Raw genomic sequence first — 72,089 nt, forward strand, 5'->3', positions numbered from 1 at the left:
AGAAATCTAACATTAGGCATGTGCTAAAATATCTCCTTAGGGAATTATAAAACCTTACCAATAGAAAAGGACTTTATACATAAAAGTGCTTGGGCTTTTGCATCTTGAGAATGAGCTATCCATCATACATTCAGAATCCTAGCCTTAGTCACACACACACACACATACACACACACACGTATTTAAAATATTAGAGTTACAATAGCAACTCTTAAAATGCATTAAATATAAAAATGAATAAATGCCTGGTGTGAGCAGTGTTTTACAATTTCTCTTCCAAATGAAAGAGACCCCCTGTTTCTTTTCATTTGGTGGCTTGGCTTATACTTTCATTTTTACAGTCCAGACAACCAGCAAAGTTAAATTCAAGCCTACTTTTGTTCTCTACAAAAGGAGCTTGTTTCAAAATAAAGAGGTTAATAAAAAAAAAATAAAGGAGCTTGTTTGACCTTTTCTGAAAGGTAGATTATTGCCATGGAGAATGAGGTCATCACTTACTCCATAGGCATTATACTCCACCTGAGTTTCCAAACCTAAATAAAAGTACCAACACTAAAGGCATTATTATACTTACCCATACAGAGACCATTCGATTCCAAACTGCCCTAGATTCCAAAAAAAAACTTAGAGGCTAAATATCAAACTTTCTTGTTTCCCTCATTCATCAATAGATTTTATGTGGGAAAAAATTGACACAGAGGTGATTTCACTCAAGTCTGCCAACCATTCCATCTTCATCAGTTAAGCACATTATTACCTTATGATTGCGAATCAGAATTTTCTGAAGCTATTTCTTTATCCTAGGAATACGATTCTCATTAAAGTGTATTATACACCAAAAAGGTATGAGTGAATGCATCACAAGGCAATGAAGAACTGTGTGAAGAGCCATGAAGAGACCAGATTATTGACGCAAGGAGACAGAAACATGATGGTGACACGGTTTTCGTATTCAAGAATACACTCTGGTAGAGTGGAAAGTGCGAGTCCTTGCCATAAGGCTGGGCACACTGAAAGAGAGGTGTTTTGAACAGATAGAAAAGAAATGTGGTAGATTCTGAATGAAAGGGCCCTGGGAGATGCAGCAGAGGATGAGGCAAAGGGGAGGCATAACAGCATTTTCCAGGCGAGGTGAAGTTTGTCGATAGAACATAGGGCACACATGGGAAGTGGGGGCAATGGAGTGGGGAAGGCACCCCACCCCGAAAGCAGCGGAGTGGAAGCACAGAATGGCAGCAGAAGGGATCTGACCCTCATGTGTAGGCCATGAGAAGTTTACTTTGAGTCATACAAGACTTCTAAGCAGGGGACTGGCACCCCCTCACCTGCATTTTAGGAGGTTCACTCTGTTAGAACCGAAGGATGGCTGAAGTTGGAATCAAAGAGACTATTAGGAAAATATGGTTGCAAGAGATGACGCCGGCCTCATCTGAGGCAGGAAGGGCAGGGGGCAGATAAAGATGGCATTTCAGGTACAGCATACGGCCAGGTTAGTATTCCTAGCCTTGATGAATAAGAAGAGTCTGACCTGCGAAAGCAGATCAAAATTGCTTCCATTATACTTTTTTGCCAAAATATTATTTACTTTGGGATGGGCTAAGATTTGGGATGTAGTGTGAGCCTCTATATTACAGACCGATATTAACATATTTCTATGTCATACTCTGTTATCTGCTGCCTGACCCTAAAAGAAACCATAAGTCCAAAAAGCGATGTCTTCAATAGCGGACATTTATTCATTCATTCATTTATGTGCTCGACGAACTTTCATTGGGCACCTCTTTGGCGGATAGGATGCAGATAACACAGACATAAATAGCTACTGTAAAAAACAAATGTTTTCCATGTTCATGGGTAAGAGGTTACTTATGCAAGGAGGATCAGGAAACTATTTTTGGAGGTAGTGGTAGGTGAATAGGGGCTGGGAGCATGGGAGGATTTGAAACTGAGGAGCAGTGCTGGTAAGTCAGATGTGCCTGGGAAGCTGCTGGGAGTTAGCTTAGCTGTAGATGAGGAGTCATAAAGAGAAGCACGGAAAGCTGCGGGAGGAAAGGGGGGCTGGGAACAGAGGTTGGAGCACCTTAAAAATTACGACTTTATCTGGAAGACAAGAGTCACTGCTGAGGATTTTATTCAGGGATTTGACATGTTTAAAAGATTATTCGGAATAATGCCAGAGTCAAATTCCCACATATTCTAGAAAGTTTGTCTTCATTTATTTTCTGTTTTAAAGCTATGGTAAGGGAGAAGGAAATTTCTCTCTAATTTGAGTAACTAATTAGCATACGGAGGATTAAAATGTTTGGGGTGTCATCAATCCTAGGTTCCATCTCTGCCATAGAAACATCATCATGCTGTTATGGATAAAGGGCAAATGAAAATATATTACCAAGAAATTAACTACAGCCTCTAATGCTTCTGTAAAATGGCTAAACTTTATTTAATAAAGGGAACTTTCACAATTATCACTATTAATTTGTTTTCATTCATCCAGAACATTTAAGCTCTGTTTATTAATTTAAAAGAAGTAAATAAAAATATCTGGTTTGGGAGCCAAGTCCTAGAATTTCATAAATGATCCTGTCTAAAAATTGTTATGGCTGAGCAATAAATCCCTGGAAAATGATGCTTATATTTGTAATAGAAATGTCACCAGAGCTTTAAATATAGCAGTGCGACGTGTCTCTATTACTGTGCAGCAAAGTCAAATTTGTAATTGATTTTGACTTGTGCCTCCTATACCGTGTGCTGAGTCTGGTGGCACCGGGCAGGATTTTTACACATTTTAAATCCTCATTGTATCGAATTAGATTAATCTATAAATCAGTTTTCTCCTCTTGTGATTCATACTCACCAATCTTTCTCTTCTAAGAGCAGATGAATGTGTTCTTTGAGTATCTGATTTGTAAATAATGGATTTCAGTAGTTGTTACAATAGTTCTTGGAACTCTTACATCTTCCAGCTGCACTTAGATGATGAGAGGTAAAATGAAGAAATCTCCAAATCAAATTTTTCATTTACACAGAACTGAACTTCTGATTCTAAGGGCACTGATGGACATTCTACAGCTGCTATGAAACCATGTGTCAACATTATTTATCAAAGTGATGTGATGGTAATTGTGGTCTTTATTCTGGTATGGAAGTGAGCAAGCCAAATAGATACACATACTTAGTACTTTAACATCCAGCATTCAAAATCCAGTTAATTATTTGTTGCTGGAGACATGTAGAAATAGCAGTAGAGGCTGTCTGTGAAGAATACAATGATAGCTGTATTCAGCAGTGTGGATCCAAAGTTTAAAAAATTAATTTACAAATGGTTTCAGAGATCCCACCAGATGAGAGAACAACAGACTTACGTTTAACTCCTGAGCTGGCAGTCTATGGTAGGAACATTGCCAGCTATAAAAAATAATAATCAGAGGCCCATGAACTGCTCTTTTAAAATGGTTACATTAAAACCCAGACACCTGTAGTTTTACTAGTTGCTAAAACGGCTTGTAATCACACATGCATGAAACAGATGTGTAACAAGAGCTGTAGTAACTGGTTTCCATTAGACAAACACAGGTGAATGGCGGGCAGAAGGAGGAATGGAAAACTGAGATTTGCACGCATTAAATTCTAACACTGAAGATTGCACGTAACCCTGCAAAAGGATTTTTTACTAATTATATATTGGCCCGTCTCTTGAATGCTTTCAAATCACGGATATTTACACTTCCCAAAATGATCTGCTTAAATCTGGACGAGATAATAAGGACTAATACCCATCCCCTAAGACATGTTCTTCAAATTACTAGTCCAACTGAAATGATTGCCCGTGCTATGTAGGAAACTTTTTAACAGACTTGAATATCTTAGGGTTGTTGTTTTTTTTTTTTTTAGGTGTTTTTTAAAACAACATTGCTTAAAGGTCTTATAAAAATCAACATTAAAGGATATTTCCAGAACTTTCGCCTCTCAAAACACATGAACCAAGGCCTCATTTCTAGCATCCTGGTGTTTGGTTGTTATAAAATTTACAGTATGGTGTGTCAGTTCGTTTGGGACTGAGTCACGCAGCCCGGAACACAGTGCACTGAAGAAGTCATGTGAACCATTGCACAAATACATTTTTGTCAGTGTTTGGTTTGAGAGCTGGGACTCAGTTGAACTTTAGGGGATTGCATTTTCATTCAAATGTTCCAAAATTCTGGTTTACAACAACATCTGGGATGTGGAGAGTGGATCACTCGTTTTGGAATTCCTTAGAAAGGGAACATGAAATGCAGACAATAATAATGTTCGACAAGAACTGTCCTTCCAGAAATCCTCATCACACCTGGGATGGAACCTTTGAGCCAGTGTTTCCTTTCAGATGTCTTAAAAAGAGGAGTGCAAACAGAATGAATGAGTTGGAGCAAACAGGCATCTATGTGCAGACCTGTCTGAATTGAGAAGGAAAACAGGATATGTGTTCATGCTCTCATAACTCATCAGGAAAACTCATTCCAAGTCATTCCCAGGGATGATCTACTCCCCCAGAAGACCATATCTTTCCACATTTTTTCCATTCTGAAAACATCATTTAAAAAAAAAATCAAAAGTCATTCTTGGAATGAAAATGTAGCCTCTTGCAGAATGTGAATGAAAGACATTTTGACCTGGAGGTGCATACAGTATTTTTAAAGGGCTGCATTCCACAGCCCTGGCAGCTCTCTGGAGTTAAATGACTGCTCAGGGATGGAAGCGCCATTGATGAGGAAGAAGGTGAGGTGTAGAAGGCACCTGCTAAGTCTTCAGACTGGGGCACAAACAGCAAGTGGAGTCAACAGGGCAAAGCCGTCTGGACATATTGCAAAGTCATTTTGGATATTCCCACCGTATCTGTTAAATATTCGTCTACCCTCTGACAACTATGCCCTTGTTTCAAGAGTTTAAAATTATTGGGTCTTTAAGTTATTCTTATTGTATTAACTGAGCACTCCTAGAAGCGTATTAATTCTTTCAGACTAATGGTATACCATTTATCCGAATGAGTGTTCCACAGTCAACTAGTGAGTGAGAACACGAAAATATAGCCCTTCCTTATTTGAAGGTTGTGGATCCATTCTGGTTCATGAGACCTTATAGGGTAGTACTTCTCAAACCTAGCTGTGCATTGGAACAACCAGTAGAGCTTTACTTAAATGCAGCAGTATGGGGCGTCACCCCCATTTTTTCATTCCGTTGGTCTGATGCCCCTACATCTGAATATTTTCTAAGTAAATCCATAGATAATTTTCAATAGGTAACCAGGACTAAAAGTCTAAGTTTTTATCATCAAAACGAAGGCTAAGTTTTTATCAAGGCATTGTTCACACACACTTGCTAATTTAAATTTACTGACCCATGAAAATGCAGAGTTATTAAGCCAACTGCAGCTCTGTAGGTCCTTACTGGCTTGTCTGTTAAAATCGTGCAGGAATCGGGGGACAATCATGAGCAGAGAACATAGCTAGCAACGTAAGGATGGCTTCTCAAGTGTGTTGTGCTGGTGGCTGTTTTCTCGCCCCACAGATCATATAGTGACAGCCAGCAGTCACAAAGACTCCGATGGCAACTGAGGCTGTCAGGATAGACGTTCCTGCGAAGATTTTCTCTTTAATAGTCCAGAAAGCATATTCCAAACCTCTAGCAATGACTGGGACAGAGCACTCAACAAAGTCGTAAGACATGAGTATACCCAAAATGGATATAATGGATGTAACTGTTGCCAAAAGAGAACTGGATAAAGCTTCTTCTCCTACAATAATCACCAAATCAAGGTCATCCGAATTAAAAATATTACTTACTTTCTGTCAACAGATGCCCATCTCAAGTATGTATTAAGGACCAAGAGAAACCCCAAAGTACTCCCACTGAATTCAAAAGAAAAGTTTAACTTGTTCTTATAATGCTCCCCTTGCCTAAGGTATAAGTTTTAAGTGTTTCATGGAGGATTTTTTTCTTCTTGCAGTCCCAGTTCAATTATGAAGCATTGGTCCCTCCTTCTCAAAAGTTCTGAGAAAGAAACCTTTCGTAGCTTTGTAGTGGTAATTAGAGAAATCCAGGTCAGCTCCGTAGCAGGGACAGAAGCTTTCATGCAACAAGGCACAAGCCAGTCTTTGGATATCTGGTTTGCAGAGACAAATCTCCACATCATTATCCGACTTTTTTTTATACTTTTGCATCAGATACTTTGACAATGTATAAAAACATCAGTTTTATGACTTCAGTAAAATCACTTAATCATGATTTTTTAAATCCACATGAAAAAGACTCGTGCATGAATGTCAATAAAAAAAAACATAGAACACATCTTGAAAATCAGATTCTAATGCTATGCAATTAAAAAAAATTTTTTTTATCTTTTCCATTTTTCCATTAAAGGATGCACTAGCTCTCGTCTTGTGCTTTATTTTTTTATTAATACAAAATGTTCGTTTCAAAGTCAAATGGTCTCAAAATCTTCCACTTCCATGAAAAAAAAATTCATTCCAAAGCTGGAGTTAAATACTATCTAGTTATTAAGCTGGAAATATAGACTGTTGCAGTCTTTCACCCAGATCTTATAAGGATATTTACCTATTTTTATGATATTGAATATTTCCCACATCTTCCAGAGAACACAATCTTGTTGAAGCATCTTACTGGACTCGGGTGTTTTGGTGAAGCCCGATCTTTCCATGCATGCTCTAAATGTAGGAAAAATAAATAAATAAATAAATAAATAAATAAGAAAGAAAGAAAGAAAGAAAGAAAGAAAGAAAGAAAGAAAGAAAGAAAGAAAGAAAGAAAGAAAGAATCTCTGCTTGACCACAACCACTCTACCTTTGAGAATTATTCTCTGGCCTTACAATGTGACCCGAACTATATGTAGGTACTCTTTAGTGTCTCACCCTGAATTCATTTCAAAATGCCAATTTCCATAGTAATTTAATGCAGCTGTTAAGACATCCTCATCCTTTTGATCATTGTTATTAATGGTGTGCCATAACATACGCGAGGCTAGCAGTCCTAGCTACCCTTCCTTATATAGCCCTTGCACATTCTCTTTCCAGAACCTGATCCTCTCCCTCATTCTCTTAGCCACAGCCAGCTAAGCTTTCATCAGCCCCTCGAAATCTTCAGGGGGCTCATCTCCCACAGGAAGTTCATTTCAGAGTTAGTAGTTCAGAACTCAGGAACTATGTGGGCAGTTTTCTATGGTGTACACAGTTGGGAAAAAAAAAATTGTTCTTCACTATTCCCCAGGGAAGCAGGTTGGCCCTAATTGTAGTCTTCCGTTTGCTGTTGAATGGTTTATGGCAGAATTTTAATGCTTTTTTTTTTTTTTTTTTTTTTTTTTTTGGTAACTGTTACTCTCCTCAATGTTTTGAAATAGCTACTCCATAAATGTGTTTTTCTTTCTAAAATCCGAATGTGTGGAAATCAACTGGTAAAACCCTTAAGGTTTTAAAAGGAAAAGGAAATGCATTAGCCATAGATAAAGTAGGATAATAAAGGGCAGAGATAAAATCCTTGTTATAAGCAAATTTGCAAGAAAAAAAATGTAGAATGAATGTAATACCAGAAAATCATATTCTTACCCTACAGCACAGACTCCAATACCTCATTCCTCCCCATATTTTTCAAATAGGTAAAAAGCTTCAAAACCCATAATCACTTTTGTGATTTTAATACTTCCTTCAGCAGATGCTCATTCAACAAAGCTTTATTACCTATAAAGTGTTGAGTGGTTGTTGTTGTTTTGTTCTGTTTTTTGCTCTTTTTTGATACAAAAAAATCTGTTCTTTAAAGAGATCAGTCCTTTATAGGTCAATATAGAAAGCATTTGATTTGGGGGGAACAGAACTGTTGACGTTGCAATTAACTCAAAAGTTTACAAACATATTTATATGGTTTTCATTTGAAGGTTTCTTCCTGACTTTCAGTAAATTATTTGACTTAGTGCACATGAATAATCACTGGAAAAGATTTATTATTTGGGAAGCCTTTTTCAATGAGCTGAAAGGCTGTATACTCCACAGTGAATTCTGGTGAGAAATATACTAAAGAATTTCAGGCTCTGAAATAAGAAAGTTCTTGGAATTGTTTTTTCCGGTTAAAGACAGTCCAAAAATTGTGTCATGTTATAATCGAAAAGCATTTAGATAAACGACATAAGGTAAACGTCTCTGCAGCAGCCAAAACATTATCTTAGTTCTTGATTTACGAAATATTAATGTCATTTTTGTGGCAGGAAATCTTTTTTGCTTTAAGCATCTCTTTAGAAAAAGAATGTCAGAAAACAGAAAACGTTAACTGTGCTGTAAAAGTGTTTTAAAGGAGCATGGCAACCATGTATTTGAACTTCTGTTTCTAGAATGAGTCAGCCCAGGACACAGAGGTAGGTTGGCAGGGTTTTGGAATCTGTGCAGAAGGTCACTGCTGATCTCGCTCCTTTGGGGCATTCTTTATTGACAATGACATTAACTCCAAACAAACCACACGAAGATAAATAAGTCAATGAAGGAGACGAGGGGATAAGGAAAGGGAAAGGCTGCGGCTCAGATTTTCAGGGGAATGGGCATCAGAGGGAGGTAGTAATGACATCAGAAGACAGACCTGTAGTTAGACACCCTTCACCTCATTCGCTTCTGATTTTAATGCGACCATTTCAATGGGTCTCATTTCCCTAACGTGGATGATAGGTATATTGATCAGAGGAAAAATCAGATGACGTCGCAGGTGTTTTCTGACCTTGACTTGCACAATTTGTCTCCTGGGAAATAAGGACAGGAAATCAATGAGTTCTCCATGAGCATTTTTTTTTTTTTTTTGGAAAAAAAAAAACAAAAAAAACTTTCCTTATGAATCGCTGGTATTTGCTAGTGAATAAAATTATTTAAAAAAAACAAAAAACAAAAACAATTTCCACCAAAGAGTGAAAACATGAATGAGATACTTTCTAAGTACCTTCTAATTCCTTACCCAGAAGTTGCCCCACTGCATACTCCAGGAAGCCCTGCCTCAACAGTGCTTGGCTCTAGGAGTGACAACCCTGATGAAGTCAATCCCCATCCAACACCAAACACACGGAGCCGGAACAGGAACGCGTCACAGTGAAGTTTAAGAGGAGCCTCCCAAAGTCAAAATGAGCCCCTTGCTCCAAGTACATGGCACCACAGCAAAACTCCAGGACCGTGGCATGAAGTTAATTCTGGGTCTGGCTGTAGGCACTTTTATTTTGATATTTTCCTCCCCTGCCATCCTACTCCTAAAGCTGACACAATATGTGTGTCTACAGGTGTACGTGCATGGATGTGTAGATGAACACACATGCATTGTGTGTTTCAAACACATGAGGGTGTTTTCATGTTATATGCATTTCATTTAAACAATAATGCCCCTGGCATAGGGCATTTCCTAGGGTTTGATGACTGGCTAGCAGCAGATGATGAGCTTTGCACCATTAATTCCAGGATTTTGTTAATCTCTAGGACATGCCTTTCCCTGAGATTTCTCACTACTATTATTTATTTTTAATGCAAAATACAAGCTTCTCAAGCCCAAAGGGCACAGATCAGTTTTATGGGAGATACAGTTTCAAATGGGACCCTCTAGGCTCTTGAGAGCTTTCTCCAAAGAATTTCCCTTTCAGGAGATGAATCAATTTGTGATTATTGTTACCACATATTTTGCTTAAATTGTTATGAATCAACCTAGTCAGCAAGGCCTTACGTGCAAAAGTTTCCTCTTCTCCATTTTCTTCCCAAGTTTCAAAAGCAAAGGAATAGGATGTGAATGAACAAGAAAATATTCCATGCCGCAATTTTTTTTTTAATTGCTACACAGGCAAAACAGGTGCTGAAATGTGAAACCCTTTGGAGGAATTTTCTCCGTATAACAAATCAGTGCTCACACTAACCTAAAGTGAAGCTGGCTTTAATGTGGAATGTTGTACAAAAGCAGTGCCTATTGACATATGATCCATAGATGACTGTCCCAAAAAGACAAAAAAAAAAAAAAAAAAGCATACTGTCACTTTAAGAAAAAATAAACTAAAATATGAACTACCAAAAACCCTGCCATTTCCAGCCTGGGCTTGATTAATGATTTTTCTATCTAATAAAAGGTTCACAAACCATCTGTTTTTCTCCCTAATGCCTTGCCCAAAGGTTTTTCGTTCCTATTTCAGGCTCGGGGCCAACTGACATTCCACTCTTTTTTTTTTCCCCAGCCTTGTAAACAAACCCTTCTCTCTTTTTAATCTTCTAGTGCTGTTTCCTACCCATCGTTATGCATATTCATTGCGAGTAAACATTTTTAGTGTCTACACTTAATCTCTTCCACTGGCAATTACTGTTCTATGCTGTTTTGTAATGCAGAAGGGCCAACGCTTTCCGTTCTAATAACAGCTGGGCCGCAGATGGGGCCTGCAGTCATTGTAGAAAATAAAAATTTACAAGATGCCAGTGGAATTTATTTCAGTTTTATGGAGTCACAGGAGGAACCTTTCTGTTATCCGCCTTCAGTGAAATCTGTAGGCACAAGGCAAGCTTTTGACATTTAATCAAAGGGGGGTTCAGGTAGGGTCTGGAACAACGCAAGGAAGAAAGCAGGTGGATCGTATTAGGCTGTGCCATGGTTAATTTATTTAGAAGTGATTGGCTTAGATGTGTGCAGCCAATATTTGACATCATGTATATATCTTGTTTAGCATCGTGCCTCTAAATTGTTACCACTGGAGAGACAGTGAGCTGTCACTGTGGACCGAACCAGGTGTTTGGTCGGCTTGCTACTTAGAGGTGCTGATGGAGATGGCACTGCGCTCACCAAAGACGAAGCATTTTGTGTGGTTTCTAGGAGTTGGGTCCTCTCTGCTTCGCCGCACCGCCTCCCAACCTACTGGAAGTGCTGCTTCAGCGGCAGCCCGGCGGCCAACGGGCCTTCAATGCGGGCTGTGACCTTTACTTGAACGATGTGCTTTCACCGGGAACGTTCTGCCCTAGGACTCGAGCCTGTGGACACGGGTTCGGTGCAAAGGCTGCGGTGTCCGAGGTAGCAGGCCCTAGCGGAGGCCGGCGGGCCGCGAATGGGCCCAAGGCACCTGCGCGGCCTGGGACACCTGCGCGGCCCCGGGGGCACCTGCGGGGTCCGGGGCACCTGCACAGCCCGAGGCACCTGCGCGGCTAGGGGCACCTGCGGGGTCCGGGGCACCTGCGCGGCCGAGGGCACCTGCGCTGCTCGAGGCACCTGTGCGGCCCAGGGCACCCGCGCGGCTCCGGGATCCTGCGTGGCCAGGGGCACCTGCGCGGCCCGGAGCACCTGCGCGGCCCGGGGCATCTGCGCAGTTCGAGGCACCTGCGCAGCTGGAGGCACCTGCGGGGGCCGGGGCATCTGTGCGGCCAGGGGCACCTGCGCTGTTCAAGGCACCTGCGCGGCCCGGGGCACCTGCGCGGCCAGGGGCATCTGGGCAACCCGGGGCACCTGCGCAGCTCGAGGCACCTGCGCGGCCCACCAAGACCAAGGCGCACACACACTCCTGACCCTGCCACGCAGCTCCAACACTTTCTGGAAGCGTGCACTATGGCTCTTGAACCGAGCCTGCGGGGTCCCCTATCCTGACCTCCAGCCTTCTCCCCAAAACTGCAGAAAGGGAACTCGTGAAAGTCATCCAAGGACATCCCACAACTAATCCTATACACGAAGCGGGCTGCCGGGCTGGGTGAAACCTACGCCAAAGGTGCTCGTGTTTTTACATTTGGGGCCCTCTCTCGCCACACACCTTCAGCTGGTTGCCTAGCAACCACGAGAGACCCACTGAGCATGCTCACTGAGAAACCTAATTGCTATCACAATTTACTTTTGTTGTTTTTTTTTTAAGCCCATTAACCAAAACAGGATGTTTTCCTTTTTGAAGGACAAGTAAGGTCTGCATGAATTTGAAAGGCAAGAGAGTATATTTCGATACCAAAACAACTCATAAAATGCCAATGCCAGGCACGGATGTGGGTACACATAACAAACATAAAAAATGCAGCAGATTGGCATTAAATAACGTATAAATTCCCATTTATTCAGATTTTTATAGACTCATTTCTTTTATTTATCTTTTTTGGTCGTGGCTTTTTTTTTTTTTTTTTTTTTTCCGAAGAAAGTCACTGAGTAAGAGGGGAGGGGAAAGGGAAATTTTCTAGTCACGCTGAGAAACTTTATTAAAGAATTTAAATTAATTTATATAGTAGATAACATGCTTCTTGTCCATGCTCTCTGTCCTTCCTTCTTTTTTTTAAATCTCCTTAATGATTCCAAATCTAAAGCTAAGATTTAGCTCCCTTAATCTTCTCACAAAGGGCAAGAAATCATTTTGTGTACCTCAGAGAGAAAAGCAGTTTTTCCTAACTTCAAGACAAAAACACGTTTTATGTTAGGTTAACCTAATCTAACCATTTATTAAAATATCTCCCCAGTTGCTTTATTTTTTCCCCTAACATCTAGATTTGTAGATAAAATAGGCTTAGAAACTTAAGTATCTGTTGAATTCGTTTTAGTCCTAAACCGAATGCCTTTTTAAATGAAAACTTATATATTATGCTTCCAGGATTCTCTCTAATGTTTTTTATTTTTTCAAATTTTCTAATTCATTTTGAAAAATTAACTCATTCCTTTTAACTTTACGTATTTCATATAAATACTTACATTTACATAAATCTAGAGATTCTAATGAGGGGACATGCTCTTTCACTAATTTCAAGACCTTATCTCATGACCCATGACTCCCGTGGAACCCAAGTAACACATTTATTTGTGTACTGCAGGATAAGCTCGCCCACTCCCCTTCAGGAACTAACGGTATCAGCAAGCAGAGGGGATGAAATATGCTCATGAGGTGGGAGCTGATGCTTATCTAAGCCTTAGATATACCACAACTTAGATGTATAGTAGGCATCCCCTACCACCCCTACCACCACCTCCCTGGGCTCTTATTCCTTCAGTGACCACGGCATTCTGGGTAGAAAATATCCTGGTGGAGCTTCTGTTGTCAGTGCCAGAGGAGAACAGGGCTAACTCTCAATGCAATGGCACCGCTTCCCTAAGGATAAATGTGTGTGTGTGTGTGTGTGTGTGTGTGTGTGTGTGTGTGTGTGTTTTCCCAAATAATAATAGTCCTTGTCTAGGTATAAGACAGTAGTTTTATCATTCCCTCAGAGACAGCCAGCAGAGGGAGCAAAATTGAGCAAAGGAGCAGTATTCCCTGATGTCCAAGCATTGGTAAGAATTCTGGAAGACATACTATATAAGAAATTAATAAAATCATAAGATTTCATTTCATTATGATTAACCCTATTAAGCATAGCGGCAGGTCGAGCAATGTGGGTAATGAACAGCTAAACAAGGCTAATTGGTTTAATCAGGAGACTCCAGGGCTGGTGGTTGTGAATACGATGATAAAACTGGTAAAGTAACACTTGTTCCCCTTTTCTTTCCAAAAAACTACTGACAACTACAAAAATACACGCACATATACATGCATACGCAATATGTGTTGTGTTTTTAATTCTGTGGCTGGAAATACTTATATTCCATTTATATAGTTTCACATGCATTCTTTAATATGTGAATATATATATATATATAGTCTCCTTAGAAAAATCTTTCCTCCATTCATTCATGTTGACAACTTTCTTCTCTGTCTCTCCTGGACCTCTGTTTCCTTGGGTTCTCTCTCTCTCTCTTTCTCTCTCTCTCTCATCACAAAAGGATTCACAGGCAGATACACGCAGACTTCACGATAATTTTAGTCCTCGATACTTTGGAGCTACTAACACAGTTTGAGAAGAAAATCATTTTTCGACTTCTGTTTTATCCCAAACTTAACAGGTGACTGGCCTAAAGGGGGTTTGTGTGTCAATCTCTACTTACTGTGATGGACTCACCAAGGCCCGAGCTCCTCAGAATTTAAATCGAATACAAACATTTAGCAGTAAAGCAGGGAGTGATGAGAGCTTTTATGAACGGGAAGAATTGAAGCAATTGTTTGGTCTTTTTTTATTTTCAATCTCTCTCTCTTTCTCTCTCTCAGAGTAGAACCAGAATTGATTGTTTCCTCTCACCTGTGGGCATTTCCTGTTTTAGTGCATTGATGATATCTGGACCCATGTCGTTCTCAAGCTTCCTCAACCTTAATCTCTAGAAATCCTGTAGAGTGTGTCAAATTAGAACTCCATTCCAGCAAATACATCTTCACATTTCTGTGCAGTTAACTCAATACACTCATTAGAATTTCAGGCTCCCAAACATTTTTGCTGAAATATATAGATTTTCTCCTTGCCCCCTACTTTCATGCTTTTCTCTGTTTTCTCCTCCCCACCCCACTCTCCTGCTATATATTTCAAGTAGTTACACTCCATCTGCCAAAAAAAAAATCTATTCATTTCAATTTATTAAACATCTCCATAATACAGCCATCCCTCCTTTTGTTGTTGATTAAAAAGAAAAAAATCTGACATTTTGGCTTTGGATACAGCAAAACTTGCACGCCAAATTCAGCTGTAGAATCCAAAGTCTAAGAAAAAAGTTATGAGATTCTGACAGTAAGTATGCTCCTCTCTTGATTACAAAAGGAAATTTCTTTTTTTTTTTTTAAGGTTCTATACAAAAGAGCACAAGGATCACAAATAACATTAAGTCATCAAATTTTCATGTGTGGATGTAGGCTTCTGTCTGCATGATGGCAAATGAAACACTGGAATTTCCTACGATGCATTTGAAGTCTCCAAGAGTTGCAAAGAAGCCTTCCCTACCAAAGTGCATTTGAGCCAGTTCTAAGGCTGTCTAGAACCCTTATTCGTAGACACCAAAAACCTCCAGATTACTGGCAAATGTTTCCATTTACTAACAAGGGGACAACATATGCGTGCCTACTGGTTTACTACAATTAACATGGAGTGCACGTAACCAATGTGACTGTGCAATCGTCAAAAGCCACAGAGAGAAGAATCTCCTACTGACTTGATAGATAACACAGATTTCAAAGATCTGGGCGAAAATTATATATATTTTCCTCCTACAGGAAGAAACATCTATGCAAATTTTTTTAAATAAAAGAGTGTTGAAAACAGAGAGACGGAGTCAAATGTTTATATCAAGGGTTTCAATCTATAGAATTGGTTACTGGCTAGCTTTGGGTTTGTTGTTGTTTCTCGTGGAAAAAAAAATCCCAAAAATATTTTAATAATGCATACCTAGCGTTTATTTTCTTATTAGTAATTGTTATGAAACCAGAATGCTTTGCCAGCCTATCTAACTGCACCTGTTACTAGATATTTCCAAGAGACTCACACACCAATTTTGCCTGAGTGCACTGGGTGTATTTCCCGTTGTTTTGATTGTACAGTCAGGGCACAGGCAGTTTGCATTCAAAAAAAAGAAGGCACATTTTATTCAAAGAGGAAAAGTGATGTCCTTGGAACTTCAACCTTAATGAAACACTCTTAAAAAGGACACACTGATTGAAATGGGAAGAGATCCAAAGAGAGGCGTCCAGAGAGAGAAGGGTGAGTGCAGGATCGGGAAGAAAGGGAAATGGATTAGATCAGCAAACCAAAACGATAGTATCCCAAGAGACGTCTAAAAAATCTGTATGAAGTCATTACAGGCACACAGCATAATCTTGCGGGGTGGCTGCACGCTCCAGAGTGCAAAGAAAGTTTGCCCTCAAAGCTGAGTTTTTGCAGAATTAATTCTAAATATTCCCTACAGACTTAAGAGTTTTCAGTCCCAAATTGCTTAAATGATGATTAGTTGAAGTTCCTCTGACTAATTTTGGCAGAAGTAACATTTCTAGCTGGTTGATTTGGGCACCCGAACGAACCAATGTCTTCGGACATCTGTACTATAGAGACACCCTTATGCTAAAACGACTCCAGCACTACCCTTACAAAAATAGCACATTTCCGTTCATGCAGAACGGTGATTAGACTTCCCCAACACAACTCATACTTTTTAAAAGGCGCGTCAGAATTTTAAAGTGCATTAAATAAAGGGCATTGGCACATTAATGCAGCTCTCTTTGAGGAAAGATGCTGCATAATTTCTGCTGAACGCTTGCACAAACCTTCAATAAAGAAAGTTCTCATAGAAAAAAAAAAATCCACACATGCACATACTCTTGATGTTGAGAACGGTGTCCTTGGGAATTAAATAAGTTCTATGTGTACAAAACTAAGCCTTTTAAGGTGCTTTGTTTCACCATCCTAAGGCGGAGCGAAAGTCCCCAAGGGGCTGTTGTTTTGCTAACTTATTTTCAATATTCTATTTTCCCGCAGCTGTTGCCCGCCTGGTAGGGCTACACAGGATATTCTGCTCGGTAATTTTTAAAAATAGATGCTACTTTCTCCTACATCTAGATAGGCATTTATAAGAAAGAAATGGTTTTCTGTAGTAAGGGCTTTCAAGATGACCGTGGTGTCCTAAACACGCTGGAAGAGTCACAGGAGCTGGGTGACAGGTGGGTTAGCTGCCTCTTAGCTTTGGCTCCTGGGCGCTCCTCTCTGGCAGAGGGGCAGCTGGGACTGATGCCACCGAGGACCCGGGGTCTACGCGTACGCAGTCCTGGCGGACCCAGAGCACCCGGGTAGCATCCCTGTGTCATGATCCTCATGCCTGTTAAAAAGTGACATTGAAAATACAAAATGGGGTGGCACATTATACCCAACCCCAAATTAGGCAGCTTTTCAAGGCTGGAAGAGACTTAATTGAACGGCTGCAAAATCATCCACAGCAGCTGGAGAGACTCGTTCAGTGGTTTTTACTCCGTGGCCGAGCATATTTCAAAGTTTCAGTTCTTAACAAAGGGGAAACTAAGTAGAAAAGATTCTTTTCATGAGGCAAAATAGTGACAGCCAAACACCTTACAAGTTTTTATAGCCCGTCTGGGTTAGGAAAAGAAAAAAAAAATATATATATATATATATATTACAATATATTATATATATTAAGATATATATTATATATAATATATAATATATAAAATATATATAAATATATTTTTATTTATATATATATATATTTATTTCGGTTCTACATCTTTTTTCTATTTCCTGAGCTGGTGTCTGTTATACTTACTGTCAATTTGGAACTCACAGAAAACAAAACAAAAGAACTTTGCTGTGAGCGATGTTAATAACGGCGTTGGCCTTCTGGATGGCGGACCGGCTCCCAGCAGAAAGATCTGGTGGCTAGGCCTGCCCAGATGATGGAGCTGGAAGAGTTACTGGGGTTCGTAGTTGAAGTAATGGCTTTCACCTGGAGGCTTCCAGCCACGATCAATAATGCTGCCAAGAGAAACCTGCAAAGGGCTCAATGGGATACAAGTAAGCCCCCCCTTCTAAATCACAGGTGGCACCATCATGCCTGGTCAATGATGGGCTTTTACGCCACATCATTTCCCTGGCTTCTTGCTCTTGGGAGCTGCCATTTCTCGACTCTTCTCTTCTCTCTTCCATGTCATTTGTCCACTATGAACCGATCCAGATTTCCTACTAAAACTGTAAACTGCCCAAAACTGGACCAACCAAGGTAGGGTGAGAACAGATGAGGTCACCAGAAATATTTACTGGGTACTAATGGTTCCCAGCCCTGGTTTAAGATAAAAAAAAAAAAAAAAAAAAAAAGTCAAAATTTTCTAGTCAAAATGCAGGCATCAAAGACCAAAACTGTTACACCCTGAGGAGAACAGGTATCTCCCCCCCATCATAGAGGCACATAACCAAAGCAACATGGAAGAGCTTTTCTTGTCAGGAAACCCTGGCAATTCATAAATAAACAGAGGGTATTCATTGTTCCTGTGCCGAGGCAGTGTGCAGGATCTGGTCAACGCTGAATCCACCACATTACAAAAGAAAGGGCCGTGTGTATTTTTCAGCGCATTCTAATGAAATGGATATTTTTAAAAATTAAGCTTATAACTCAAATACTTAAAGCCAGTAAGAGAATCTTTCGAGCAAGCCCTTTGAGATGTCAGGGACCAAGGCTCGGTTTTCCTTCCATGAGAAAATGAATTGCGCATTTATCTCCAGGGACAGATTACAGATTTTATAATTCTGATAGAACAACTGTAGCAGAGCTTCAGCCTCCCACATGTGTATATGTTACTGTGTAGGGGGGGAAATGAGATGCACAAATCCCATTAATAATAGCAGTTGCATGCTTAATTTCATGTGCACTGCACTGAAAAATTACTTCTTACTATCTAAAATAAGATTCAGGAAGAGCCTGGGAAATCAGGAGCTCTTCCAACATACCTTTGCAGTCCCTGTGTGAACAAGGAGCTGGTGACTCATGTCATTTAGCAGACAAATACTGAGGGCATTATTAGTGGATACCCTCAGGGCAGAATTGATGTGAACAACCCAGAGATCAAGGACTGCTCACAACAAAAGGAGAAAAGTGTTGTCAAACCTTGCCGATTCTTTTTACACCCAAGCAAAGGGAACGCTGATTTTACAGAAACTTCTAATTGTGAAACGCACAAGGCGGGGGCCTTCCAATTCGCTGATCTCTGAAATGAACTCTTTCATCCTTGAATTCACGATTCCTCAACACTGTAGATATGATTAGTTAAAGTAATCTTGGCTGTATTTGTAGATTTATGGAATTTGGGAGCTGAAGGACATATTTGAAGAATTGTCCTGCTTTTAGGTTTTACGTCTAAATCTAGCATTAATTAGCCTTAAAACCAGGTTTAGAGCAATTTAAATTTAGTAATTTAGTAGTATATTTAAATAAAATGTACCTTATTTTTATAAAAACAAAAGCAAAATGTTTCTCCTTTACAGTCATCAAATCACCCCAAGACTTTTGGCTGGGATACCCCTGGTTTTATTAATGAAAATCCTGCCTTCTAGGAAACCCTCTCCAAGCCAGGCAAGCCAGGATGGTTAGTCACCCTATATAGCGCCCTGAGTTTCCCAGTGCTATCTATGGCACATTATCTCTGGGGCCCTAAACCTCAAAGTCATCTTGGCCTCCTCTCCCCCTCATCAAACACTCAAGAATTTCTTTTTTATGTCTGAAGATTCTCTTTTTTCTACTTCTCCCTTCATTCACTGCCCAATATCAGTTCAAGCCCCCTTGCTCTCCATTCTTGAATCACTCTGAGCCTCCACCCTCTTCTCTGGCCCCATTTCTCATAGAGTATCTAGTCTACCCACAAACCTTTGAAGATGACATTGAAAACTTTTCACTCTGTAACTCAGTTTTGGACTCAGCCTGGCATTCAACACCTCATGATACCTCTCCGATAAATTTTTCTAGCTTATAATATAGAAAAAATGGGCAATTGCAATAGAAGGTAGAAAAAGTACATCCCAATTCACCATTCTCCATCGCTAACCAGCTATGCAAACAAGGCAAGCCACTTAACCTCTCTTGGCTTCAAGTTGATCGCAGCGGTGCAATATTGCCACCTTTCTTGAAGAAGAGAGCTAGTCTTGTGGATCTCATGAAGTTCTGCTCTTGAAAAGCTTTGATTTTATGATCCCCTCTATCACTGCTTGTAGACTCTATGTCCTGTTGGGTAGCACCCTATTCTAAGGAACAAGCTCTGAGTTTTCCTAGCTCCATATATTTTTTATATGTGGCCCTGCCTGTACTTATGCCTCTCCTTACCTATCTCATGATGCCCCTTGGCAAAGGCCTACCTAATGCTTTCCCCTCCCATAGCCTCGTTTAAATCTCAGCACTACTCTGAGCCTCTGTGACTCATTGTTTTTGCCTCTTTTGTGACACTGACCAAACAATTCTAGCATTTGTACGATTGCTATTATTTGTGCACATGATGTGTGTCCTGTGCTCCCATGAGCTCCCAGCAACAAGGATTATATCTTACTCACCGGGAGGCACTATGACATACTGTTTAAGAGTTGCCATTGGGTATAAGGTTTGAATTGTGTCCCCCAAAAAAGATATGTTTGAAGCCCTAACCCCTGGTACCCTGGAATATGACCTGATTTGGAAATAGGTCATTGCAAATGCACTTGGTTAAGATGAGACCATACTGGAATAAGGTTGGTCTGCTAGCCTAATACAACTGGTGTTCTTACAATAAGACAGGCTTGGAAAGACAGAGACACACAGGATGAAGGCCGAGGACAATGAACAAAGTTCATTGGAGTTAAGTAGCTACAAGGCAAGGAATACCAAGGATTGCCAGGAGCTACCAGGAACTCGGAAGAGGCAAGAAAGGGTTTCAGAGGGAGCATGTCTCTGAGGACACCTTGACTTCTGACTCTGGCCTCCAGAACAATGAGATGATTGATTTCTTAAGCCACCACCTTTGTGGTTCTTTCTTATGTCCTTGGAAATTAAAGAAGAGTCAAACTGTCTGGATTTGAAATCTTGTTCTCCTGTTTGCTAGCTTGTGTGACCTGGAACAATTTACTTAAACATCTGATGCCTCCATTTCCTTGTTTATAAAATGATCATAATAACAAGGCCAATATCCTAGTGTTTATTGTAATGAATCAAATAATTAATATGTGTAAAATTTATTCCAGGGTCTGGCCATAAACATGGTGGGTAGCTTTTTTCAATCTTTTCATTTTTTTTAATCCTTCAATGCTACACAAATAATTATTGGCATTCAGTAACTCTTCACTGAGTGCGGGAAATAACATAAGTTGATTAAGGAAAATGTGAATTTATCCAAACATGTATATTCAGCTAATTTTATTGGCTTGACAACCTGATCCAACATGACAACACTCTTCACTTCTTGTCCACCTTCTACATTAAAGCAATGAGGAAGCCGGTGGGTTTGAAGCCAGGTCCAGATGCTAATTCTATTGCTTTTAAGACGTGTGATCTTGTGTAAGTTTACTTGGCCTCTATCATGCATAGTTTCCTCAACTTTAAATGAAGGGATCCTGGAGTCGTGGTAAAGATTAAGTAAGAAGATGCCTAAGGCTTTCATAAATATCAGCTATTGCTGTCATTTCACTTTTATTTATTTTAAATTATTTTCCTTTTAATACTTTCCCAAATTCTACATCAGTATAATAAGCGACTTGCATCTTTCAAACTTGCTAATAGAGCAGCATCCAGAAGATAACTGACTCTCTGGCTGGTTAAATCTCAATTTCTTGATCTTTAAAACTGTGCTCCCAATTGGGAGCAAATTTGCCTATTCCACTCCCACACTGCCAGGGACATTTGGCAATGTCTCGAGACATTTTTGATTGTCATGACTGGTTGAGGATGGGAAGGCATCACTACTGGCATCCAGTGTATAGAGGCCAGGGTTGCTGTTAATCACTGTACAATTCACAGGCCAGCCCCTACCACAAAGAATTATCTGCCCAAAAGATCAATAGTGCCAAGACTGAGAAAATCAGCTCTAAAATGAGATCATTGGGCCAGGTGATGGGCCCAGGTGAACTTTCCCATTCCTTCCAGCTCAAAAACTTCATAAGTCCCTGATTTCCATAATGCATTGTAAATGCCATGCTCTCAGGCTGTTCAATTAATTATTTTTATCACTTTCTATTTTTTTTTTTTTTGAGCTATGTGTTTTTCCCCCCTGAATGTCAAGACGGTAATTATTTAAGATAATGTAAGTTCTCTTAGACTTTCGCCCATTTTTCACTGTTGCACCTTCTGGATCGCTTGATCCAAATGTTCCTATAAAAGCTTTTTGTTCACTGTTTTAGTTAGGAAGAGACGCTTAGCGCATGTGATAGAAAACCGAAATAACAGTAGCTTGAGCAAGATAAAAGATTATTTTTCTTTCACATTTATTTCTCTCTCTATTCCTGCAAAGAGGTGGCTCTGCCTGGGGAGGTTGTCAGAACCAGCAGCTGCCATAGCTACACAAAGCCTTCTTTCTTGTTGTCTCACCATCCTTAAGGCTTTGCCCTCATCTGCATCACTCAAGATGGGGCATCTCGTGTCTACGTTCCAATTCTTGAAGTAGAGAAAAGGGAGACCTTGCCCCTTCCCTATGGGTATGCCCAGAGGTGCCCCCCTAAATTCCACTCATATCCTAGAGATTAGAACTTACATGATCACAGCTGCCAAGAAGACTGGAAAATATCATCTTGATTTTGAACAGCCATGCACCCAACAAAACATACAAATAAATAAAAATAAAAGCTCTTGCTAGGTGAAAAGTAGAGGATATAGTTTCTTCCATGGTCTCTAAAGTTAAAACATTTGTCAAAATATTGAAATCATGTTCAAGGATGCCCACCTCCTATCATACTCCTCGTTCAAGTCAAAATGTGTGTAGAAATGGGATTAGGCATTGGGATGGTGGCCCTCGAGAAAAAGCCACAGGATTTTCCCACTTTACACGGGTTAAACCTAAGCTTGCTAGAGCACCAAAGCAATTGATGAAGATAAGTTTATCCAGGACTCGTATTCAGCACGCTAAGATCGGGCTACTACCCGCATGGGAGGTGCTGGAGAGGATACAGCAATGCACAAGTAAGCTTCTGCCCTTGCTAGATAGACATATTTTGTTCTAGAATGCCCAGCAACCCATCCCCTCCTTGTGGAAACAGAATCTTTGTTTCCTCCTGGGGTATGCCACTTTCTTGTTCTTGGTGGTTTCTTGTATTTTAGGCACAGATCTTTGCCCCTATCCACATAGACATGGACAGTGACTATAGAGTATGGGGATAAGAAGAAGAGGGGGACAAAAGCGTTAAGTGTATTGATAAGAGAATGGTTTGAAGATGGATCATGGAATCTAAGCTTCATCTCAGCCCATGGAAAGGGCTCAGATTGGAACTTCTTTTTTTTTATATATAAATTCATTTTTATTGGTGTTCAATTTGCCAACGTATAGAATAACACCCAGTGCTCATCCCATCAAGTGGCCCCCTCAGTGCCCATCACTCAGTCACCCCCACCCCCCACCCACCTCCCTTTCTACCACCCCTAGTTCGTTTCCCAGAGTTAGGAGTCTCTCATGTTTTGTCTCCCTTTCTGATATTTTCCACTCATTTCCTCTCCTTTCAGATTGGAACTTCTTGATTCATATCCCCTCCCCCAACTTGTCCCTGGACATCCACACTGCATCCTGGCCTGAGCATTCCTCTCCATTTCCCAGCCACTGAACTAGCTTGAGCCTAATAACTAACCAGTAAGAGTGAAGGACACCTCAGGCTGGAAGAAATCCTTGTCAAAGAGAGAAAACACCTGAGAAAAATCCAACACAGAAGAAAAAAAGATTTCAGAGAGTAAGACAGCCTGAGCCTTGAAAACCCATGTGTACCTACCATCCGGACCAGCTCAGCGATGCCCATTTCTTAGACTTCTCAGTTGAATCAATAAATTCCCTTTTCAGCTCAAGCTAGTTAGAACTTGGTTCTGTCACTTATACCTAATATAACCTTCAAATAATTACCATTCTTTTTTTTTTTTTTAAGTAGGTTCGATGCCCAGTGTGGAGCCCAGTATGGGGCTTGATCTCAAGACCCTGACATCAAGACCTGAACTGAGATCGAGAGTCAGATGCTTTACTGATTGAGCCACTCAGGCACCCCAAACAATGATCATTCTAATGGAGGCAGAAGACAGCCAAATCACTAAAACTTAAAACAATTCCACATAGGACAGGGTGCCTCTTTTCCATTACTGAGCTAGAAAAGACACATTTTCAGGAAAAAAAAAAATGATAGAATTTCTGTGGTTTTAGGATAATCATTCAACTTCCCTTCCTCCATTTTGGAGAGACACTAATGTTGGTATAATAGATGTTAATTATCAGTATCCATCACCTCATAGGCTAATCTTAATATTTTTAAACATCTTTGAAGCATTCGGTTTTCAATGAAATGTTCAAAGTGGCTTTCTTTTTGTCTAAAAAAGAATTGATTAAATTTTGAAAAGCAGTGTTTTTCTTGCAGCTAATATTCATGGAACAACCTTGCCCATTTTATTCTTGGGTGGCCTTGAATCATGGGTGGCTACCACATGGCCAAATCAATGCCTCGGAGGTTGTTCTGAGCGCCTCATTTAAAGCTTGTGCTTTAGTGCCGGGGGCCAGAATTCCATAGCCTTGGGCCTTTGCTCAAGAATGTCTTCTTTTCAGGGCGAGCCAAGACTAGGTCAGGTGCCTAAAAGAGAATCAACTAAAAACAGACAATATACTTCTGGCTTAGGGTTGAGGACTTCTACTCAAGGCCTAGTTCACACTTGAAAGTGGATTTGTGGCTAAGTTTTCAGCTTGTTTCAAAGGGCTTATCGGAGCCAATGAAAGGAGTTCTGGAACCAATGCAAATGCTAAATTCTGGGTCCATGAGCGTGGAAGATTGACTTGGCCGGTGGAAAAATCATCAGACCACTCTTGCCAATTCGAAAACACTCAAGGGCGGCACCAGAACCTCTGGGCTGGCGGGAATGTCCCTGGCCGTTCCTTCCTCTTGGCCACTCTGGAGAAGAGAGTGCCATGATGGTAATGTTCAGCTGTAAACCTGCAGGCAGCCTGCTGGGCTGGGCACAAGCTGGAGCCTACGTAAACATTTTCCCTTTCCAAACCTGCATATTATGCCCCTCGGTAGTTGAATGCCCATCCCTCCAAGCTGGGACTCGGGGGTCTTCTCCAGGGTTTCCCTACTCTTTTTTTCTCTCTTCAATTTATCACCACACACAACCCCACCCCTGTCCTGACTCTCATCTACGCTTCTTAGATTTGCCACCCCACACACACCATCCTCTTTCCTGTCAATTCTCCAGCCACCTGCTGGAGCTAAGGTGACCGTTTCCTTGTGGTATTCATTGCCAGGACCAGTTTTATGCACAGATACGGTTGAAGGCTACCCATGAGGCCTGATTGTGAGGATACACAAGTGTCTGCAAAAATCCAGTCTACGGTCACTCCTGCTCAACTGTGCCTGATATTTTTGCAAATAAAAATAATAATGACTCACATAAACATTTACTATGGGCCTGGTGCTATTCTATGAGCTTGGACATTTTTATTCACTTATTGAATTTTTTCATTGCAAAATTAGAGATGAGGTTTAAAGCGTCAAAGTATTTGGCTGAGGCATCCCAGCTTATTTTATACTAAGGTGTTTATGACTGGCTGCAAATCGATTCCTGGGATAATCTTTTCTAAAAGTGCAGAAGATAAGAGTTGGGAAAGATGAAGATAAAAGCATCTTAAGGAGAAGCTGTGTGCACAGTGGGGAGAAGGCTGAGAAAGGGGAGACTTGGCTCAGAAACAGTAATAAATCGACAGTATCGCCTACCTCATTCCGGATCCTCTCTCCCTCATTTACCTCCATGCATTCAAATAAGCCAGGTAAGTTGTTTTTCAGGGGTGTTAGAATCCTGTTTCCAGGTCCCCTTCTCATATTCCTGCAATGACTCCCCAGGAACCCTAGAAATAAATTAAACTTTGACAAACTCCCAGCAGCCCTGGTGTGAGTTCCCTTTGACTCCCTCACACTCACCTCCCTGCAACTTACAGCTTATGTTCCTCATCTCTCCTGCTTGTCAGACCATGCAATACAATAATCAGAAAGTGGTTTTGGGCAGCAAACCCTATGCCTGATATAGAGTTCACGGCACACAGTATAAATATAAAATGCATAACCTTTATACGCAAGACAAATATTAACTGAGTATTATACAACTGTCTTCCGAATGCTTTATAGGGATTAATTACATGATGTCTTACAAAGCAGTTTGAGAACCTTCGGGAAAGGTGCTATATAAATACAAGGTATGATTATTTTTAGGAGCTTCTACTGCTGACATTCAGCATAGCATGAAAGAATGAAAAATTATCTCCATGTTCCCCGTCGTGGTAACAACTTCAGCATAGGGTTTGGAAAACCCATTTATAGAAAGTGCTAAAATTAAAAAAATGCATTCCTTACATGCGCTCTCATCTATGTAGTTTGAACTATAGAAGAAGAGACCTTTCTAAACACAAACTTTTTAAAAACATTTAAAACATGATGACTCCTAGGCCAAAGGAAAAAAAAAACTGAGAAATTAAAATTTTTTTCATTATGGTACTCAGGCCCCTGGCTTCAATCCAAGTCCCTGTCCCCAAGAGAGACTGTATGTTTGGATGAATGTTGATGACCCTGTTCCTAAAGTTCTCCAGGGAATAGACTTCTCAATCAACTTCAGCCACCTGTTTCTGTTTAGCAACATGCTGTTGGGATGTTCTTCCTCAAACCTTACTTAAACCCCTGTCCTGAAAATGTACCAGGATTCCTCCTGTTTGTTCTCAGTGACCCCAAAGCACCACCAGTGAGTGTCCTTTCCATGTAGTTAATAGATAGTCCTTCTGTCATAAGCCTTCGTGTGGGTTGATTGTCATCACCCTTTTCGACTTGATTCAGTTGGAGTGTCTTCAGCTCCTACAGTCTGCTTATATTTTAAGTAGTTTGCAAAAGCTTAAAAATTGGAAATTTTTATTTAAAATGTGGATTTCTAGATTCTGAAAACTCAGAAGACCTGGCACCAAGAAGACCCCATTCTCACACAAAAGCAGGGGCCTGGAGATGAACAGCAGCCTACTTCTCAAACAGGATATTTGTTTGCTCTTCCTTAGCCCTCATCTCCTCCAGGTCTGCTGCCTCACCAGCTCCACCTGCCTGCCCCTGAAATTAGAAGGGAGTAAGATCCCTGCTGCTGAGAAAACATCCAAATAATCAACTGAGGCGTCTACTTCTCAGCCAGATATAGTACCATGCAGATAAACCCATAACCAAGGGTCCCATAAGATAGCCATCATCCCAGTCACCATCATCGTCATCATCCTCCTCCTCCTCATCATCATGTCACAGATAATTCTATGACATGCAGAGATAAACTGAAGTTCACACAGCCCCCTGCAGAAAACCATCCCAGGTGTTCGGTTCCCTCCTCGGTGATCTGTTCCCTATGCCAGGAGTCAGCCGATGAGACTTAACTGTCAAATCTGCTCTCCTCCACCTTTTGTTCCTGAATATAGCCACGCTCGCTTATTGACGTACAGTGCATGGCCTCTGCAGTCACTACTGAACCCCAACAGTAGGGCTGAGTAGTTGGGCTGGAGATCAGATAGATTTGCAGAGCCTAAAATATTTATTATCTGGCTCTTTGTAGGAAAAGATGTCAACCCCTGGCCTATGCGTTCGTATCCTAAAATACTTCAAAGGGGACCTAAGGTGCCATGTAGCATCTCCTCCCTCTTAGGCTGGATAAAATATAAACCATAGCACACTGATCGTTATCCAACTATTTCAGAAGCTTACTGTCATCAAAAACTTTACCTTGGCATACAGTGTGACCATGTTGTAATTGTTGTAATTCTATTAAAAACAGACTTAGAATAAATGCATGATTTACACTAGGGAACCTCATCTAAATTGGGACACAGAAAAATAGACAGTAATATGTGTGTGTGTATATATATATATGTACATGTATATACATTACATGAATACATAAATTATACTGAATAAATCTAAATGAGCAGAAAAAGGTTGGCAGAGAAAGACTGGGATTGAGCAAATCCTACTAAAGAATGGGATGCCTTTTGGCTGTTTTGTGTGTTGGGGGGTTAATGTCGGTAAATCTGTCTTATTATAGATGTAGGATGGCAAATAAAAGGTACACAGGTTGCCACAGACAACTCCCTGTTCATTCCTAACATCTATGACCAGCATTGCTAAACCAATTACTGTTCTTTTGCCCGTGGAATCCTAATATGGCTTCAGAATCCTACTTAACACAGTGCTCCAGAAAGCCAAACTGTGTTATACCAACCAAGCAGAGCTGGCACACGAGATGAAACCTTTGACATCTCTTGAGAAAAGAGATGAGCTAGTAATGGAAGGCAAGAGATTTCATTCTTATTTCAATCTTATTTTTAGAACCTAAGTCATTTAGACTATTTCTATCCCTTGCCAGGGTGTGGGTAAAATGAAAACAAAGGAGTCAATGAGCTCCTGATAAGTTAAACACGCTGAACAATTGTGAAGTATTATTTTTATGGTGTAGGCACGTAATGAACATGAAAATGCAAGAAATAAGATAGCAAAAGCTACAAAAGGAAGGCTATCCCGAAATAAAGAGCTTAGCTGGACGTTTCCCACAGTGAATGCCTTCTGTAGATTTGAACTATTAAAATTTCTACATGGAAAAAAATACAAGTGATCACTTGAATTCAAGAAAAAGATAAGCATAAAGCACTGGAGGAAGATGATGCTTTCACTGATGTTGAATTTAACCTCTTTAGAGCTCATTCAACACACTTACAGACTACCTACCATTGGAAAGATACACCGTGCTTGTTGCTTTTGATAATACAATACAAGAGGAGTTGGTGATCTCCTCAAATCCTTTTTTTAAAATAAAGTGGTATTGATGATGTGAGTTTGGAATGGAGTTCGGTTGCTGGCCACAGGTTATAATACAGTGGCTTGAACACACAAGGGCATATTTTTGTCATGTAACTAAAAGTCTGGGTCAACAATTTTGTTGTTGGTTCAGCAAATAGTTCAGAATGTCAGGGCCAAAGACCTTCCAATTTTCTTGGCCTTTCTCTCATGGTCCCAAAATAGCTGCTGGAGTTCCAGCCAATACATTCAAATCTCAGGCACAAGGGAAAAAAAAAAAAAAAAAAAAAGAGGAAAAGAAAAACAGATGCCTGCTACCTGAGTTAGCCCTTTTTAAAGAACTTTCCCAGAAGCTCCCCAACAACTTGCACTTAATTATTTTTTTAAGATTTATTTATTTATTTGAGAGAGAGAGCCCACACATGCAGGGAATGGCAGAGGGAGAGAGGAAAAGAGAGAATCTCAAGCAGACTCCCCACTCGGCATGGAGTCCGACGCAGGACTTGATCCCACAACCTGAGCCAAAATCAAAAGTCGGTCACCCAACCAACTGAGCCACCCAGGAGCCCCTGTGCTTAACTTTTTAATTGCCTCCCTATCTGCAAGGAAGACTGGGAAATACGTGCTTTCTCTTTTCTTACCTTTTTTTTTTTTAAACTGGGCTCCTTTGCTGTCTGACAGTGTTCTTTATTGTGGAGGAAGGGGTGAGTGGATGTTCATTAGTAATTAGCAAACTCAACCACTTTATAAATTAACTTAAATAAAGTACAATGTTAGTTGTAGGAAATTGATCTTTCTCTCAAAGACCTTGATTCTAACAGGGGAAATAAGATATATATACAACTTAAGATAAATTAGAATAGAAAACAACTTATTATCTAGGTGAACTAAAAACCATCCAAAGAATATAAAACTATATTATATACCCATCAAAATGTCACCAGTGCTTTTTATTAGGTAAAGGGGCAATGGCTAATGGTTCTTTTCTTCTTTATGATGCTTTGAATTTCCAAATGTCCTACAATGAATATTTACTGGGGTAGAGAGTGAAGGTATCATAAAAGAGGGATGGCATGAATTCCTGCCCATGTCTATTATTTCATTTTATCATTATAACTGCAGCATTTACAATATGAGGGCATAATTAGACATAATAAACATTTTAATAATGAACCCACAGGAAATCAGGGCATTAGAAAGAAAAGTGAACAAACTGAATGTCTAAAATGGATGCTGGGCTCAATCATGATAAATCTCTACACTTAAAATATATAGAATCTGAGAATGTTACATGGGCTGTGAAAAGCAATGACAATCGGCTGTCATTTATGCTTCTGAGTCCAATTCACTTCTCATTTTCTAAAGAAAGTCGCTGGTGGAAGAATGCCAGAAAATGATTAACAGCAAAATAAGGTGGGGTTTTAGCCCAATGTGCCACTCCAGCTCCCTGATTCCAAAGATCCGGGCACTAGCACCTTCCCAGTAGCCCCTGACATCTGTACTAAATGGTCCTCTTTATGTTACAACTACTAAGACCACCATCTAACTTGTTAAAATTGCTAATTTTCATCAACCCACACGATAGTTAATTAAGTTTTTCCGGGGCCTACTGGTTCTTTAAAACAAAAAAAACAAAAAAAAAAAAACAAAAAAAAAACCAAAAAACACAAAGAGCAGTAAGAATAGGGCTAGGGGCAAAGGCTGGCTGGAATCCTGTTCTAATGCACCTTTGCTTCTTCACATCACTTGGTAGTTGCTCACATGGTCAAGGAGAACTACTTTTGGGTAAAGATGAGACCCAATGAGCTATCTTCTAGAGAAATCTTCAAACCGATGAGCCATTTCTGTTTCTTTTCACAGCGAGGGTATCTTCACCTTTTAATCTTTTGGTTCTCTGCCAGCATGATAGTGTTCCTGCCCTGTCCAGCTAGCAAAACATTATCCTTTTGATTGTTACATAAACAGAGCATCAGGTGCCTGCTGGAGGTGCCTGCTGGCCCCTGCTGCGCCTTTCCCATCAGCTCTGCCACAAGGTTGACCACTACGCTCACTCACTGGGAGAGCTGACATCTGAACACCCAGAAGCTCTTTTCTGTTGACAGCGGCCACCCCCGCATGTCAGCATACTTCTTCACTGACCCATCAAGACTGCTACCACATGGGCCAAAAAGTGACAAAAATAAAGAAATAAGTAAAGGGTAATCGATAAATGTTGTTAGTGAACAAGAGCAAAAGTTGAGGAATATTAAAAGTGGACTTAAGTGGCAAAAAAGCTAAAATATCTGCACAACCAAAGTCTAATTACCCTTCCCCAGCACAGAGGCAAGCCATTCAGAGAAACACAGAAGGCTCAGTGAGCCACTATCCACATACATGATACAATCCAAAGTTTTTCAAGAATCAGGCCACAGTAATGTTCCCCATCTCCTAACTTCATTCTCTGTGGATTTCTTCCTCCAATATTTGACCTCTCTTCCCTGAATTCCCATAGCATTTCAAGTCTGAAGAAACATGTTCCTAGGGCTCATATCCTGTTCTGTTCTCTTTCAATCTCTTGTTAACTTCACCCCCACCCCATATATGAGGCAAGGTCATGAGGGCAGTATCTAGCCTGTGACTCTGCCATCGTGAAAACAGTATTTTCGCGTAATATAGCAAGAAAACAAAATTGTGATTGCTTTTACTAGCAAAGAAATGAAAGGAGGACTGAAATCAGGAGTTACATGACTCAGGAGCCATGGCTCAGTAGCTGAGTTTCTGTCCTTTGGCTCAGGTCGTGATCCCGGGGTCCTGGGATGGAGTCCCACATCAGGCCCCCTGCAGCATCAAAGAATCAAGAATGGTTTCAGTTAATGGTCAGCAACTTATTGTAAATAAGAGAGGCATGCATTTAACATTAATTCTAGAAGGATGATTCCAGAGCATAGGGGCAGGGATGCAACAAGAATATACTGAAGTATATTCAACTTGTCTTTGCTCCCAAGCCCTTTCAAATTCAGTCAGATCCCACTGCTTGCTACAACCTCTGCTAGAGCCCATTTATACTTACTTCATTCATTCACCAAAGAGATACGGGGACCTGCTCTGTGCCAAATGCCATTACAAGGTACTAAGGACATAGCAGTAAACAGATACAGCATCTGCCTTCCCAGAGCCTACTTGCCTAAGAGGCAGCCAAAAACAGTCAAACAAATGAAAAAGAAAAATATCAGATTGTGTGCAATTACACGCAGAGTTTGTTGTTGTTGTTTTTTAAGAGCATTCTGATGGTCATTAAGGCTGAGTGGAAACTATTTTAGATTCAGTGGAAGTGACATTTAAATTGTGGGTTCAAATCAATTCAATGGCTTCCCACCCCTCAATAGCTTCCCACCTCACTGAGACTAACCTAAATCCTTACTTATCTTCCCCGCATGGTTCCCGATGCTTCCCTGACCTCACTTCCTACAACTGTGGTGCACGTTAGCTCTATTCTAGTCACCTGGACTCTCCAGCTCTTCTTGCCTATATCCTTCACCCTCCGGTAACTCCAGGATATCTCACTTTCTGCAACCTTGGACTCAAAAATCACCTGTTCCATGAGGCCTGCCCTGGCCATCCTCTCCTGGACTTCAATTGTCACCCTCTCTCCAACACTGCATGTCCTCTTACCTTGCTGGGTTTTTTTCTCCTTGGCTCTTCAAACTATCTACAGTACATGTATTACGTATCATTCATCTTGTTCATTGTCTGTCTTCACTATAAGAACATAAGGTCCAGGAAGGCAGAAATGTTATTCTGTTTTGTTTTATGCTCTAGCCTTTGTGCTTACAAAGGTGGGAACACAGTAGATTGTCCGTCAATAAGTACTTGGTGGATTAATGAATGTCAGTCTATATTTACTGAGCAATATAAGCAGAGATAGTCTCCATAGCTGAGAGCTGTTCAGTCTAGAAGAGGAGGCAACATGGGCACCAAATAACCCTCATACAAGGTCAAACCTGGCTGGTATAAGAAGCTCACACAACAGAGGGAGAGCACAATTTTACCTGGCAGGCATCAGGAAAGACTCAAAGGAAAGTAACCAGTTGACCTACTCCATGGAGAACAGGTATAAGTGAAGATGTGGAGATGGTAGGAAAGGACTAGGAAAGATATTCTAGGGCAATGGGGCAGTGTGTGCAAAGGCATGAAACTTGTGGTACATGAGGTATGGTGGAAGGTGGAAGCAGACTCCTTTTCCACTTAATAGCCTTGTCCACGTGAGTCACTTATTGTCTTAACTTCAGTTTGCCCACTTAGAAGATATCAATAAAAGCAGCTGCCTCAAGGATTGTCCTGAAGCCTAAAGGAGATCATATATGAGAAGCGCTGAGTCCAGTGGTAGTCAATAAATATTTTTTGAGCACCCTCTATGTACCAGGAACTTGAAAGTGTTGGGCTTATGGCAATGAAAAGATAGACAAGGTTTCTGCCCCGGGAGTGTTTCTGTGTATCAGGATAAGACAGATGATAACATATGCAAATAAGTGAGTAATTATAGGAACTGATAAGTTTTACCAAGAAGATAAATAGGATAATGAATAGAGAATGACATGGGTTAGGCCCACGGCTCTGACTAGGATGGCAGGGGAAGGCCTCTTGGAAGGGGAAACATTTGTCCAGAGACTTGCATGTTGAGAAAGAGGCAGACCCTCAAATATATGAAGTAAAGGCCAGCAAATGCAAAGGTCCTGGGACAGATGCAGTATTAGACTGTCTGAAGTTCACATTTGGATAAAGTCATCTGGTGACACACCTACCCTTCCCCCATCCACCCTTTGGCCTGGCCCAAAATGGACGGTGGTCTATAAGCATTGCTACTAGGTGCACAAAGGTAGACAGATTTTACTCCATGAGTTGGAAAGAAAATTGAGAGAACTTATTGACAGATAGGAATTTTTGAAATCTTTAAGGTAGGTGGAACCCCCTCTGAGGGGATGGATTTCAAGTGAGCTTTTTAGAGGAAGCAGGAAGACAAGGATGGAATGGGGTAAAATAATCCAGGTCAGGGGCTATTGGGTTTTGATGGGTGGAGTAGCAGCAGAGATGGAAAGAAAAGTCAGGTTTGGAGTACACTCTGCCCATACAGCCTGCAGGACCTAGGAATGGTTTTGATATGGGGAATGAGGAGAAAAGACCAGCCAAGGGTACTTCCTATGGTTGGAGCTTGAACACCTGACTCGATGGTGGAACTACTTATTCAGATAAATTTGGATTGAAAGATGGGCTTGCAGAGTGTTAGCATTAAAGCTACTATTGGGGGAGGGGTATCTATTAGACCCCCAAGTGGAGGCATCCACTGTTGGGTGGGTACACGAGCTCAGGAGAGTGCTCCACATCAGAGATATAAGAACCTAACTCACTATCAGAGTTCACCAAATGGAGACTATCTTAAATGTGTTTTACAAAAGATTTCTCTTTCTTGTTACTATTAATCTAGGTTATCTGATAGACTGGTATTTGGACTTTCATAAACCTTCGTTTGAATTTTCAGGAAAGGTTTGGGCCACACCTGATGATCCGGAAAAAATGTGGTTTTAAAGATTATGCCAAAGAGATAACCATGAATGGGACAGAAGGATCAAAGGGATAGCTAAAACAATAATCTATTATTATTACCATCATCTGGATAGAGGAAGGATATTATCATTAGCTAGCTGAGCCGTGGGAAAATTGACAAAGTAAAACATACTGTATGTGGAAGCTCCTAAATATATTTAAAATTACCCAAGGAGGAAATTTTGCATTAAATTTCACTGGGTTTTTTCAAACAAGCATCAGCTTTGATGTGTAAGGTTAAGCTCTGACACTACTGAGTCTTATTTTGTAGAAATAAAATTCTATCCAAATGCTGCATCCTTTCCAAGTTATAATATTTTTACCAATACAATGCATACCTTCAATAAACATCATCCAGGACATACTAGCTATAAAAATACCAATGGCAAAGAAAAGGAATAAGCTATAAAGAAAAAGTTACAATTCTTGTTTGCTCTTACAGTCTGTCATCTAATGCAGGCACCGGCAAACTATGACCCCTGGATCGACTCCTGTTCTTGTAAATAAAGTTTTATTGGCAAACAATCATGCTCATTCATTTACACATTGTCTTTGGCTATTGTCATGTTTTTATTGTTAATACAGTGAAAACCCAACAGCAAAAATGGGTAGTTGTGTCAGAGACCTTACACCCTGCAACACCCTGCAAAAACTAAAATATTTACTCTCTGAACTTTGCAGAAGTTTGCCAATCCCTGATCTAAGGTAAAGAATCCAAGGGATGAAATGGACTCTAAGCAAAGAGATCGAAGTGGAAAAAACTGAAAATTGGTTTATCCCTAGTTTATACGCAGCAGATTACCGTCCGACTTTCTAAATACTGGAAAGAGAGATGTTTGTATTCCACTTCCTTGTCTTATCGCCTCTGGCAACCACTCCTCCTGAGAGGTAGTCAGGAAGGGGCTGGTAATTCCATATCCTCCAGAGACAGTAACTTGACAATACGAAAGGAACAGAGGTAATTGCCTCGCTTTATATGACTAGGTGTCCTGCGAAATCCAGAGCTGTTGCAATGGGATGCACCTTCTCCAAGAATACAAGAGGGCTCTCAGCAGAGAACCCCAAACCTGTGCTATATCATTGCTTCCACTGTACCCTCATGTGGCGGTAGCCTCAAAAGTCAAGCAATAGCACAATCCCTCAAGTTCCCTGGCTAAACTATGTTCCCGATTTTGAAAATGTTGAAAAGGTTTTGATTGTTATTATGAGAACCTTCTGGAGGAAATTTCGTAATAAATGACTTTTTGTGAATTATTAGGTCTTTCTTCAAGCCCCAAACACTTTTATTTATTAAACAAAGGTGTTTATCTAAACTCAACTTGTAGAGTGCCTCACCCTCAATCCCCAGAAAGAGAAGGACCAGGACGATGGTAAAGGATTTCCTAGCATGCCCTGGAAAGTGGGCAGTGAACTGACTTGAATCACCACCCACCCAAATCGAAAAGATTTTCACAAAGACGTCCTCGGATTGAGAACACATTGAAGTGCCACAGAGGGAGGGACAGCAAAGCATTCTATTGTAAATGATCCATAAGGGTGTCCAGAGAGAAATCACTGAAGTGGCCTTGCCTATTTTATTATTTTTTAATTTAATTTAATTTCCCCCTATTTTACTATTTTATTGTTTAAAGCACATTGGGCACATGTTGAGTTTGTTTTCATTTCCCCAGTGACATTCCAGCTGACTTCCAGTCTTTAAAGATTTGGGTGTTTTCCACAAGCCCTGTAAAATAGTGTAGCATTGCATATCATTTCCTTATCATAAATATCTGTGCTTTGGACTTTGCATTTATAGTTTGGTAAACTCATTGTCTTTTTCACAGGTCTTTGTTCCTCGTGGGCAGGGCAAATGCCCCACTGGCCTGACTGGCTGCTGCGGGTAGCATGGTGAGTGACTCAAGCAGAGATTCCACTTCCCGTCAAGGCAGGGCCAAGTTTTATCCTTTCCCATAATGTCCTACCATAATTTAATGCATCTTATTTACTTAAGGAGATCTGATACTGTGCAAATTCTGCATTTTCCTCTGTCCTCACAATTCAACCAATGGAGAAAGGTGGTTATGAATTAATCCACTTACCTCACAAATATTTCTTAGTTACCTACAGAATGGTGGTAAGAGCTAAGCTAGCTAATGTCTTCCGCTTTTTCAGCATCAATGTCTCCATCTGCTAAACCAGCGATAAGAATAGCAACTACTCCTGGATCATTCCAAGGGTTCAAAATAAGATGATACACAAAAGGGCATTAACAGTGGCTGACACACAGTAGGCAATGTAAGTTTTGCTATCCTTTTTTTTTTTTTTTTTTAGGGGCTAGACTCTGGGGTTGAAAAGATCTGAGACCAAGGAGACATGATGAGAAAATGTAATGTGATATGTTCATCCGATCCGGGAACACAGGGGCACACTTGGAGAAACTTGTGGCATCGAACATGATCTGGTATTTGGTTAATGGTAACATACCAGTGTTGGTTACTCAATTTTAACAAAGTAATGTGAAACCTTAACCTTAATAAGGGAGACTGAGTGAAGGGCGTATGGGAACTCTCTGTACTACGTCTGCAATGTTTCTGTCAATCTAAAATTATTCCAAAATTTTAAAGGTTTATTTATTTTTTTAATAAATTTATTTTTTATTGGTGTTCATTTTCCAACATACAGAATAACACCCAGTGCTCATCCCGTCAAGTGCCCCCCTCAGTGCCCGTCACCCATTCACCCCCACCCCCTGCCCTCCTCCCCTTCCACCACCCCTAGATTGTTTCCCAGAGTTAGGAGTCTTTATGTTCTGTCTCCCTTTCTGATATTTCCCACACATTTCTTCTCCCTTCCCTTATATTCCCTTTCACTATTATTTATATTCCCCAAATGAATGAGAATATACACTGTTTGTCCTTCTCTGATTGACTTACTTCACTCAGCATAATACCCTCCAGTTTTAAAAGTTTATTTAAAAAAAAAAAGAAAAAAATAAATAAATAAATAATAAATAAATAAATAAATAAATAAAAAAGATACCCCCAAAAAAGATATCAAGACAAAAACCCTTAACCCGAAAGAACCTAAACTAATATGATACAAATAAGAAAATAAACAGCCAAAAGCCAATATTAAATGTGCTATAATAAAGCTATGGGAGTAAGAAGGAAGGACAACTAGCTCAGCCTGGAGATGGTTGCTACTGCAAAGCAGTGTCTGCCTTGTAATCACTAAGCAGGGAAGGAGGAAGGGCATTCAGGCAGCACTTACAAAGGCTTGGGAGTGTAAGAAAGTTTGCAGTGTTCAAATAACCACAAGAATTTGGGTGTCTAGGTGCACGTAGCATGGTGCCTAAAAGGAAGTGGCGGGACCTAGAACTCATAATGCAAACGTAAGATCAGTAAAGGTTATTTCTTAAAGAACAGCTTTCCTGAGGTATCATTGACATACCGTGGATTGTGCATATTTAGGGTGTGCAATGTGAGAACTTTTGCCTCGTTGACCCTTGAACAGTGAGGACGTCAAGAGCACCGACACCCCACAGAGTTGAAAATCCATGTGTAACTCTTAACTCTCTGAAAACTTAACTACTAGCCTGCTGTTGGTCCGAAGTCTTATGACAACGTGAAGTTCATTAACACATATTTTTGCGTGTTTTATGCATTATCTATCAGATACTGTATTCTTACAATAAAATAAGATAGAGAAAGGAAAATGTTGTTAAGTAAATCATGAGGAAGAGAAAATATATTTACCGTACTGTATTTACTGAAAAAGATCCAAGTATAAATCCATGCAGTTCAAATCCTTGGTGTTCAAGGGTCAACTGCATACTTTATACAGACTCGATCCTATATCTTTTTTGATGGTTTCTTTCCTTCGGTGTAACTATATTGTGGTATGTATTCCTAGTTTATTCTTTTTTATGGCTGTATTCCATCATATGAATACATAATTTGTTTACCCATTCACTATCGATGATCACTTGGATTGTTTCCAGTTTCTCATTATTCTGAACAAAGTTTCTATGTACGTTTGTGTATGAATTTCTCTAGACACCTGCTTTTATTTCTTTTAGGCAATACAAGAAATGGAATGGCCGCATTATACAGCAAATGTATGTCCAACTTTATAAGAAACTACCAAAACTTTTGCCAAAGTGGTTGTACCATTTTACATTCCCTCCAGCAGTGTATGTACGGCTCCATTTCCTCCACATCCTTGCCAAAGTCTTCTTAATTTTTGCCATTCTACTGGTTGTAGAGTAGTATCTCCCTGTGGTTTTCATTTGCATTTCTCAATGACTAATAACACTGAGCATTTTTTCATGTGCTTATTTGACATCTATACATCTACTTTGATGGTATCTGTATATTTGCTTTATAAAGGACTTTTTTTTTAGATCATGCTGAAGAGTTAGGATTTTATTTGGTTTGCAAGGGGAAACCATTGATGGATTTTGAGCAGTAGAATAACATAAGATCTCTGATCTAGAAAGACCTCCACAGCAGTGGTTGACAGGGGTGAGAGTGGGTCAGCAGTCAGTACGGTAAGTCAGGGAAGAAGAGAGAGCATGGGGAACAGTGGAGATAACATAGACCGGGAAGAGTGAGTGAAGCAATTTCAAAGACGCTTGTAGGGAGAGTCAGGACTGGGTGACAAATTGCTCACCAGCTGGTATGAGCAAAGGAGAAGGAGACGGTAAGAGATCTGTGGTTTCTGGGTTCGGTGATAACAAGTCTGATGGGAGTGGGTCATCTCCAGTGAATTTGGGACAGGCAGTAATGACATTGCTGAGGCCACCTCCAAGACTGAGTCAAACCAGGGGCATGGGAAGAAGGAGGTGAATATGTTGGCCTTGGTGAAAGGAAGAGGTAAGTGATTTGGTGTTAGCAACAGCTGGACTTGCCTCCCTCTTCTCCCCACTTGCCAATCTCATGAGTCACTGCCTCCTTGCCTCCTTACTGGCCTGGCTGGGCTAAGGTCCTCTCCTCTGACTCGAGGGCTCTTCAGGCAGGTCTCTACACTTCTAGGTAATACTTTGTATCAAAATTATTCGTTGCTCACCCTAGGCAGGGACCTTCTCCAGGCCAAGGACTAAGTGTTATTTGTCCACTATCAACGTCTCGCAGACCGCCCACAGTGGGCAGGCCTTCCGTAGACTGTGTGTTAATTGATGGAAGCGAAGCACGGTAAGACAGCCGTGTGATGGACTGTGACAAGCCTGTTACAACACATATTGTGTGGTCAGTAAGAACCAAACTACCTTCCCAGTTGCTCATTGTCAGGGCACTGTTTGGGGGAAAGGGTATAATATAAAATTGAGGCGATAATGAGGTGTTTTGGCTTTCCTCCAAGGGGTCTTCTGTGTGTGTTCCACTCCCGGGAGGAAACCCGAGCCCCACCTCCACCTAGACATTAGGTCCTGATCCTGCTCTGCCCTGGACTGCACCAAGAATGGTGACCCCACCGCCTATGGCCAGCTCCTGCTGGTAGGACAGGTGTCTGGTGCAGCCCAGTCTTCTCATCTCCCAGCACACTTCCTGCTCCCACGGCAGTTCACAGAGAGGCGGCCAGGAGCCACGAGCCCCAGTGGGCCCTGGTGCGGCTCTCCAGTATTTCTGTTTCCTTGGGCTGGCATCCAGTCATCAGCGCCTCCTGTTCTGTGCCAGGTGATCTTTTGCAGAAGAGCTCCCCACTGTCTGTTGTTACGATTGAGACTGACATTAGTCCCACACCACTGGACTGGGGAGAGGAGACCCCACTACGTGACACACACAAACAGAATGCTTATAACATTTCCTAATCTTTGTTCCCCCCCTTCCTCACAGAGCTTCCAGAAAACTCTCTCTTCTTCTGTCTCCCCCCCATATTCTCACCCATCTGTGAAAGCTCAGGAGTTCTGCACCACTTTTGAAGAATTGCTGTGGGAAGTGTCAACAAAGGGGCCATGGTCTCAAGTTCTTATCCTCCTTCATCAACCTTCCTCCACCTTTCCCAGACTCTCCATTCCTTTCCAGCTTTCCTGCTGGGACCCTCATCTCATGATTTAAGACACCTATCTTATTTTCCTCACCCATGTTACTTTCCTTGCATAGACACATGATAGACGTATGGCACGCTGACTGACAATCAGGGGGCAGTTTTTCAGTTCAGATCACACATCCCTGTTTTTCTCAGAAAAGGAAGTAGATTTACCAGCTAAAAACATGGATGATGTGGGTGCATCATTTCCGGTAATTATGGCACCACAGTCCCTGCTCCCTAATTAAGCCAATAGCTACTACTCTATTTGGGGCTGTAATTTCTTCCTTTCTCATGTTGTCAAAAAAAAAAAAAATGTCCACCAACAGCTCCTTTTGAACTGAAAATTATTATGCTTTAGACTCAAGCCAAAGAAAAATTTATTTTGGAAAGTTTGAATCAAATTTTATGAGTTACTCATAAAGGAAAAGGTCATGAAAATGCAGTATTTCTGACTTTATTTTTTTTTTTTAAAGTTCCTCAGCTTTGGAATTCCCTCCATTCAAAAATCACTTTTTTTTTAAATAAATCTGAACTTTTTATGCCCTCAGGTTCCCATAACAAACTAGTCATAAGCTGTACTTGAAAGAATCATACTTAAAATTTTAAAGTACACAAATAAACTCTCCGATTACATACCAGTTAATTCATAATATTAATTGGCCATCTCTTAGTTCTGCATGTTATTGGCTAGAGATACAGATAATATAAATAGAGAGCAATTCCACAGTAATGTTTATCTACTATTGGACTGTCTTACATTCTGGAAATTTGTGATTCTTTAAATAAATAATGGAGTCACATTAAATTGCACTCCACGATGCATTTCATCATTTTCCAAAGTTAATAAATCTTATTTAAAAGTTCACTCAAGTGATGTGGTTAAAATGTCCCCTCGCTGTCCATGTTTCTCTACTCTAAATTATTCCATCGCATGATGGAAATGAGCAGAAGAACAAATTATGAACCAAACATGTGCTTTAGTAAGCTAGCAGTATTTGTAATTTCACATTCCCTTAGGTGGTAGGAAGTAATTAAGTGCTTTTGCTTAAAAGGCCACCTGGGGGCTGCATGGGGTCCACAAGTAAATTGTGAATAGAGCCATCAAATGATATTATTGGATTGATTAATTCTATCAAAAAGAACTTAAAATATGAATCGCTGAAGATAACTCATAATGAGAAAAATCTACTTACAGAAAATCAAGAAGAGGTCTGCATAGCTTTGTATCTGTATAAATTTTGATGTCTTCAGTCACCTGAGTCTGGCTTTCTAAGCTGTCTCAGATCCCGGAGGGGAGACGTAGCCCCAGGTGAGGGCCTCGCAATCAGGACTGTTCACTCCCTGCTCCAAAGTTGCCTAAGTGCAGCTCACAGGCTACAAGAGACCAAATTCCCATCCATCACGGAGATAAATTGTCTCCACCTTTCCCAGACTCTCCATTCCTTTCCAGCTTTCCTGCTGGGACCCTCATCTCATGATTTAAGACACCTATCTTAAATAGGTGCACCCTGCTGTGCACCCCCACCCTGCTGTGCACCAACTCCAGGGCTCCCCAGCCTGCACTCCGGAACCTCAGGTAACACACCTTTTGAGGACTCCAGTTTCCTCATCAGTAAAAGATGGGGAGGCCCCTACATTCCTGCGCTGAAGACCTCCCATTCTCCAAGCAGAGAACTGGCTGGAAGGTTAAGTATTTTATTTTTTATTTTATTTTTTTTGGGGGGGAGGGGAAGGTAATTAAATGCTGGCTGGATGATTGACTGGTTTGGTTCTTCTTTTCTTCTTTCTTTTCTTTTCTTTTTTTTTTTTTTTTTTAACATGAACTTCATTTGTTTGGAGAGCCAGTAAGTTTAAATAGTTTTGAGCTTCATTGAAAAAGCTTGTTTCTCTACCTTTCGAGGACTCTTTTGGTCTAGAACCAACCCCTTGAATGATTATTCTAAATGATTATTTGGACCCCAACCTGTCATTAGAATTGTCTTTTAATACACCTCAAGGCCAACCTAGTTCTTTAGTGAGTTCTCCCCAAGTTATGAGGCCCACAACACTCACTCATTCCTCGGAATTCCCACACCACTTACTGTCTATCACATTGATTTGGCACATACGTGCTGCCTTGTAGTATTACTGCTCATTAATACATATGTCCCAGCTCCTCAACTAAATCATAATTACCCTAAAGGCCAGAATCATTTTCGGTAGATTCTTATCTTACTTTAAAAGTCATGTGGGAAAATTAATGTTTTTATATCCTAAAACATCTTCGCTGATGCTTAAACGTGTGTGGCAGTTTGTTAACCCATTCCATCATAGTTTATATGGACTAGGACTTCTTGTATTTACAATCTTGGAATGCTGCAGCCTCTAACTAAGGCAATTTGGAATCAAATCTATGATGACTTGGAATCAAACCAATGGTGACTGGCCCTACCTTTCACTGAGTCCTCATGTTCAACAAGGAGCAAGCTTCTAAAAAAGAAGTGGAAGGGGGACTAGCATTTTCCGGACCTCATCCTCCAGATCAGGCCAACGAACAGGCACCAACTGACAAAAATATTTCTGGATTTGTTGCCTCTGTCTTGAAAGTCCTGGCCGGTCACAGAAAGCAGGAGTCAATCCCACTGATAACTTAAGTTCAGAGCCGGCAACAGCCACCAAATACATGAAGGCACAGCAGAACATGCAGGATCACACCCTCAAACCACCTAAAACTCACTGCAGTGGGCTGTCAGCCAGCCCTTGTGCTTGTATTAGCCTCACAGCCATGGCCCGGCATTTTACAGGAATGAACAATCACATTATGGTGGGAGAACTTATATATTCCTAGCACCATCGCAAGCTCAGAAGACCAACAAGACTGCCCAGGTAACAAAAGTTAGAGAAACAGATCAAGCAATAGGGAGGCAATAGGGAGTGGTGCAAACTGGGTAAATGGGAGAAGAAACATTCCACCTCCAGGAGGCAGTTGGTCTCAGTTCCCTCCAGCGGACGGCTTGCAGCTTAATGCCTAGATTCTTCTTTAAAAAAAAAAAAAAAAAAAAAAAGAGCTAAAAGCCTGGATATTTTTATGTGAATTCTCCCAATTTTTCAATGGCAGTAGTCAATGAAAATTTTTTTGAATAGTACATAGACCAAATAAAAACACCTACATTCCAGAAGTGGCTCAAGGGCCAACAGTTTGTAATGTCCAATTTATATAATTCATCACAAGTAAATATAGCCTGTGTTCCCAAATAGATCAAATATTATTTTAATGTGTTTTAATAAGAGATCTCAGTTTTTTCTGCCTCAACTAAATGTTATTTCTGTGTTCCTTCGGTTGCGCTCTCAAGCACAATTCAAAGTTTTTACTTTGTGGGTTTTATTCCTCCATTGTTCGTCGCATTCTCTTAGCAGTTTGGAAGAGTGCTTCTTACTGTTTTATAACACAATCTTCCACTTATAACCACCACAACGAAATATTCTTTCCTAGATTTAAGGTGAAAAAAAATCTCCCTTCATTTACTTTCCTAACAGTAACTAGCACCATCACCAATGTCAATGAAACCATTAGGGAGAAAAGGGGGTTAAATTAAATTTCTTGTGATGCTTCATTTTTTTCATGCAGAGAGAAATGGATAGTCTGGAAAATGGTTAAACTTGTTTTAAAAATACAGAAAGAATGTTGTTGTTGGTTCAACACCAGGCGCTTTGGTGAAGCGATAAGATTTTTAAAAAGCAAAGCTTTTCACCAGGTGTATGACACCATTTCACATAGCCATTTGGGTTTAAATGGAATGAAACTGGGAAAAGAATGCATTTTGCATTTGTAATTCAGTTAAATAGCTGCAACACATGAATTGGTCTGCTGGTAGTTCCCCATATGTTCCTTTAGTCATTTCAACATTTTCTCCACAACCACTAAAAATGATCACTTTTATATGAGATTTAACCTTTTATTCTTAAATCTAATAGTCAGGATTTTTTACTTTTGGATCTATAATTACTATTACCAGAGTAATTATAAACAACACTCTGAAAGTTATTCATCAAGTGCTCATCATCATCAAATAATATTCATGTGCACCTGGGGACATATTACTCTTTCATGGCAGTGCCCAAGATCATAAATACCATGCAAATTCTCATTTAAGAAAGAGAAAGGCAACTTGCCTGTTCTGAGATACCTGCTGGACTCTAAACTGATGATGCAGGACCTTAACCACATCGTCAAGCCATTGCTGGAATGAATCCATTTTTTAATTTCAATTACTTGTGGCTTTATTTGAAAACCTCAATTACTGATACTAGAGATTAGATGTCCAAATTATTAGCTGCCTGAATATTATATTTTTCAACCGAGTTATATTTACAAATCATATACAGTCTTATAAATGTCAGCCTCACTTTTAAAGTATGATTGCCCTTGGACTTGCCTTCTCAAAACCTATGAAAACAAATCTATTGCACTTACATCGTCAGCAAGGTATGCTACATAGCTAATATTTGGGTTCCATGCCTTAGGGGCAGATCCAACTGGGAGGACAGCCTGTCAACTTATGGTTTTCCCAAACACCAAGTTCAATACCCAGAAGTTGGATTTGAATCTTGCCTCCCACATCTAGTCAGTGGGCAAACCTACTAACTCGACTTCCACAATGTTCAATGCATTTATCTCTTGCCCTCCTTTCCTGAAATGCTAATTTCTAACATACCAATTCAGAATTCCAGTTACCAGTTAAGGCTAGAATCCATAGGCATAAGGTCATTTACTATGTCTGGATACACATGCCCAAAGCTAGGTTCCGTCCTCAAGTCATGACTAAATGATGGGTAGTGGACTCATGGAATCTCCAGGCCCAGGGTGGAGATGATGAGCTAAAAGCTCTTCAAGGTACTTTGGAATGACTGTCAGTCTTAAAGAATGTCTCATGAGAAATCTCATTTCTCCAGGGACCTGCCTTAGATGACCTCATCCTCTAAGAGGATCCACATGGGCTGAAACTAATTGCCAGGTGGGATAGGGGTAATTTCTATCTTAAATCACAGGGCAGGGGAATCCCTGGGTGGCTCAGTGGTTTAGTGTCTGTCTTTGGCCCAGGCGTGATCCTGGAGTCCCAGGATCGAATCCCACATTGGGCTCCCTGCGAGAAGTCTGCTTTTTTTCTCTCTCTCTCTGTCTCATGAATGAATAAATAAATCTTTTTTAAAAAATCACAGAGCAAGGGGATGATATGCTAGATAGACTGAAGAAAGTATGGAGGATAGATCTGTTTCAGGCCTACCCATACTATAGTCACCTTGAAGTCAACCTGTGAATCCAACATGGATGGAGCCCAGAAGTTCCCAAAGCTCTCCCAGATAGGGTGGAAAACAGTAGAATGTCCAGGGACCAGCCATCATGAGATGGAGAGAGATCTTGCTGGGAATGACCACCCAATCAGAAACCGAATGGAAGGTATGACAGAAATGCAATGGGTCTATAGCACCAGTGAGAGACAAGGAACGGCTACATCAGCCAGGAAGGGCTATAGACTCACTGAACCACAGATCAAATCAACCACAAATCTCACTCCCAAAAGCCAGCAAAGGGGCAAAGGGACATCACCCCAAAGACCAGAAGAACTAGAGAACTCGAACTGAGTGAGCTGAATACTTCCGGAGTAGACTCCAGTGCCATTTTGAAGAGGAGATGAGATCAAGGCAGAAATAATAATATAAGTGAGAAGTAACATTTTTTGAGAACTTTCAATGCCAGGTCCCATTCTAAGTATCTATGCTAACTCATTTAATTCTCTGTGACAATCCTTAAGGGATTGTATTATATTTTATCCTCATTTTACTTATGTAGAAACTGTGACACAGAAGGAGGGAATAATTTGCCTAGGGTAACACACCTACTAAATGGCAGTACTGGGATTCCAAACAGGCCAGTTGGCTCTACAGCCCTTACTCATAGCTATTCTATGATTGCATCTCTCTTTAAAAATAAAAATCTTGTCACATGGAAATTTGCAAGATTGTACAGGAAATAAGACATCTATGCAAAAACTAGTAACCAAGAAGTGTAGTAACCCTACCCTTTCCCAGTAGACCCAACCACCATTTTGAAGAAGACTTGAGAAGGAGGAGAGGTACAGAAACGATGATGATGATGATGATGATGATGATGATGGTGATGATAAATATATTGAGCCCTTTCTACATGCCAGGTGTTGTTCTAAGCACTTTAGCAGCATTAACTCATTTACTCCTCATTATAACCCTGTGATGTAGACCAATACTGTTGAACAGACTTCATGAGAGAACTGTTCTATGATCTCCAGTACGGTAGCCACTAGCCACATGGGACTAGTGAATCCTTGCGATATGGCTAGTACACCTGAAGAAATGAATTGTTACCCTCATTTCATTGTAATTGCCTTAAATTTAAATGTGCATATGTGGCTAGTCACTATTGAATTGAACTGCACAGAGGCAGATTTCTTTTTCCAGGTTACACATGAGGAAACAGGAACACAGAGTAGTTAGGTAATTTGTCCAAGGTCCCAAAGCTACTTGGTGGCAAAATCATGGTTTAAACACAGACACCCTCACCCAGGAACACACACTTTTAACTCTAACATTTCCACAAGAGGTCCTGAGCAATTATCCCAGAACACTGAGCATTATCTAAAGGTACTGTTTACATGATCGAATGGAACACTTAGTTCCTTTCTTCCACAAACAGTTGGGACCAGATCTGTAACTGACAAAATAAAGACACTAATTTTCTCTTTAGAGTTTCTCAACTGCAGTCTGCTCCCCAGTAAACACGATGTGTTTCAAATAGTGTGGCTGGGCCTGTCCGATCTGGCCTGCATGTTCCGGATCCAGAGGGCCACCCGATTATTGTTACCCTGTTCATCCAAACCAAGAAGGACATGGTTACTGCACAGGGCAGCCAAACCATCTCATCAAGGCTGCTGGGATGGCAGCTCCCAGGTGCAAGGACCCTGGGGTGAAGCTAAAGGAATGAGGGTCGGGGGCTGTTGTCAGAAGTAATGTCTCAGTAACTAGAATGTCAGGAAACTATAGAGCTTGAAGCCTAGACAAAGATGCAAATCTGGGAAGTCAAATTGCAAGAATTTTCTTAAATCAGAGGCATATCTTAAAATTGGCGGAATGCTTAGTTAGAACAGATACACCAACCACAAAATTACAGCCTGCCCGGCCCCTACTGACATCTTGAATGACCTTGAGCAAAAGCTGACCTCTCCACAGTGTAAGGTCATCTGTGACCCAGTGACAATAATACCTGTTCCCTCATCCGTGTGACAGACTTGTTTTTAAAGTGTTCTTAGCTACCCACAACAGAAAAACACTTCAGTACGCCAACAAGTGTTTTCATTGGGATTAGGCATTCTTGCTATGGTTTCTTAAATGCATTAATTTATGCACAAAAAGAATGTAATTTGCCCGGTTTTTCTCTGAATCAACTCCTCGTGTCTCATTCTGAGTTCAGGACAATGATGCTGTGAGGTCAGTTTCTACTGGGTCCAATGTTGAAAAATGATTTTCCTTGGGAATTAAATCAGGGATCTTTGTCTGAGAGAACAGTTGGGCTTGAAATAAAGCTGCTTTACTTTTGGAAGAAAAGATCATATTAAATTTTTGAGAAAGGGGAAACAATACGAACACCCTGGAAACCAAGGACTTTTAAGTGCAAATTTTATCAAAGCAAAAGCAAGTCAACCCACTAAAGGGCTCCTATAGGACTGGAGATAGTTAAAGATTTATTATGAGCAACAAAAACCTGGGTAAAATTGTGTGCCAAGGGGGAGAATTTTGCAATTTAAAATGTGTGTGTGTGCGGGTGCATGTGACATTTGTGAAATTTCACAAAATGTTTCCGTTTTGCCAGGCAGCGTTCACAAAGCCAAACCTTGGAGCTCGGCACAGCACCTAGGCCAAAAGCAATCAACAGCCCGAGCCCACACAACAGCACATTAGCAAATATGCCAGCTTCCCTCACATCACGCAAAGAAATGAAAATCGCAATGCTGAATTGCACAACTCCTAGAACATGAGAAAAAAACAACAATGAAGAAAGGAAATAATTTAAAGGGCAAGTTATTATTAACAGCACATATTGAGAGATAAGCTTCCGCATCTTCAGTGTAAAACGGAGGCCAACTGAGTTGCCAGATTTGCATCAATAGAGTCATCGGCCACCCTGAGGATGTCGAGATTTGTTCTTGTAACCTACCTTCATTGGCTTGCAGGAACGCTGGTGCGAGCCCAGGTCATCATCTGTGTTGATGAACATCCTAGAGCAGGAGTCAGCAATGTTTTCTGTAAACCGTCAGAAAGTAAATACTTTAGACTGTGAACCATGCAGTCTGTGTTGCAGCCACTCAACTCTGCTGTCTATGCGTGAAGCCACAGACAACATGTACATGAATGAACATAGCTGTTTCAATAAGACTTTATTTACAAAAGCTGGTGGCACACCTTAGTTCACCAACCTCTGGCCTAGGAAATCGGAAAAGGGGTAGAGTGCTATATATGTCAGTAGAATAAGATTAATTGATATTTGGGGGAAGATATGTTTATTTCTAAGTCTATGCAATTTTTTTTAAGATTTTATTTATTTACTCATGAGAGACACACAGAGAGGCAGAGACACAGACAGAGGGAGAAGCAGGCTCCACGCAGAGAGCCAGATGTGGGACTCGAACCTAGGACCCCGGAATCATGCCCTGAGCTGAAAGCAGACGCTCAACCATTGAGCCACCCAGGCCTCCCAAGTCTATGCAATTCTAAGCTAGTCTAGATTTACCTAATTGAAGCCTATCTAACATTGTAATATAAGAGCCAGAAATTGGAGTAGACAAAATTATAGATTCTGTAGTAAATTTCTGTACTAAATTCGACTGTCTAGTTTCAATGTTTCCTCTACAAAGGAGACCACCCTGAGCACTCTCAGTTACTCATTCCTCTTCTTCCCACAGACATTTATTTATAGATCAGTGTTACCTTCTGCAAATTTCTGTAGCTTAATATGTGCCTAAAACAGAGTAGCCAGCCAAATGAACAAGTCACTGAACTGCCTTCCATTGTTTCTCTTGAAAAATAATCAAAATTGGCATCCTAAATATAGTGGGAAAATACCTTCAAAGTTTAGAGGAAAAAAATCGAAGGTGTCAATTCCTAAGTGAATAACTCAACAAAGCCAATAACAGATATTCAAGGACTCAGAATAGGTATCACCCTTTAAAAAAAAAAAAAAACTTATTCGAGAGTTTGTATCAGAAAAAATTAAAAACAGATGCAAAGAAGAGAAAGACAAGTGACTGAAGAAACAATGAGAAGTTAAGGATAGCACACAACTTAAAATTAGATCAAAATAATGATTCATAATGGTGCTTTTAAGCTTAATTCAATTATTAAGAAATAAATCCTTTTAAAATAGAGGCAAGATATTTTAAAAAGTCAGACACAAGGTTGAAATGAAATTTCCATCAGAGGAGGAAGTAGAGGAGGAAAGACAAAGAGAGGTTAAGTTTTGGTCTTGACTTGTTTAAGTAGGAAGCAAGAGACATTAACTAATGTTAGCAATTGATAATAGGGTACATATTCAAATGTGTTATTAAAAAATAAGCTTAGGCCATAGATAAATGGAAGTAGTAGTATGTATATCTTTCAAACGGGTGAACAAAAAAATGTCAGAAAATAAAACTCAATCACTCCAGGATAAGGTAAAAACCAATTTACATAAAAATAGAAAACCAAACAGAGTTGTCAGAGTTAGACCAAATGTTTCCATTTTCCTAGTAAACAGCAACAGATAAATTTCCCAATTCAAAGACAGAGAATTTCAAAATAGGTTTTTCTTTAAGCAAAAATCCAGGTATATCTGTTTCCAAGAGATATGCCTAGAACAAAATATTCCAGAAAGATAAAATATAAAGGAATGGACAAAGATATAGTAGGCAAACGTTAATAATATAAAGCAAGAGTGGTAACATTAGAGTTAATTAAGGCAAAAAGCATTAAATAAGACAAATGCAGTATAATACACAAAGCAGGTACAAACTCATTCCATCAAATATTCAACTATCAAACCACATTTTTTTCAAAAATGTTGGAAATCCAGAAAACAAATTTAATATCATAATGGCAAATTTCCATATTTCTCTCTCAAAAATTGGTAGGAGAAAACAGAACCTAAGAACATTTAATAGCACAATTAACATGCTTGATTTAATAAATATATGGAGAACTTTGTTAAGCAAAAAGAAGCAAAATAAACATCCTTTTCAAATACCCATGGAACACTTATAACACTGATGATATATTCGACCACAAAAAAATTCTCAAAAGATTTTTTTTAATCGTAGAGAGCACGCAAACCATATTCCACAGCTATGATGCAATAAAACTAAAACATTAACAACCAAAATGGCCAAATTAAAATCTATCCACTGGAAATTTAAAAGCTTTTTCTAATTAGTCTTGAATTAAAAAGAAATTCATAATTTATATTGCAAATTACTTATAAAATAACAATACTCAGAACACTACACATCAAAATTAAGGCACACTTGGAATTTCACAGAAAGTAAGAAAGAATCGAAAATAAGTGAACTAAGCACACATTTTAAAAACTAAGTAAAGAACAGGGGGATCCCTTGGTGGCTCAGTGGTTTAGCGCCTGCCTTTGGCCCAGGGCGTGATCCTGGAGACCCGGGATCGAGTCCCACATCGGGCTCCCTGCATGGGGCCTGCTTCTCCCTCTGCCTGTGTCTCTGCCTCTCCCTCTTTCTGTGTCTCTCATGAATAAATAAATAAAATCTTAAAAAAAAAAAAAAAAGAACAAATAAGGCTTCCACTGAAAGGAAGAAAGAAAGAACCAGGACAGGGGTGGGGGAAAGGGAAGAAGGGAGGGAGGAAGGATGGAGGAAGCATGAAAAACCAGATATGTATATAGAGAATGAGATAGAAAATAGAAAAAATTGTTTATTTGTTCAATAAATGCAAGGGATTATTAATTAAAGAGTAAGTATGGCAAATATGATCAGGAAAAAAATGAAAACACAAGTAACTTTGGAAATGAGAAGATGTCTCAGCTATAGGTATAATAAATGTTAAAACCTTAAGAGAATGCTATGTAGTGTTTATGCAAATTTACTAGACCGTGTATATGAGATGGATAATTGTCTAAGACAGAGCAAACCTTGAAGACATAATGCTCAGTCAAATAAGTCACAGAAGGACAAACGTTGCATGATTCCACTTCCATGAGGTCTCCTAGGGTTGTCAAATTCATAGAGACAGAGAGTAGAATGGCTATTAAAGGCTGCAGGGAGGGAGGGATGGGGAATTAGCATTTAATGGGTACAGAGTTTCAGCTGGGGGAGACAGAAAGTCCTGGAGATGGATGGTGGTGAAGGCTGCACAATAATGTGAATGTACTTAATGCCCCTGAACTATAATTAAAAATAGTCAAAATGGTCAATTTTGCATGATGTGTATTTTACAAAATAAAAGCAACTTGTCTTACTAAACATCAAAATTTCTTATGTGGCTACACGAGTCAAGCAGTGTGGCATTAGGAGAGGTGAGAATAATCAGCGTACCACAACTGAATGTTCAGAAACAAATACTGGTATTATGGCAATGTGTGTGTTGAAGATCGTATCTCAAGTCTATGCAAACCTGATAGGCTATACAATAAATAGTTCGTGGTCATTGGTTTTCCATTTGAAGAAAATAGAATTAGGTGTTTATTTCACATCATACACATCATTCACATCATACATAAAAATGAAGTCTAGATAAAAAGGGATAATATGTATGTAATATACATACATGTACATATATATAAATATAGATACGCATATATAATACAAGATATTAGGGATACATTAGCATGTGTATGATGTTAGCATATTAGATGCATTAAAAAAAATTACTAACAACTATCCACTGGCCAGATTGTGGGGAGATGGACACTCATATCCTATCGATGCTGTATCATTACAACTTCTAAAGAAATATAATAGTACTCTTTAGAATTAAAAATGTATAATCTGGGGAATATGGGTGGCACACTTAGTGAAGTGTCAGACTCTTGATTTCACCTCAGGTCATGATCTGGGGGTCCTGGGATCGAACCCTGGGTCAGGCTTCATGCTCAGTGGGGAGTCTGCTTCAGAATTCTCTTTCTCTTTCTTTCTCTGTCCCACCCCCTGCTCATGCTCTCTCTCTCTAATATAAATAAATAAATCTTTCCAAAAAATATATAATCTTAGTCCTAGCCATATCATATGGAATCCAACAGAAATAAGAGTATTATTAATAAATAAATAAGAGTACTAAAACTTGAAACAACATATACACAGGTGTTTACTGCTGCACTGTTGGTAACAGCAAAACACTAGAAACAACAGGAATGTTGACAGAGGAGAACGGTTGAATAAATGATGGTCCATTTACTCAACAGAATATGATGCAGTCAATTTAAAAACTACCAAGTCTTGTAATGAGAGAATACACTTATCACGATGAGCACTGAGTAATGTATAAATTGTTGAATCACTACATTATACACCTGAAAGTAATATAACACTGTACGACATTATCCCGTAATTAAAATTACAACTTAATTCAAAAAACTTTAAAATATTTAAATTACACGGTCAATCTAAGCTCAAAAAGTACTCACCACATATTTGTTAAATGAGAAAAGTTTCCAGAGTTCCCCCACTATTTTGGGGGAAGAGTGGATCCCACCTGTAAATCTTCAGTTTCTACAGAATCTACAGCTGATGCAATGTTACATCAGCAAAGTGATTGGAAAAAGGGGATAAAAGAGTACTTTAGACACCTTCCATATTCCATAAATAGCTGCCATTAGCTTGTATCTCCTTGTACTATAAACAAATGTTCTACAAGTAACAGAAAAGAAGAAGAAAAAGGAGGAGGACGGGGAGAGGAAGGAGAGGAGGGGGAGGAGAAGAGGAGAGTGATGGAGGAAACAAAGGGCAAAAAGAAGAACAAGGCTGCTGGGCAATGGGAATGCCCAGCGAATTATAGAAATCTCTCTCACAGGTCAGGTTCTGCCTCTTGGAGCTTGATGGCAGAGTGGGAGAAATGCCATGGAGGTCCGGGCTGCTCTCTGGGGTTAGGTGCCAAGTCTCCCACCCCCCAAAATTCTACTCTGGTGCCTTGAAGAAGGATTCTCTTTCCCGCATAATGGCAGGCCAGGAACTGGCATTGGAAGATTGCAAGCTTCAAGTTAACCTCCTAGGCCCTCTTGAACTCTTGGCCCTCAATCCTGTGTTCACTCCACAGTCACGTTTCTCCCCAGAATTTCTCAAACTCAGCACTACTGACATTTTAACGAGAAAATCCTGTGTTGTGAAGAGCTGACCTGTGTGTGCACTGTAGGACATTTAGCATTAACCCGGTCTCTACCCACTAGATGCCAGTAACGCCCTCTCCTCAAGTTATAATAACCAAACTACATTGCCAAAGGCCCTTCCGAGATTAAAACTGTCCCAGTTGAGAACGACTGAGCCCAATCACCTGGGCTTGACCAGGTAAACTAGTGATCCAAGCAAGCAAGCTCTCTCGCAACTGCGTAACCCAGCAGCTATTGAGAATCCTCCTACACAAAACATCACACAACATGCAAAAGTATTCTGGATTATTTTTGCCCCATCATTTCATGGCTTATCTTTAGAAATAAAATCTTTAAAGAGATAAACTGTATTGTATTAAAAGCGAGCGTAGCATCATCCCATGGTCTCTTGGATGCTACCAATCTGCTCCCAGGACGTGAGAGGAGCCTGCTGTTACATGAAAGGAAAATCCCTTCTCAGACTTTGAAACTACTGCAGTTTAAAGAAGAAAATTCTGTGTGGCTGAGAAAGAAAATATATAATGCCTGAAAACCCAAACTTAATATTTATCACATGTATAGGCTTTATAGATTTCTTTCTTGCCCTAGGTCAGATCTTCAGGAATCATAGAATTTAGAAGATAAAGTGCTAGCTGCTGTGGCCTGCAATATATAACAAACAACACAGATAAGAAAGACAGCCACACACATTTTTAAGAGGCCCTCTGAGTACCAGAGTTTTAAAAAGATTTTTTTAAGATTTTTTTTTTTTTTTTAAATCTTAAAACGGAGGCTGTTTTTACCAGGGTAATGGTATATGTTCCAACTCTAGCACCTCCTCTAAGAATCTAGGACAAGTGTTTATTTATTTCTTAAAGCCACTGCCATGTATTTGTGAAAAACAGAGTCAAGGGCTATGAACTTTACAAGGCTATAGACCAAAGGTGAGGGTGGGGGAAGGGTAACGTGTTTAAATGGATAATAGTGATAAGGTCACTCAGACTTACGGGAAGTCACAAGTTGTTTTTAAGCCCCAAATGGCAGCTGTTTTGGTTTTAAAGGTTTATTGAAAGTGGACATTATTTACACCATGTTCATACAAAAATACAAGCAGTGTTTCCCTAGCACCTGTGGCAGATGTTTAAGGGGAAAAACTGAGCTCACATAGCCTCAAGAATCATAAACATGCCAACCTTCCCCAAAATAATACCTCCCTTTATGGCAAGTCCAGTTTCCCATTTCAGGCCGGATTCCTTATCATGATCTGAACTTTGATGAACTGCCTCTGAACCCACCTTTGGCTATGAAACTGTCAGGTCTTAGAAGCAAAATACGTTCCATCCTAGTCAGTGCTGAATGAACATTCTCCAAGGAAAATTCGAGTGTTGTCTTAGAAAGTAGTGACTCAAAAAAGAGGTGTGTGAGCCTCTGAACTGATTCAAAACCCAAGTTCCTGGCTACTAGGAGGAAAGAAGAAGGAAAAAGAAAAAAAAAAGAGAGAGAGAGAGAGAGAGAAAGCTGCAGATGACCTTGTCTGGACAAATAACTTGCTTTAAGGAAAAATTCTTACAGTCTATTCCCAAGGGTCCTCAAGATAACAGTGGACTCTCAAAATCTTAGTGTTTGAAATACATCCATGCCTGTATTTTCGTTCCTGGCACAAGATGATGTATCTGTTGCATTTTTTTCTTTGTTCTCTCATTTAAAACATCCTTTTCTTCCCACTTAAATAAATTTGGTCTTTGTTCGATCAGTTGGTTTAGCTGATTTTGCTCTGATAGTAGGGAGCCAGGAGTGTGAGAGGGAGTTCTATGTATTTGTCGTCGACGGTTTAGAAGAAAAAAGAAGGGTACAGGGAGGCTCAGCCAAGTTGAAGTGATCTACGGCTCGCCACACTTGAAGGCCACTTCTCCAGGGCAATAGAGCTCACAGGGTGAGCATCAAGGGACCCCTCTGTGGTCTCCGGGACCCTTCTGGTATGATACATTGTAGTGTGGCATGCATGCTATAGTATCACACAATAATATGATGCATAGGGGCGCCTCGGTGGCTCAGCGGTTGAGTGTCTGCCTTTGGCTCAGGGCGTGATCCTGGGGTCCCGGGATGGAGTCCCACATGGGGCTCCCTGCAGGGAGCCTGCTTCTCCCTCTGCCTGTGTCTCTGCCTCTCTCTCTCTCTCTCTCTGTGTCTCTCACGAATAAATAAAATCTTAAAAAAAAATCATGATGCATATATTGACTTCTTTATAGAGTCTTTGGTAGTAACTGAAATAGCCCAGGCCCCAGCACATCTAACAAAGCACCCCAAAGAGTTCCTGTGCTTCCCGAAGTCCTTTGGCTTACCAGGGAGTCATGCTGGCATCAAAAATGTCTTATTAGTTAACAATGGAGGACCCAAGGTTAATAACTATTCCTCTTCCAGGCTTTGTTTTTAGATAAAGGCCCCACCCCACCCCATACCCCCTCTTCTCCCCCCTACCCCCACTGCTAGATTTCCATCCTCAGAATCCTTCCTTCCTTCTCGACAAGTTCCTATCTGGGCGAAGAGAACATTTCCTTAGTTCACATTACAAGGAGCAAATTTTCTTCCACTGGAACCTGGAAGTTCAACTCTGGCCCATTTCTGGTAGGTCTCAGGTCACAACTCAGGAAACACTCAGCTTGAACAAGCAGAGATTAAAGCTGGAAAGGATTTTAGAATCACTTCTCACCAGCTCCATCAGCTTATGCATAAGGAAATCGAAGGGGAAAGGGGCCAATTTCACTAGCTAATTGGTGCTGGAGCCAAGACCAGAATTCACATCTCCTGGCTCCCAGAGCTTTCGATAACGGCATCCTATCTATAGGGTGCTCATTGAGGAAACATGATTTCAGAACTCCTTTCTCCACCTCAGACACATGAAGGCAGATAAAAAAAGGATTTATGCATCACTCCCTCATTATTTTAAAGCTTTAGTACTCTTGATATAGATATCTTTCTACACACAGTTGTGTCTCCTCTGATTTAAGGAGATTTATCCTTCAGTTGAGGCTGTTTCCTTCTTGCAGCCTTGGGGACTATTTTTTCCTTCCGAGTGGTTTGTGGCGGGCCGGGGTGGGGGGGAGGTGGGGGGGAGGGAAGAAGAATAAGGCTTGGTAATCACCTCTCCGGAGCCTATTTCAGCACAACTTCAACTTGAAAGGTAAAACATCCGCAGACTCAAATTGTACTTCACAAATGGGTTCTCTCCAGCCAATTTAAAAATAATATTTGCTTCGCTGCATTCTAAAGAAATATCAATAGCAAATCAAAGAAAGGAAATAACCAAGAGCTTCACTATAGTTTGATAATCACTAAAAATGGAAATGCATATTTAGATCCTCTTCAACTTAAGGTAAAGTGGGCAAGGAAATTAGCCACAAATTGTTTTCAAAGGAAGCCCTCCATAGCACCGAGAAAGATGCTTGAACCTTCTCTATTAAACATTTTTCTCCACTTCGCCTTCAAACTGCCCCTGATATTCTGTGAAACCTGATTTAGCCTGAACATAACTGCCAGGATAAGAGCCCTACACAACACCTAGGGAAGGCCTCAAAGTTCAAGGTCCTAATGTCCATCTCCTCCCACCCATTGCGTAATAGTCCTGAATCACCAGATTCTTGCACTTACTTTGGGCTTGCTTTCAACTTCTCCCCTAATTCCATTTGGTTTGCTGGAGGGAGAAGGCAGAGGCAGAGACCCTGGCCGCTACAGGACGGGAACGAATGGGTGCCGACTGAATTCAGCCCTCCTACCTCCCTTCTTTATCATTCCTTCTCAAAGGAGGTGGCAGGTGGTCTCTCTGAAGGCCTTTGAGACTACGTAGGGAAGAAGCCACGAGATTTCCTCTGATCCATCACATACATTGCTACCAATTTAGCTTCTGAATTTCTTTTCCAGTGGACCCCAGAATTGAATTGCAAACAACCTTTGAAAAGCGGCTACCTGTAGAAAAGAACAAAGCTACATGGAAAAATAGTAGGTCCATAGACCTCATAGGCCAGGGAAAATACGGAGTCAGATTACACCCATGAATTATTTACAGTATTTCTCTTTGCTAAATCTAAGCAAACATTCCACTTGCATCGAATCTACTCCAGGAGTTTTAACTGTTTATTGTAAAATCAAGTGCACAATAGCTCTTTCATGAAACATTTAGCTATATCTTTAGCACTAACAAATATCACACATATATTATGAATGCTTCCTTATTATAAAGCTAAACACTCAGCGCATGAAACTTTAAGCTCTGTATTCCAAATCATTACGAACAAGATGTTTCCTCTCAGGCAATTTATTCTGGTGATGTGGAATCTGAATAAATAGTGACGCTAGTATTTTTAATAGCTGTTTCCCACCACATATTGCAAAGGAAACATTAACAAGGGCTGAATTCATAACTCAGCATTGTACAAGTCCCAGATTTCACAACATTTATGGTGAACCATAAATTATTTTATATGCGAATGTCCTGCCACTTGGATAATTTCACTTGGCTACATGTTCTCCACCTTATCATGTTGAACAGAAAAGATATCCTGTCTACGAAACATCCTCGATAACAATAGGATATTCTAATAGAACCACTTCAGAAGATGGGATGGCACATGCCTGTAATAATTTAGCCGAGCTTTTTTTTTCTTTGATAAAATGTGTTTCTGAGATAACAGTGACAATAAGGCTCTACTAAATATTCATTTTCCCCCCTTCTTCCCTTTCTAGTCCCTTTGATCTGCTTGGCTTCCAATCTAGCAATAACCCATTCTTGTTTCATGCTCTTCGTCAATTTTTTTTTTTTTAATATCATGAGGACATATTTAGTTTTCTGGTTAAAAGACTATCCTCTCCCATTTCTTATCTCAACAAAGTCCTCCAACAAGGGATAGAATTAGGTTTTACCATTTTTCTCTAAATAGTGGAAATAAATTGTACTTTATAAACCTCTATATGTTGTGAAGTCCTGATGTGGAAACGTGACTTTAAAAAAAAAAAAAAAAAAAATTAATGCCACTAGTGCCTTTTCCCCCTCACAGAACTTTTGTTACTTTCCTATCTGTGAAGTGTCACTTATAGTCACAGCATGTCATGTTTGGAAGGCATGATGGAGATGACCAAGACCCAGTGAGTCTTAGCCAGGGAAAGCTTTTTAAAACACACATTAGGTCCCTCACCCATCGACTGAGGCTAACATATGTGTATGTTTACAGGGGGTGGTGGTGGGTGATCAAGAATCTATTTTTCCAGCTCCAGGAAATAAATAAATATATAAATAGATATAGATAGATATAAGATATAGATATATCTTATCTGGTACTGAGGAAAGTCTCTGAGCAAGTCACAAAAGTCAGAAATATAAGGAAAATAAAACATTTGGCTCCATGAAAATTAGAAATTAGTACCAAAAAAAAAAAAAAATCATGATCAAAGCCAAAAGAAAACATGACAAACTGGAGAAAATGCTTGCAAAAGCTATTTCACATAACAAAGAACTCTTACAAATCAATAAGAAAATGTTTCCACCCAAACGTGTTCATAGGAGCTATACCTTAAAACAATAAAATAACATTGTTACCTACCTAACTGGGAAAGATTAACAAGTTTAGTAGTTTGGGTTTACAAGGTCCCTTTGGGTGGAGCATACATTGGTGCTACCATTTTGGAGAATATTTATAATGGAGAGTGCTTCTCTGTAAAAGGCAATTAAAAACATATCTCATTAATATTAATACCTAACAAATGCGCAATCAAAAACTCTCAAAGTAAGATTGAAAAAAATATGTATCAGCAGTGAATAGCCAAGGAAAGGAGTAACAACTTCATAGTGTAATCTTTAAAATGTTGTGGTCAATGAAATAAATAAAAGATATGGATGCTGCTCTTCATTACTTGCCACCATAGCTTTTACTGCCCAGAAATACAAGTGGAGAAAAATGCAAGATGAGAAAAATTTTGTTTTAACCTCATGAATATTCCCCTAACTCAGAGAGAAGCATATTGAGCAGGTGAATAAACAGCCTGGAGAAAAGGTAGGAACCAAAACTAATGATAGCAGAGGCTCCTCCCAGGCCCTGCAGAATTTCAGTAATGGAAAAAAACAGGCACCATTTCTAGTGAGTGGAGTGAATGGGGCATTTAAATTTAATAAAGACATATAAAACTCAACGTGGAATAAAACACAATGAAAGGAAGAAGAGAACTTAATAACGACATGAATTAATTCATTAAGAGTTGGGTGGGGGGTGAGGGGAGATAATGAAACCTACAAAATAAAAAGTAGAGGGAGCTTAATAGAGTTGAGAAAATAGAGAATCAAAAATAACACTGCAGATTTAACAGAAATGATCAAAACAGCAAGAGAATAATCCACATACCTTGAAAATCAAATTGCTGGTAGGAAAAACTGCATGGGAAATGGACATTAGAGAGAAGAAAAGATATGAAGGACCAAGAAAAATGACTGAACATAAAATGATTAATGTCTGGGCACCTGAGTGGCTCAGTTGATTATGTGCCACACTCTTGAATTTTGCTCAGGTCATGATCTCAGGGTTGTGAGATCGAGCCCTGGGTGAGGCTCCACACGCAATGGAGTCCCCTGGAGATTCTCTCTCCCTCTGCCCCTTGACTCGTGCATGTTTGCCCTATGTCTAAAATAAATCATAAATCTTTTTTAAAATGATTAATGTCAAATTAGAAAATGTTTACAAATGAAAGAGAAAAGTATTCTAGAATGCAATACTTTAAAAAGTCCTTGAAAAAAAAATAAATAAAAAGTCCTTGAATGAAGGAAGAAGTAAATGTGCAGATCAGAAAGGGACACCATATTCCGAGAAATTCTCACAGAAGAAAAATCATATCAAAACATATCTAACTTAAATTTTTGTTTCAGAGTGAAAAAATAAGTCTTCAGGTGTCTATATAATAAAAGCAAGTCACGTTCAAAGTGGGAAGTAAAGGAGGAATCAGACAATTTCCACTGCAAATCTTTATTTTAAAAGACAGTAGGGTCTAGAAAATTGTGAAGGAAAAAGGGCCCAATAACATTATACTTGGCTAAATTGATCCCTTTTCTATAAAAACAGCTGAATAATGTTCTCAAGTACTTAGAAAAATAGTAATCTGACTCCTTTTTGAAAAAATAATGATGTCAATTAAATCCAGATAACCAAAAAATAAATCAAAATCAAGAACTCAAATTTAAAAAGCCATAGGATTTTAAAAATATAATGTCCTGGATCCATTAAATATAAAAATATTTTTAAAAACCCTGAGATAATGGTGACTATAGACTAAACTGTAAAGTTTATAGACCTTAATTAAAAAAAATGTTAAGTTAAATTCTGGAGGTAGGTATCTCTGGGGAAGCAAACTGGGATAATCATGTAAGAGTGGATTCCATTCTCAATATTTTTGGAATCTTCCTTTTTAAATTTAAAGGCAACTTTTAGAAACTAATATCTCTTCTGGTGATAAAATATTTATCCAAAATTTAGAGATGCCTTCAGTTTTACCTCAGTTTCTTTTTATTCTATGAGATCCAAATAAAAGTTGAATGTAATATGCTTTTTAATTAATATATATTATGGTCCTTTTTAATGAAATTTTATCTATGTAGCTTTCTTTTCACATGAGCATTAATAGAGGTCTATTATAGTATTTCCCTAATGTTCCCATTTTTTAATGGTGATTTTGAAGTGATTGTGAGTAGAATGATTTCTGCTTTCCTCTTTTTATTCTTGTTTATTGCTTGAATTTTTATCAGTTTGTATAATTTTTCTCCCCAAAGAGGTCATTACAGTATTAAAAAAATCAGTTGTGCATTATCCTGAAACTATTTTTCAAATTAATTTGGTCCAATAATTTCATTTCTAGGAATGCATTCTACATATTTTTTTGCCTGTATATACTTGCAATATCATATATAGAAGCATTGTCATTGTGACAAACTTAAATGTCCATCAACAGAAAACTAATTAAATAAACCACAGCATATCCATACAAAGATATATTATGCAACCATTAAAAATAATGTGGTAGATCTAAATATGGTGGTATTAAAAATATCCAAGATTTATACCATTTTATAAAATTCAACTGAATAGTGAGTAGTATATTGCTGTTTGAGCTAAAAAGAAAATAAAAGTTGCATATCACACACATATACCTGCACACCTGGTTGTATAGGCATAGAAAATGTGTTTCAGCATTCACAAAATCTGTTCCTAACAGTTGCATCTAAGGAGAAGGGCTAGGAGACTGGAATGAGATAAATGTTTTTTACTGTATTTCCTTTTCCATCGCACACACACACACACACACACGTATTTTTACCACATTCATTTATTACTTTTTCCCTCATGGGGAAAATAGTTTTAAAAAGGAAATTTCACTGGTGATTTTGTTGTTCAACACCTTTATTTTATGGAGGAAAAAGCCAAGATGAGGGACTGGTGAAGTGACTTGGCCTAGCTCTATAGCTAGTTTGAGATCATAATTTACATTTTCTGGAGCTGACTGCAGTGCTTCCTCTATACTGCCTCACACTGGTGACAGTGTTGTCACTAAGATAACAACAACCATAAGTATCATCGTAATACACAATTTACAGTCTCTCATTGGGATGCTTACAGTTTTAATAATTCCAAAAGGAGTAAGTTACAACTCAATTAAGCAAGACTCCTGGGGAAACCTGTGGCATATTAGACGAAACCAAATTGCTGGGAGTGGAAATGAATGTGATCACGTTCTCCATTATTGTCACCAAGAACCTATCACACTTGGGTGATGGTAAAAGCACAGATGGTTTCCACCTAGTTTAATCTCGATAGGCTCTTAAGATCAATTTATCACTGTCTTAAAAAAAAAAAATTGAGAGCCCTTATAGAAAGAAACAATTTCACAATGTGGTTTTGGAATGTTTCTCTTTGAAGTCTCCTCTCCCACTTCAGCAAATAGGGAGACATCACAAAATTCTAATGTGCAGCCTGCTCAAGGGCCATGTTCTGATAAACATTTTTAACACACGGACTTCACACACACCACAGATAAGTCAATATGATTTTTTTTTAATTGTAAACTTTCTAGCCTCCTGTGAGTTTTTTGCAAAATCTTTGCCTGAAAATAAACAATGTAATATCATTAAAAAAAAAAAAAAAAGGATTCCTTTGTTTTAACTCTGGTTCTGTCATTTCCTAATTAAACAATCTTGGCCATGTTGGTTTCTAGCCATCAGTTTTTCATCTTTAAAATGAGAATAATAATTCTGGCTTCTCAGGATTGTGGAGAGAATTGAATGAGATAATACGTGTCAAGTGCCAAAAACAGGCTGTGTCAAAAGGAGATACAAAATGAATGTTAATTTCCTTCCCCCCTTCCCTAGATAAAAACAAGTTCAAAGGAATGTAGACATGTATGCTTAAAGAAAAATTATGTATATTGAATCAAATTTAAAAGAAATCAGCCCGAAATGGAAATGAACTCAAATTATGAATATGGTCATTCAGTAAATTGAAATTAAATACACTTCATCTCAATGAAGTCAGGGCTATCAACAAAAGACAGGAAAATGCATGAATGCATGGCTCACGTATTTCTTGCTCTTATATTTGCTTCTTTGCTTATAATTATCAAATACCAATGAGGAAAAGTGATTTGGAGTTGTATAATTAAAATGAAGAAAAGGTAATTTTAAGCAAAGTATGCAGAGAGTGTTTAGATAATAAGGTTGAGAGAAACAAGTATTTTCTAGGGAAAATAATTGAATCCTCATAATTTGAGATGCTGAAACTAAAGTATCTCTGACTACCAGTTACAGACTACACATATTAGAGCTAATATTCTAACACTATATTCTAACATTAAGCAAGTAATATTCAATAAAATAGCAGTATTGGGGATCCCTTGGTGGCTCAGCGGTTTAGCACCTGCTTTCAGCCCAGGGCATGATCCTGGAGTCCAGGGATCGAGTCCCACGTCGGACTCTCTGTGTGGAGCCTGCCTCTCCCTCTGCCTGTGTCTCTGCCTCTCTCTCTCTCTGTGTCTCTCATGAATAAATAAATAAAATCTTTTTAAAAAAATAGCAGTATTTTCATATTCAATTTTTGTATGTAATCACACCTATTGAGCACTATCTAAAGACATATATTGATTGATTGAAGATGTCATTAATATGTGATGGCCCATGCTCAGTAAAACAAAATGTGTGTGTGCATGTGTCTCAGAAAATAGAGTTTTTACAGTTACAGTGTATTACCCCTAATTGTGTATACAAAGCTCCATTAAAGAACTGATAAAAAAAAACTTATTTGTGTGGCATTCACAATCTAGTAAAAAAGAAATATAAACATCTAAAAACAAAATTTGAGCATAAATAAAAGTAAGAAAAAGAGAGACACTAAATATCAATAGAAAATAGTATTTGTCTTTAAAATATCAAATTAATGATATTATATGTGATATCAAGGGGTAATAATGATATGATACAGACTATGATACAGAAGAGTTGCTTTTAAATCTTATCCCCCAGTTAAGTGATCAACATTCACCTCTTTTTTTTGTTTGTTTTACATTCACCTCTTCTTCTGGAGTCAAGGCAGCAAACCTGAAGAAAGATAATTTTTAAATGTGAAGATGCTCAAATAAGCAATAATTTCTTCAAAAACACCTTATTAGGTACCACATCAATAAAATTCACCACCATCACTTGTTATAGGAGATTAAATGTAGGAAAAAATCAAAGCATATATCATCAATACTTGATGTCTATAATACTTGTTCAAAAAGAATTATGATAAAGGTGCACAAAGTAAAAAGCACCATGAAAAGAGAAAACCCTGAAGACTTCACCAAAAATCTATTAGAACTAATAAGTGAATTCAGCAGAGTTTCAGGATGCAAATTTAATATACAGAAATTTGTTCTTCCTATACACTAAGAACTAAGTAATAGAGGAATTAATAATTTATAATTTCACCAAAAAGAATAAAATACCTAGGAATAAATTTAACCGAGAAGTGAAAGACCTATACTCAGAACTATAGACATTGATGAAAGAAATTGAAGAGAACACAAACAAATGGAAAAATATACCATGCTAATGGATTGGAAGAACTAATATTGTTAAAATGTCTCTACTGCCCACAGCAACCTACAGATTCAATGCAACCCCTAACAAAATGCCAATAGCATTTTTTACAGAACTAGAACAAATAATCCTACATTTTTTATGGAACCACAAAAGACATAAAATAGCCAAAGCAATCTTGAGAAAGAAGAACAAAGCCAGATGTATTACAATCCCAAATTTCTAGATATACTACAAAGCTATAGTAATCAAAGCAGTATGGTACTGGCACAAAAATAGACACACAAATCATTGGAACAGGATAAAGAACCCAGAAATAAACCTCTGCCTATATGGTCAATTAATCTATGACAAAGGAGGCAAGAATATACACTGGGGAAATGACAATCTTTCCAATAAATTGTGTCAGAAAAAGAGGAGAGCTATGAGCAAAAGAATTAAACTGGACCACATTCTTACAACATACACAAAAATAAACTTAATATGGATTAAAGATCTAAGCATGAGGCCTGAAGCCATAAAACTCCTAAAAGAAAACATAAGAAGTAATGGCTCTGACTTCAGCCTTAGCAACATATTTAAGGATATGTCTCCTCAAGGAAGGGAAATAAAAGCAAAAATAAACTATTGTACTTCACCAAAATAAAAAGCTTTTGTACAGCAAAAGAAACCATTAACAAAGCAAAAAAGGAAATCTAGTGAATGGGAGAAGATATTTGCAAATGATGTATCCATTAAAGGGTTAATATCCAAAATACATAAAGAACTTACACAACTCAACACCAGGAAAACCTCAAATAAGCTGGTTTAAAAATAGGCAAATGATTTGAATGGATAGTTTCCAAAGAAGACATTTGGATGAACAACAGACATGTGAAACAATGCTCATCATCACTAATCACAAATATAAATCAAAAGCATAATAAGATATCACTTGTCATCAGTCAGAATGACTACTTTCAAAAAGACAAGACATAAATGTTGGTGAGGATGTATAGAAAAGGAATTCTTGTGCACTGCTGGTGGGATTGTAAATTGGTGCAACCACTGTAGAAAACAGTATGGAAGTTCTTCAAAAGATTAAAAATAGAAACAAACATATGCTACAGTAATTTCACTACAGGGTATTTACTCAACGAAAACAAAAATACTGATTCAAAAAGTTATGCATATATGGAGTATTAGAAACAGCACAGAGGATCATAGGGGAAGGGAGGGAAAACTGAATGGGAAGTCATCAGAGAGGGAGACAAACCACGAAAGACTTAACTATAAACAACAAACTGACGGCTGCTGCAGAGGAAGTGAGTTGGGGAAGGGGGTAATTGGGTGATGGGCATTAAGGAGGGCATGTGATGTGATAAGCACTGGATGCTAAATGCAACTGATGAGTTATTGAACTCTACATCTGAAACAAATGATTTACTATATGTTGGTCAATTGAATTTTTAAAAAGATATGTGTACTTCTATGTTTATTGCAGCATTATTAAAAATAGCCAGGATCCATATGGAAGTAACCCAAGTGTCCATCAATAGATGAATAAAAAAGATGTAATATATGTTTTTTGTCATTGTTTATATGATGTAATGTTATCCATCCATAAAAAAAAAGATGAGATCTTGCAATTTGCAACAATGTGGAAAGACTTAGATGGTATTATGCTAAGTGAAAATAAGTCAGACAGAGAGACAAATATTTTATGACTTCATTTACATGTGAAATCTAAGAAACAAAACAAATGAACAAACAAAAAAACAAACAGCCTTTCAAATACAGAGAATGGACATATGGTTGATGGAGAGGAGGTGGGGGGGACGGATTAAATACATAGCCAATATTGAAAAACACAAACTTCCAGTTAAAAAATACATAAGTCACAGTGATAAGAAGTATAGCATGGGGAAAATAGGAATATAATCAATAATACTACAATAGCATATGGTGACACATTGTGACTATACTTATCATGAACATTGAGTAATGTATAGAATTGTCAAATCAAATATTGTACACCTGAAACTAATATACTATTGTATGTAGTTATACTTCAATAATTAAAAACAAAATTATGTGCCATGAGAAGTATGAACAATTTACTCTCCAACTTCAGAGACGGGAGAGATACTTTAAGAAATGAAATTGAGAACATTACCAAAGACATAAATTTTGTCTTGATCACAAAAATAGGAAGAATTTTAATATGCAGGGGAAAGAAAATATGGTAGAAAAGATTAGACAAGAAGGAAAAGGAAAGGAAATAATGGGAATAATGGTAGATAAAATGATAGATAAAAGCAAAAGAGAAGAGCATAAAGTTGCTTTAATACCAATACTAAAAAGTGTTTAATTACTCTGTTACCAAGATGGAGCCACTGAAGATTTTTAAGAGGATTTTTTTAAGAGATTTTAAGATCACAATTGGAAGAATTGCTGAGAAGTGATAGAGATTATAGTTCAGGGTGGCAGATGTGGCTAAAATATGTAGGATAGGATATCAGAGAAAAAAATTCTACACAGAAGAAGGGCTCCAGAAATTTGAATAAGGGTCTTCTTAAGTCTTTGGCTATGTACATACAGGATAAAACTCCACAGATTTGAGTGAGAAAAATTCTGAGTAGAAAAACAATTACCAGGGAGTTGTAAAATAAAAAAAATTATCAGAGCTCACATAGAGCCAGGAATAATTTTACTTCCTATTGGTTAGAGGTGAAATATGTCACTGAATATACACTTTAGTAGAGACTCAAGAAGGAACATACCTTAAAAATGGGCTTAAATTTGTCCAAGAGTATAGACTAAACTAGACCTGCTCTAAAAAAACTTGAAGCCAGGATCCCTGGGTGGTGCAGCGGTTTAGCGCCTGCCTTTGGCCCAGGGCGTGATCCTGGAGACCCGGTATCGAATCCCACGTCAGGCTCCCGGTGCATGGAGCCTGCTTCTCCCTCTGCCTATGTCTCTGCCTCTCTTTCTCTCTCTGTGTGTGACTATCATAAATAAATAAAAATTTACAAAAAAAAATTAAAAAAAAAAACAAAACTTGAAGCCTTAAAATGGTTCAACTAAGCCATTTTAGTTTAGCTATTGACCAGAAAAAAAATCTAACATTCCTTAAAGGAATATGACAAAATCCAGTACCCATAAAAATAAATGTACAATATCCCTCATCAAATCAAATATTATGATATGTAAAAAAAAAAAAAGAAACAGGAAAATGTGATATGGTACATACCAAAAGAAAATCTAGCCAATAGAAACAGACCCAAAAATGATGGAGAAGATGAAATTAACAGATACAGATATCAAAACAACCAGTATAAATATGCAAAATATGCTCAAGAATTTAAAAGAAAAATGTGTGCATAATAAGATAAGAAATGGAAGATATGAAAAAAGAACAAGTATAACTTCTAGAGATAAAAAATACAAAATCAGAAATGAAAATTTCACTAATGAGATTAACAGGTTAGACACTTTAGAATAAAAAAAATCAATGACCTTCGTAATATAACAATATGAATTATTCTAAATAAAGAGTAGAGGAAGAAGGAGGGGGAGAACACGCACACACACACACACACACACACACACACAACTCATTGACCTGAGTGAAAATATCAGTCTAGCATAAGTAAAACTGGCATCTCAGAAGGCAAGTTGAATGAAGTGTCAGAAAAAAATATATATTTAAAGAAAAAATGGCAAAAAATATTTCCAAATTTAGCGAAAACTATAAATACACAGCTCCAAGAAATTCAAATAATTCCAGACAGGATGGGCAAGAAAGGAAAGGGAGCCAAGACACAATCTAATTGGCTGAAAAATAGTGAAAAGAAGAACATCTTAAAGGCAATAACAGAAAAAAAAAATCCACATTATGAATAAAAAGGAACAAAAAATAAATGGTCACCAGAATTCTCATCAGAAACTTTGTGAAGCAGAAACCAGTTTATGTACTGGGTAAAAACAACAACAATCAACTTAGAATGCTATACTCAGTGCAATATATTTTAGAAATAATGGTGAAATAGAGACTTTCAGAAAAACAAAAACTGAGAAAATATTTTACCTGCAGAACTCCACTATAAGACTACAAAAATAAAGTTCTTCAGGCAGAAGGTAAATGATATGAAATGGAAATTGGCTTTACTAAAAGAAATAAAGAACAGTAAAAATGCTAAATTTGTGGAGAAATATAAAGAACTATTTTTTCCTATTTCTTTTTTTTTTTTTTTTTTTTGGATTGGTAGTTGACTATTGAAAGCAAAAACAACAAGAATTCACTGTTGGGTTTATAACATGCAAAGAAATAATAATATGTATGACAACAATAGAACAAAAGATAGAGAGTGAGGGACAGTAGTATACTGCTGTAAGATTGTTGCCTTATATATGAAGCAGTATAAGTAAGATTTAACTAAGATGTGTACTACAGACCTTAGAGTTACCACTAATTACACCAATAATCCAGTAGTGGAAATAAAGTGGAACATTAAAAAAATAATCAAAATAAGACTGGTAAAGAGGAAAAAAAGATTTTTAAAAAAATGAACAAATAGAAATAAATAGCAAGTTGGTAAAATTTAACTTGACCATATCAATATTCACATTAAAAATAAATGGTCTAAACTTTCCAACTAAAAGGCACAGGTTCCTGAAAGGATGAAAAACAAGACTTCCCTATATATTATCTACAAGAAACTCACTTTAAGTATAAAGCTAACTAAAAATAAAATGAAAAGCTTTATCATGCAAATACTAATCTTAAGAAAACTAAAATAGCTATATTAATATCAAATTAGACTTCAGAACAGTAACACTATTTTGGATAAAAAGGGTTATTAAATAATGATAAAGAAGATAATTCACCAAAAAGACATATTTGATGTATATGCTGCTGTGATGGTTAATTTTACATGTCAAACAGACTGGCTAAAGGGTGCCCAGATCAAACTATTTCCAGGGTGTGTCTATAAGGGTGTTTTTGGATGAGATTAGCATTTGAACTAGGGATCTCAGTAAAGTAGTGTGGGTGGGCATCATCCAATCTGTGGAGGGCCCAAATAGTATAAAAGGCAGAGGAAGGAGGAATATACCCCTTTGCATTGCTTGAGCTAGGACATCTCAGCTCATCTTTTGTCCACAAACTAAGATTTACACCATAAGCTCCCCTGCTTCTCAAGCCTTTGGACTACTGACTTTGGACTCAGACTGGCTTTCCTGGGTTTCTGGCAGGTATGGAAATTAACCTCCAAAGTTGCATGAGCCAGCTTCTAGTAATAAATCTATGTATCTCAGGATGCCTAGGTGGCTCAGTGATTGAGCATCTATCTGCTCGGGGAGTGATCCTGAGGTTCTGAGATCTAGTCCTGCATCGGGCTCCCTGCAGGGAGCCTGCTTCTCCCTCTGCCTATGTCTCTGCCTCCCTCTCTGTGTCTCTCATGAATAAATAAAATAAAATCTTTAAAAAATCTATATATATATCTCTCTATCATATTTATTTAATATTATACTAATTTTATACATAAGTTTACATAATATATATTTAATTTATTATATATATGTATATGCACATACATATCCTATTGATTCTGTTCCTCTGAAGAACCCTAATACCATTCTTAATTATAAAACTTCAAAATACATGAAGCAAAAAATGAAAGAACTGAAATGAGAAATAAATCCACAATTATAGTTGAGGTGTCAACAACACATCTCTTTCTGCCATTGATAGAACAACTCAAGAAGAAATCAATGAAAACATAAGAAGATTGAGCAAGACCATCATCCAACTGGATTTCACTGATATTTATAAAACACCCCAAAGCAGCAGAATACACATTCTTTTCAACTGCACATGGAGTGTTCACAAAGATAGATCCTATTCTAGCCCATAAAAAAGTCTCAATAGATAAAAGGATTGTTATCATACAGATTATGTTCTCTAACATAATGTAATTAAATTAGAAACTAGTAACAAAAAGATACTTGAACGTACCTTTGAAAATCTGACAAACAATATACTTCTTCTAAACAACCCATAATTCAAAGAAAATTTCAAAAATGACATTAAAGTTATTTTTAACTGAAAGAAAATGAAGATTCTATGTCAAAATTTATGGGAAGTAGCCAAAGAAGTACTTGGGGAAATTTACAGATTTAAATGCTGTAATTAAAATAAAAGTCTCAAATCAATGACCTAAACTTCGACTTGAAGATTAAAAAAAAAAAAAAGCAAATTAAACATAAAGTAGATGGACAATAATAAAGCTAAAAGTAGTGATCAATAAAATAGAAAATTGACAAATAATAGAAAAAAATCAATGAACCCAAAAGCCTGTAACATGAAAAGATTAGTAAAAACGGTAAACTACTAACTAGATTTATCAGGATTAGAAAATAGAGAAGTCACAAATTGCTAACAACAGGAATGAAAAAGGGAGTCTTACTACAGGTATTATAAACAATAAAAGGATAATAAAGGAATATATTAACAACATTACGCCAACAAATTTAACAACCTAGATGAAACAAATTCTTAAAAAATACAAATTATGAAAACTCCCTCAAGAAAGAAGAGGATACTTGAAAATATTTGTAGCAATTAAAAAATTGAATTCATAATTTAAAATCTTCAAAAAAAATCACTCCATTCCAGCTGATATTATGGTAAATTCCTTAAAATATTGAATGAAGAAATAATATCAATCCCATATAAACTTTTCAGGAAAGAGAGTAGGAGGAAACACTTCCCAACTCATTTTATGATACCAGCATTGCCCTGATAACAAGCCAAAACACAGGTGTTACAAAAAAGGAAGGGAAAGGGGGGGAAAAATCTCTCATGAACATAGCCACAAATATTCTTAACAAAATATCAGCAAATAGAATTAGCATGACGTACAATGGATAGTACCTCATGACCAAGTGTAGTTTATCTCAAGAATGTGAGAATACTTTAACATTTAAAAATCAATTGATAGAGTGCACCTTATCAGTAGGATATAAATGGAAACATGATTATCATAATAGATGCAGTAAATTATTTAACAAAATTCAACAGAAATTCATGATAAAAGCTCTCAAAAACTATAAATAGAAAAAGAACTTCCTTGGGGCACCTGGGTGACTCAGCGGTTGAGCGTCTGCTTTGGGCTCAGGTTGTGATCCCGGGGTCCTGGGATCGAGTCCCACATCAGGCTCCCCGCAGGGAGCCTGCTTCTCCCTCTGCCTGTGTCTCTGCCTCTCTCTGTGTGTCTCTTACGAATAAATAAAAATCTTAATAATAATTTTTTTTAAGGAAAAAACTTCCTTGATCTGAGAAAGGACATGTACAAAAAAACAAAAACCTACAGCTATTGACAGTAATGGCAAAAGATTAAGGCCTGTCACCACTTCTAAAGAGTTGGATTTAACCAATGGGAAGGACAGCAGGGAGACCTGAGGGTCAAGACATTTATTCTCCTGGTTTCCTTCCTTGTAGAGTGGAGGTCAGCTATGTCTTCCACCAAACCAGCTGCTACAGGCCAGCTCTCTCCTGAGATAAAGTCACTTTCTTCTAGGAACTGATGACTGTTCCCTCCCTTTACACCTGCAGGACTTTGCTTCTACTCCCCACTTTCGCACCCAATGAGGTATCCCACACCCTGCCCACCCCTTCGTAAGCTGTTTTCTAGTAAACTCAGCTCAATTCCCT

General features: G+C 38.8%; 1 long non-coding RNA gene across 1 annotated transcript; it reads right to left on the reverse strand.

Moving 5' to 3' along the window:
* Positions 1-6,591: 6,591 nt before the first annotated feature.
* Positions 6,592-52,753, reverse strand: LOC102153337. The gene is made up of 3 exons (XR_005353038.1): positions 52,615-52,753; positions 48,154-48,239; positions 6,592-6,701 (listed from the first exon to the last, which is right to left on the reverse strand). It is a non-coding gene; the product is annotated as an uncharacterized LOC102153337 (long non-coding RNA).
* Between the last annotated feature and the right edge of the window lie 19,336 nt (positions 52,754-72,089).

Source organism: Canis lupus, chromosome 1 (assembly GCF_011100685.1).
Source record: "Canis lupus familiaris isolate Mischka breed German Shepherd chromosome 1, alternate assembly UU_Cfam_GSD_1.0, whole genome shotgun sequence".
In the NCBI taxonomy this organism is placed as follows: Eukaryota; Metazoa; Chordata; class Mammalia; order Carnivora; family Canidae; genus Canis; species Canis lupus.